General features: G+C 37.3%; 1 protein-coding gene across 1 annotated transcript; it reads left to right on the top strand.

Moving 5' to 3' along the window:
• Positions 1-21,361: 21,361 nt before the first annotated feature.
• Positions 21,362-51,179, top strand: LOC132099193 (guanylate-binding protein 4-like). Its single transcript, XM_059505645.1, has 9 exons — positions 21,362-21,536; positions 21,611-21,738; positions 22,051-22,160; positions 26,626-26,816; positions 27,980-28,222; positions 28,321-28,601; positions 47,470-47,682; positions 47,781-47,877; positions 50,617-51,179. Exons 1-9 carry the CDS (start codon positions 21,362-21,364, stop codon positions 51,057-51,059), a joined length of 1,881 nt encoding a protein of 626 aa, XP_059361628.1. The 3' UTR covers positions 51,060-51,179.
• Positions 51,180-72,089: the final 20,910 nt, after the last annotated feature.

Genomic DNA, 72,089 nt, shown 5'->3' with positions numbered 1-72,089 from the left:
TCTAAATGAACTTGTATCTTATAGTATCCGAAGACTTTGATTGCATGTTAGCATAAAACTAACAATATAATTAATTTTTTTTATATGAACAATTCCTGTATAAAATGGGAAAGCAACCTTTATATCAAACATTTTGAAATTGTCCACAGCTGAGCATCGCGGGAGGCAGTTTCTGCGCCAGAGCCCACAAAGTGAATGTGATGCACAAAGTACTTTTCAGATGCAATGAAAAAAAAAAACCTGTTTAAAAACACACAAAACTTATAAATAGTTAACAACATAGCCTAGATTAGGCTCAGACTCTGTTCTTACATATATTATGTAAATTTGTTAACCCACAGTATCTAATTTTAACCGATTAATCGCCTATTTTCGTTTGCTGTATGTTTTTTTAAGAACACATTAAAATAAATACAGGTTGTGAAAGGGAAAAAAACATAAGTCATGTTTAAGTTGCATTTTATTACATTCAGAAATAATAACGGCTGGTCTAATAATGTTATAATGTACCAACAGTATATTTTTAGTTGCCTTCACTTTACAACTAATCTTTTAAATTTAACAAATTTACAAAAACAACAAAAATTTAAATATAATTCTAATGGATAAATACAATTGCAGTATATGATAATATAGGCTTAGCTATAAATAAACAAAAAATTTATTAATAATAATTTAAAGAGAAACATGGTAAGCTTGGGCTCTCTCATTCGGGCCAAATCCAAACGTTTCCATATTCGTGATGTTGCCCATTTGAAGCTTAACTATTATTCATGAGGTAAAATAGGCTTTGTAGTTCACGCATGTTTCAGTATCGACAGAAAAAATTTTAATGTGCAAAAATATACCAAAGTGGACCGCTGCTTGCGTCAGATGGTACGGTGAACGGTTGCTGTTTCCAATAAATTTTTGCTAGAGGCACCAGCGCGATCAAACATCTGAAACAGGTAATAGTCTATTTTTGGTCACACAGTAAAGTCATAATTCGAAAATGGAAAGTGTTAGCAGTTTGAAAAATCAAGAATACAGTTGTGTTTCATAAGTGAACGAATCTGTGGCTTTGAACGATTAAAGGAGTCAGTGATTAAAAACCCATTCATAACCACAGGATGTTGCTTCTCCACAGCTCTACTACAGCTCTCCACCTGTGGTTAGAAGCATGGCTTCTTGATAGCAAGCGATATGGGCTTGAATAAATATGCTCTTGGGGACAATAACCATGCTAGCATGCAGTGCAATCTATATATTCCATTCTATCTAAATATAAATGCATTAAAATCTATGTACAGTAGGTTGACAACCTACATGAGTATTATCGCCGCCGCAGGACCGCGGCGTGAACTGAAAGTCAGGCGCGTGCTAAAATCAATCGCGAAACTACCGCCAGGTCAAGTCAAGTCACCTTTATTTATATAGCCCTTTAAACAAAATACATTGCGTCAAAGCAACTGAACAACATTCATTAGGAAAACAGTGTCAATAATGCAAAATGATAGTTAAAGGCAGTTCATCAGTGAATTCAGTGATGTCATCTCTGTTCAGTTTAAATAGAGTCTGTGCATTCATTTTGAACCAAGTCAACGATATCGCTGTAGATGAAGTGACCCCAACTAAGCAAGCCAGAGGCAAAAGTGGCACCGAACCGAAACTCCATCGGTGAAAGAAAGGAGAAAAAAACCTTGGGAGAAACCAGGCTCAGTTGGGGGGCCAGTTCTCCTCTGACCAGACGAAACCAGTAGTTCAATTCCAGGCTGCAGCAAAGTCAGATCTGTAGTCTGCAGAAGAATCATCTGTTTCCTGTGGTCTTGTCCTGGTGCTCCTCTGAGACAAGGTCTTTACAGGGGATCTGTATCTGGGGCTTTAGTTGTCCTGGTCTCCGCTGTCTTTCAGGGCTGTAGAAGTCCTTTCTAGGTGCCAATCCACCATCTGGTCTGGATAAATACTGGATCTGGGTGACTGCAGTGACCCTCTGATCTGGATACAGACTGGATCTGGTGGCTGTGGTGACCTCGGAATAAGAGAAAAACAGACTAATATTAACGTAGATGCCATTATTCTAATGATGTAGCAAGTACATTGGGTGTTATGAGAAGTGTTCCTGGTTGTTTCACCATGCCGCAAAGAAATATAGAGCTGAGTATCATCAGCATAACAGTGAAAGCTAACACCATGTTTCCTGATGATATATCCCAAGGGTAAAATATAAAGTGTGAAGAGTAGCGGCCCTAGTACTGAGCCTTGAGGTACTCCATACTGCACTTGTGATCGATATGATACCTCTTCATTCACTTCTACGAATTGACGGCGCTCATATAAGTACGATTTAAACCATGCTAATGCACTTCCATTAATGCCAACAAAGTGTTCAAGTCTATGCAAAAGAATGTTGTGGTCAATTGTGTCAATCGCAGCACTAAGATCCAATAGAACTAATAGAGAGATACAACACGATCAGATGATAAGAGCAGGTCATTTGTAATTCTAAGGAGAGCAGTCTCAGTACTATGATACGGTCTAAATCCTGACTGGAAATCCTCACATATACCATTTTTCTCTAAGAAGGAATATAATTGTGAGGGTACTACCTTTCCTAGTATCTTGGACAGAAAAGGGAGATTCGAGATCGGTCTATAATTAACTAGTTCTTTGGGGTCAAGTTGTGGTTCTTTGATGAGAGGATTAATAACAGCCAGTTTGAAGGTTCTGGGGACATACCCTAATGAAAATGAGGAATTAATAATAGTCAGAAGAGGATCTATGACTTCTGGAAGCACCTCTTTTAGGAGCTTAGATGGTATAGGGTCTAACATACATGTTGTTGGTTTAAATGATTTAACAAGTTTATACAATTCTTCCTCTCCTATAGTAGAGAATAAGTGGAACTGTTCTTCAGGGGGTCTATAGTGCTCTGTCTGATGCGATACTGTAGCTGACGGCTGAATGGTTACAATTTTATCTCTAATAGTATCACTTTTAGAAGTAAAGTAGTTCATAAAGTCATTACTTCTGTGATGTTGGGAAATGTCAATGCTGGTTGAGGCTTTATTTTTTGTTAATTTAGCCACTGTATTGAATAAATAAAAGAGAAGAAAAGTAATCGGATCTAGCAGCTTTTAATGCTTTACTGTATGATAGGTTACTTTCCTGCCAAGCAATATGAAATACTTCTAGTTTTGTTTTCCTCCAGCTGCGCTCCATTTTTCGGGCTGCTCTCTTTAGGCAGTGCAAGTATGCTCATTATACCATGGTGTCAGACTGGTTTCCTTAACCTTCCTAAAGTGTAAAGGAGCAACTATATTTAAAATGCTAGAAAAGAGAGAGTCCATGGTTCTTGTTACATCATCATGTTGTTCTAAGGTTTTGGATATGCTAAGGAATTCGGATATATCAGGAAGATAACTTACAAAGCAATCTTTTGTGGTAGAAGTGATGGTTCTACCATACTTGTAACAAAGTAGAATTTACAGTATTGGCTATATGAAGTTTGCACAAAACTGAATAATGACCTGAGATATCATCACTTGGCTGCATAATTTCAACACCATCAACATCAATTCCATGTGACAGTATTAAATCTAGAGTATGATTTCGACAATGAGTAGATCCTGAAACGTGTTGTCTAACCCCAATAGAGTTCAGAATGTCTATAAATGCTGATTCCAATGCATCTTTTTTATTATCAACATGGATATTAAAATCACCAACTATTAAAACTTTATCTGCAACCAGAACTAACTCGGATGTAAAATCAGCAAACTCTTTAATAAAGTCTGTATGGTGCCCTGGTGGCCTGTATACAGTAGCCAGTACAAACATAACAGGGGATTTATCATTAACATTTGTTTCTCTGGATAATTTTATATGACGCACCATTACTTCAAACGAGTTATACTTGAAGCCTGCCCTCTGAGAAATCCTGAAAACATTGTTATAAATTAAAGCACCACCTCCCCCTTTGCCTTTTGGATGCGGCTCAAGTTTATAACAGTAGTCTTGGGGGGTGGACTCATTTAAAATAATGTAATCATCAGGTTTTAACGAGGTTTCTGTCAAACAGAGCACATCTAGATTATGATCAGTGATCATATTATTTACAAAAAGTGTTTTCGCAGAAAGGCATCTGATATTCAATAAGCCAAGCTTTATCATTTGTTTATACGTATTGCATCTGTTTTTTGTTTGTTGAACCTCAATAAAATTGTTACTCTTAACTTGGTTTGGACGTTTTTTGTATTTTCTAGTTCGGGGAACAGACACAGTCTCTACAGTGTGATACCTAGGTGAAAGAGTGTGCTGAGAATTAGCTGACCTCTGTGACGTGAGGCAGCTAGCAGACGGTCGGTTTAGCCAGTCTGTCTGCTTCATGACCTGGGCCCCAGTTAGGCAAGTATAAACTCTAAGACTATTTGCCATATTTCTAGAGAGAAGAGTGGCGCCACCCAGGAGGGATGAAGACCATCTCTTTTCAACAGATCAGGTCTGCCCCAAAAGCTTGTCCATTAGTCTATGAAACCTATGTTATTCTGTGGGCACCTCTTAGACATCCAGCCATTGAGTGATGACAATCTGCTATGCATCTTGTCACCCACAAGATGTTTTGACCCACGACTGCCTCACTGTCACCCAGTTGCCCTGCTGCAGGGGCTCTGTTGCCGGAACCGAACAATGTACAGAAATCGTACTCTGTTATGAATGTAACCTCGGTTCCCTGAGATACGGAATGAGTATGGGGAAAAGCTCATTTTTTCCTTGATACTAAAGCCTTTTTTCAATAACGCAGTGCAACTGCACTGCCATTGGTTTAATCTGTAAACCTTTTGAGCCTGTGGCGATGCAGTGCACCAAAGCCCGCTGTTGCACTGCGTTATTGAAAAAAGGTTTCAGTATCGAGGAAAAAGGAGCTTTTCCCCATACGCAGTATGAGTGATATGGCCCCTCAGTGCCAATTAGGCATCGATTAAATGCCACGGTCTACCTGAGCATTGTTTCTGACCATGTCCATCCCTTTATGACCACCATGTACCCATCCTCTGATGGCTACTTCCAGCAGGATAATGCACCATGTCACAAAGCTCGAATCATTTTAAATTGGCTTCTTGAACATGACAATGAGTTCTCATGACACCAGATCTCAACCCAATAGAGCATCTTTGGGATGTGGTGGAACGGGAGCTTCGTGCCCTGGATGTGCAACCCACAAATCTCCATCAACTGCAAGATGCTATCCTATCAATATGGGCCAACATTCCTAAAGAATGCTTTCAGCACCTTGTTGAATCAATGCCACGTAGAATTAAGGCAGTTCTAAAGGCGAAAGGGGGTCAAACATAGTACTAGTATGGTGTTCCTAATAATACTTTAGGTGAATATATATATATATATATATATATGTGTGTGTGTGTGTGTGTGTGTGTGTGTCTGTGTATTTATTTAAAGAAGGACGTTTTATTAATCCATCTATTCTTTAGAGTTTCAAATATTTAGCTAAATTGTGCAGGTTTAATTTATTCGTTTATTGTTTCAGGCTAACGAGGCATAAATAATGGGAACGAAATTATACAGTGCCTCACGTTTTACTAAACATTCAACAATTTCTAACGAATAACAAAAATGCATGTTGTTTTATTAAAGGAATTTTAAAATATCAATTAAAATATAGGCCTAATATATGAAAATATTGACATTTTGCATATTAATCCATGTAGCCTAGCTCACTAAAGTAGGCTACCACTTTTAATGCTCCGATGCAAAGGAAACCACGATTTCTTTAATATATATAACACTAATAATTCATAATAATATAACACATAATTCATATAATATAAATAATACTGCACACCTTTTAAATGTCAAATCTAAAATATGGTTTAATACCATATAGCTTAGAGAAAATATAAGCACAGACTCAGGCACAGGCTTGACATTTATCCTGCTTGAATTCGTTCTAAGAAATGCACATAACTTCATAAATACCAAACTTCCATCTGTGAATATTAAATATATAAAATATTTTAACCACAGTGTTATCTTTCATTTTCCCTGACTGAAGCCATCAAATGTAACACATCAGCGAGGCAAAACTGACGTCTATTTGCGAAAATGTGCTTTGATGCGCTTGCCTTATAACAAGCGCAACTCAGCGGTCAAAAGCTGCAAATACACTTTACAAACGCCATGGCGGCGGTACGTGCGGCTGTAGAAGGGGTGTTTTGGATGGCCACCTACTGTGGCTAAGGGAACCCCGGAGTATGACACAAGAGGGAATCAAACATAAAATAAAACAAAATAACGGGGAACAAAATTTTTTTAATTAGTCATCAGGTGCCATGTTCAATACAGCACCATCTTATGAGATATCTAATCGGTTAAATAGCAGAAGTTATTCCTCCACCACATGCGTGTGACGTCAATAACAATGGCCCTATGTTGTTGAACTAATGTGGTTCCAATGGCGGAGATGTGACCGTGTTCAGGTAACTAGCTAATTCGTTTCAACGGCAATGCATTGTACTATGTTGGTTAATAAGCGAGTTACGTCGTTGTATGGAAACGCACCCCAGAACAGAACCGTGACAGACAACTTGTTTTTTCTCTTAACGCAATTCTGACTGGTATGTGTTTAGTAGATTTCTTTTTTTTTTAATCAATGCACCAAATGTAAAAAAAAAAAAACTTACAAATTATTCCACGTGCTTTTACATTTCCAAAGGTTTAAACTTGTATTCATATATTTACATCAATCACTGATAGTCATGCATACTACCTAAACAAATAATTCAAATATTATTATTTTTATTCATTATTGTATCTCATTATTATTATTATTATTAGACATCGAAAGAAAGAAAATACCACTACTACCACCACTACTATGAGTAATAATAAGTAAATAAGTAAGAAATAAATAAGTTAAAAGCAAGGGAGGTATGAGAAATGTAAGTTGATGTATATTCCCTTGTTTTTAAAATATCTCATCCATTTAATGTACTTTGGAAAATCAAAGCAGTCATTTAAACCAGGGTATTTTTGTCAGGGGCATTCATCTGTCACTTCTGAGTAGGAAACTTGTGGAGTAGTTAAACTGCATCCTTCTTAGACCAATCCATGTGAGGCTTCTAGTTTAGACGACTCCTCAGCACTGAATGCTAAGCCCCGTTCACACTGTGATTTCGGAATATACACGGGTAATGTGACATGGCAATTGTTCCTGGGTTGCTAGATTTTGCCCCTTTCACACTGCCAGTGATTTTCCGGAATTTGTGCGTGCGTTCACACAACCCGTAATGGTCCTGTATGACACGTGACATCAGGTTGTTACGTTTAATGTACGAGTCGAAAACGCTAGGCACGTTAACTTTCACTTAAACTGATGAATGATCTCAGCTTCAGTGTGAAAGTGAGAAGCTGACTGATCTCTGCTTCATTACAGTTTGCACATATTTTTTCGTCGCGAGTGTTGATCTGCCTTCAAAACACCCGCTAGTAGGGTCACACGATAATGTGCGTCATCACTATGACACAACCTTTACGGCATTAGTTCTGGCTCCTGTTCACATAGAGCTTGTACCAAGACTGAACCCGGCAATGTTATTAGGTCCCCAACCTGGGATCAATACCGGAATCAATCCTGGGACGTGTTTGCGTTCACACAGAAGGCACTTCGGTAATATTCCAGGACCAACGTGCAGTGTGAAAGGGGCTCTAGAAAGAGATGACCTAGTACAGTGGCTCTCAAACTATTCTGTGGTAAGGCAAACTTTTTTAAAATGTGAAATCTCTGATACCCCATTTTCCCCTCAAAATACAATGCATACATCCTCATAAATGTTAATTAACTGCTTTAAAACCTTTAACGTAATTTTTTGCGTCCCTGTAAGTGTTTAATTATTTGACAGGTACAAAAATTAAATAAAGAAGTTAATTATTAAAGTGTGATATAAGGTCAGAATTGCGTAATATAATGTTGAAATTGCCAGCTATAAAGACAGAATGGTGATATATAAAAATTGACGTTATAAATCACAATTGCAAATTTATATCCTGCAATTCTGAGAAAAAGTCACAATTATTTAATTACAAATATGTTTTATTTTAATTATTTATATGTAATTATTTTGATCAACTCTTAACGACTGCTGAGTAGTCCTTCTATACCGGAGTATACAGCAGGTGATTACAAAGAGTCAAAACTTACCATAATCCGTCGATCAGAGCTAAAGATATTCCTCATAGAGCTATAACACATAAAACCTGACTGACACACACAAAAAAATTGTCTCATAAAAAGAGTCCAAAATCACCATAATCTGTCATTTAGATCTGAAAATATTCTTTGTCAAGTTATAACACCTAAAACCCCAAAGCACATATATTTCAAATAGTTTTTATGCTTGTCATTTTAAGAAACATGCTCTGATCATGGAAAATATCACATCATTATTTACAGCATATTCTCACGATTGAAATGAGTCCAAATTCAAAATAATATGTTGTATCTTTTTCTGTGTAAGTAATACCTAGACCCATGAACTGAATAAATCCATTTTAGAGCTTAACCGTGCGTTCACACCGCCGGCGTCGAGAGCGTCAAAAATCGCTCTTGCCGCTCTGCTCACGACGCTGCAGAAAGATTTGTGAGCGATCAGACGCTCTGACGTAGATCGAATGCTTATTTTGTATTTAAAGTGGCCGCAAAGCAAACAAGCTTGTTGATCTCGTGCATAGACCCCGAAGCTGCCGCCAGCCAATAATTTCCTAAGCCAAATTGAGCCGCCATCTGATAAAGTTTGGCTGAGCCGGCTAGAATTATTTGCATCATATAATAATTCTATCACATAGAGACATACACACACACAAAATATATAAACAATACACGAGATCTATTTCTCCATGTTTATGTCTATTTTATCTTTTTTATATTGTTTTTAAAAATTTGTAAAAAAAATTTTTTTAAAGGTTTGAATTTCAACTTTTGAATGCATCCAACCATTTTGATCAACTCTCTTAATGACTGCCGAGTAGTCCCTCTAAACTGGAATGTACTGGGCACCCCCTAATGAAGAAAAAATTATTTTGCACAACCACTGCCTTCAACACAAAATGGGTATTGATGAAAGCTTTGTGTCTGAACTTTAAAATGCACGTGCCCACTTTGATTTACTCCTAATTAGTGCGGAGTTATTTGCTGATAAATCAAATGTTTTCATGATTTAAAAAATGTTTTTCATGCCATATACTTTAAAGTCATAAATATCAAACAGCTCAGATAGTGATGTCATATGACATCTGAAAGGTCTTAAAGAGTTAAATAAATCAAGCATGGTTTGACTAAACATGAGCAAGGCATTACTTTTGTATGTCACTCAGAAAACATAAGGTGATTTCTATAAATATCTGTAAATACAGAAAGTTTTCTATCAAACGATACCAAACTTTTGACTCTTTTGATGACGTCTTTGAGTTCCAGGGTTTCTGCTGGATTTTTGAGCTCAAATTTAAGACTTTTAAAAGACCCTTTTTAAGACCTCCACAAGTAAAATTAATACCATATAAGCGGGGGAGAGCAATGTCTAAAGTAACATATTAAACTGTAAAATGACTGTAAAAACCATGATTCACCATTCAGATACTAGTTTTCAAAAAACTAAAAGTTATAAAATGAAACACTTTACATTTGGATGGGTCAAAAGCATTAATTTTTATATTAATTTAAACAATTATCAATAAATGATTATATTAATTAAATTACACCCTTTTTTTACGGTTTAGATTTTTAATCTAATCCACCGGTCCACCAGTTCACATTTACAGCTGGGCGATTCGACAGTTTAGGCCTAACTGCAAGGACAATAGCCTGCAAAATTAATCTTCATGGAGAAAGCCACTGTCCTCAGGTTAACATCCTGAGAAAACCTGGGGTACAGCTGTGTGAAAGGCAGGATAAATCTGGCAATGGTAAACTAGTAAACTTTGATAAAAGTTGAGTTGATGTAATATTTAACATGGACAGAAAAAAAGTGTAAATTCAAGCAGAAAGTGTACTTAATCTAATTCAGTTGAATAAAATTCTGGTTGAATCCCAGTTCGTTTTGCTTTGTTCCTAATTTGGTATATTATGAGTCATGCAATGTGTATGGTTCACAAAACTGGTAATAGAACTTTCATGCAGGCAGGGTGGCCATCTAATATTATCTGTTCTATAAAGTTAAAGGGGCATTTTTGATTCTGGTATGTTCATAAACTGAAGGCCAGCAAAATTACTAACAAATACCACAGGTATAATAGTCAAATTTATTTGCCAAATGTAGAAACCAAAAGGAACTCCTACAAGTGTGCAAAGTTATAACATGTATAATGTGGACGGAAAAAATTAAACAATCCTGCAAGATTGCCTCTGTAGCACACAATAATACCATTTCATGAAAACTTAATAAAAAGTAAAAGTTCATAACATTAAAATAACTTGTCATCATTTACTATTAAATTTAAATCATACATCGTGAATGAAATAACATTTGTAACGTGGACAGATAAAATGAGTAATTCTGCTGAACAGAGCACCACTAACTTTTTATGCAAAGTAACCCTGAATATTTGTTAACTAAAGGACAATTACTACAGAATTAAATGGAAGGCAGTTGAGTGTCACACGTGCTGGTGTGTAAAGCAAAGCGATTTCAAAATGGTTATTTAATAAATCAAGCAAGGGCACAACCAAACACAAATCCAAATTATCAAACATCAACAGCGGAAAAGAAATAATGGAGAACACAGACTTAAATACTGGGAACGTAATCAGGGAGAAATAGAAACAGGTGTGGGGCTAATTAATTAACTAAACAAGAAAAGGAACATGACCAAACAATGAAACCCAGTAAGAAAAGGAGAACAGAAATCCATAACTGTGACAGTTCGCCCCCTCTTTGAATGCTGCATCCCCGCACCGACAGAAATAGTCCAGAAGAGGGAGGGTGAAGGTTCAGGGGCTGACAAGGGGCAGGCAATGGAGAGGGAGCGACAGATCCCGGTGGAGCTGGAGGGATGACGGGCCACAGTAAAGACGAGGGAGCTAAATGCCAAGGCGGAGCCGATGGGTCGAAGGACCAAGGGGGAGTCCACGGCTCCGGAGGCTGGAGGCAAAGACAGGGGATCCTCACGCCAAGGCAGAGCTGGAGACTGGAAGTCCCGATACGGATAAGAGCGCCCAGATGGCGCTGATTGAGGATGAGCTGACAGGCACCAACGGAGATAGGGTTGAGGAACTGGCTGAGGAACTGAACTGGACCGGTCACTGGTCAGCGTGCCTTACACGGCTTGCTCAGGCCAGTGTAATAAAAAAAACACAGAGCTGGTAAAGCCATACCTGAAAAAAAAACAAAACAAAAAAAAAACACTAAACTTGCTCACTTTTCGGTCCGCTATTTTGTCACACGTGTTGGTGTGTAAAGCAAAGAGCACAACGAAAGAGATATCAAAATAGTTATTTTAATAATCCACAAGAGAGCAAGGGCACAAACAAACACAAATCCAAATGATCAAACATCAATAGCAGACAAAGGAATAATGGAGAACACAGATTTTTTTTATATTGGGAACGTAATCAGGGAGAAACAGAAACAGGTGTGGGGCCAATTAATTAACTAAACAAGAAAAGAAACATGACCAAAAAAGGAAACTCCGTAAGAACAGGAGAACAGAAGTCCATAACTGTTACATTGAAGCAGATAAATGTCAGTTAAGCAGCGGTCAGGGTGAACTTGATATCTGCCTGGTGACAATCATGACTGTGACCCTGCGGTCCTGGTATGGCAAGCCAAATTAACTTTTATTCATTCGCAGGATATGTATTCTTGATATCAACAATTACATTTCCACTAGTAACAATTAGAATTTTTGATATCAACAATTACATTTCCACTAGTAACAATGTTAATTTTTGATATCAGGAATTAGATTTCTACTAGTAACAATTGCTATTTTTGATATCAACAATTAAATTTTCACTAGTAACAATGTTAATTCTTGATATCAGGAATTGTATTTTCACTAGTTAAATGTCACCATAGGCTTCCATTCAAATTTAATTTTTGATATCAAGAATTGCTTTCTTACTAGTTGAAATTCCGATTTCACATATCAGAAATACAATTCTTACTAGTAAAGACCTTTATTTTTGATATCAGTAATCACATGGTTACTAGTACCGACGTCAATTCTTGATATCAACAATTTAATTCTTGATATCAACAATTTAATTCTTGATATCAACAATTTAATTGTCACTAGTGACAATGTTCATTTCTGATATCATTAATATAATTGTTACTAGTAAGAAAGCCATTTTAGATATCAGAAATTACCCTCCCAATTGTTGATATCAGAAATACATTTTCAGATATCAGAAATGAACAGTGTCACTAGTAACAATTACATTTTTGATATCAAGAATTAACATTTCAACTAGTAACAACTAAATTGTTGATATCAAGAATTCACATTTTTACTAATAAAAATGTCATTGTTGATATCAAAAATTTAATTTTTACTAGTAAGAAATACAAAGCTGATATGTGAATTTAGAATTGTAACTAGTAACAAATGCATTTTGATATCTGTAATAGTTTTGGCGCCGTTTTAACATTTAAACATGTGAATTGTTGATATCAACAATTGAATTCTTGATATCAACAATTACATTTCCACTAGTAACAACAGGTATTCTTGATATCAACAATGACGTCATCACTCGCAGAAGTAAGATTATCATATCAAAAAAGAAATTACAACTAGTAATACACTTAATTCTTGATATCAGTAACTTAATTCTTACATGTTAAAATTGCATTTTCACTAGTAAAAACTGTAATTTAAGATATCATTAATTCCTTTTTGGATATGTGCATATCAATGAACCCCTTTTTGGATATGTGCATAATTTAATGTCAAGTCCAACCCTTTATGAATGTTTATGGAGGATAGATGACAAGGTAAAGAGTCCAACAGAGAATGGGCACATTCGATTGCCCTCTCGTGAAAATAAAATGCTCCTGTAGGCTATTTTTAATAATTATTTTTATTTTTATTTTGGCACAGCCTATTTAACTCTGCCTACCAACGTCTGGTAGCGTTAAACAATAATATAAAAAGACATTGGCGTTATGTTGTGTTCTGTGGCGCAGATGGTAGAGCACAAAGCAATCGTTTTTGGAGGCGACAGACCCGGGTTCGATTCCGCCTTCTGCCGAGCTTTTTCTTCACCCTTTCACGTCCCCTATCACCTCGAAAGGCATATATTTTCAATAAAACTCTACGAAATTATCGAAAAGTGGAAAATAACGTGGATATTGTGTAATGCTAGGGGTAGTTGTAGGGGCGGTGTCCATTTAATCATTTGTAAAAAAAAATCATTTTTTTTTATTAAATATGAAAAGAAAGAAAAGTGCTAGTATTAGTTGGTTAAGTGCTGGCGAAAAAGATGAGTCTTAAGATGCTTCTTGAAAATGAGTAAAGGCTCAGCTGTACGAATTGAGATTGGGAGGTCATTCCACCAGCTGGGCACAGTCCAGGAAAAGGTCCGTGAGAGTGATTTTGAACTTCTTTGGGATGGCACCACAAGGCGTCGTTCACTTGCAGAGCGCAAAATTCTGGAGGGCACATAAGATTTAACTAGTGAATTTAGGTATGTTGGTGACGTGCCAGTGGTCTTCTTGTAGGCAAGCATCAGTATCTTGAATTTGATGTGAGCAGCTACTGGTAGCCAGTGTAACCTGATGAGGACAGGAGTAACGTGAGCTTTTTTTGACTCATTGAAGACAACCCTCGCTGCTGCATTCTGGATCAGCAGAGGCTTGATAGTACATGCAGGAAGGCCCGCCAGGAGAGCATTACAATAGTCCAGTCTGGAGAGAACAAGAGCTTGGACAAGAAGTTGGGTGGCTTGCTCTGACAGGAAGGGTCTAATCTTCCTAATGTTATATAAGGCAAATCTGCAGGACCGGCTCATTGTAGCAATGTGGTCTGTGAAGCTTAACTGATGATCCATCACAACTCCTAGGTTTCTGGCTGAATTGAAAATAAATGCAATAAATGTGTATGTAGTGTAGCGACAGTAGTTTAATATTATTGGTGTGCATAGAAATATGTTAAATGCTTGTAGATAATTTACCCCAATAAAACAAACTTGATTAAATATACAGTATCTCACAGAAGTGAGTACACCCCTCACATTTTTGTAAACGTTTTATTATACCTTTTCATGTGACAACAGTGAAGAAATGACACTTTGCTACAATTTAAAGTAGTGAGTGTACAGCTTGTATAACAGTCTAAATTTACTGTCCCCTCAAAATAACTCAACACATACCCATTAATGTCTAAAGCGCTGGCCACAAAAGTGAGTACACCCCAAGTGAAAATTTTCAAATTGGGCCCATTAGCCATTTTCTCTCCCCGGTGTCATGTGACTCATTAGTGTTACAAGGTCTCAGGTGTGAATGGGGAGCAGGTGTGTTAATCTGGTGTTATAGCTCTCACTCTCTCATACTGGTCACTGGAAGTTCAACACGGCACCTCATGGCAAAGAACTCTCTGAGGATCTGAAAAAAAGAATTGTTGGTCTACATAAAGATGACGTAGGCTATAAGAACATGCAGCATGGTGGTTTAACAGGATAGGTTTCACTCAGAACAGGCCTCGCCATGGTCAACCAAAGAAGTTGAGTTCACGTGCTCAGCATCAAATCCAGATGTTGTGTTTGGGAAATAGACGTATGAGTGCTGCCAGCATTGCTGCAGAGGTTGAAGGGGTGGGGGGTCAGCCTGTCAGTGCTCAGACTGCATCAGATTGGTCTGCAGGGCTGTCGTCCCAGAAGGAAGCCTCTTCTGAAGATGATGCACAAGAAAGCCTGCAAACAGTTTGCTGAAGACAAGCAGACTAAGGACATAGATTACTGGAACCATGTCCTGTGGTCTGATGAGACCAAGATAAACGTATTCCCTTCAGATGGTGTCAAGCGTGTGGTGGCAACCAGGTGAGGAGTACAAAGACAATGTGTCTTGCCTTCAATCAAGCATGGTGGTGGAAGTGTCATGGTCTGGGGCTGCATGACTGCTGCCGGCACTGAGGAGATACAGTTCACTGAGGGAACCATGAATGCCAACATGTACTGTGAAATACTGAAGCAGAGCATGATCCCCTCCCTTCGGAGACTGGGCCGCAGGAAAGTCTTCCAACATGATAACGAGCCCAAACACACCTTCAAGACGACCACTGCGTTGCTAAAGAAGCTGAGGTGAAAGGTGATGGATTGGTCAAGCATGGGCATCCTCAAACGGAAGGTGGAAGAGCACAAGGTCTCTAAGATCTGGAAGAGGACTCCAGTGGCAACATGTGAAATCCAAGCCCAAGAGGGTTAACATTGAAATGGCTGAGACAGACATGAGAAAGAGGTTCAATAGACTTTATCAACAACATGTTATATAAAAATAATGCATATTAGGACTTGACTCATTCAGGTAGCCAGCGATATTACAAAAAAAAAAAAAGTCCAGTAAAATGTTGTATGATGCATTATTCCCTTTTGTTTTTCGTTTTGGTTGTTTTTTATTTTTTATTTGATGTATTAGAAGAAAGTGTAAAAAACCCAAAAATAAACACCTGAAAAAACGAAATGAAGTTACTTTTAAAACTAAATGAATGCCTTGTTCATTTTTCCTTTGAATTATCCGAAGGACTTGGTGGCCAATAAAAAGAAACAGCATCAATTGACTTTTTTACAATTAACAAAAATAAATAAATAATAATAATCCAGCCATAATATAATTTTCAAGTTTCAACGACAAAAGAAATAAATAAAGGAGGAGCCGTTTCTGCACATGGACGTTCTTCTGCCATCTTTGGCCAATGCTGAGGCTAGAACGAGGGGTGTCGGAAAATCTCATTAATATTCATGATCTCTTTTATTTTTGATATCAGTAATCACGTGGTTACTAGTACAGACGTCGATTCTTGATATCAACAATTTAATTTTCACTAGTAACAACTGCTATTTTTGATATCAACAATTCAATTTCCACTAGTAACAATGTTAATTCTTGATATCAACAATTTAATTTTCACTAGTAACAATGTTAATTCTTGATATCAACAATTCAATTTTCACTAGTAACAATGTTAATTCTTGATATCAACAATTCAATTTTCACTAGTAACAATGTTAATTCTTGATATCAACAATTCAATTTTCACTAGTAACAATGTTAATTCTTGATATCAACAATTCAATTTTCACTAGTAACAATGTTAATTCTTGATATCAGGAATTGTATTTTCACTAGTTAAATGTCACCATAGGCTTCCATTCAAATTTAATTGTTGATATCAAGAATTGCTTTCTTACTAGTTGAAATTCCGATTTCACATATCAGAAATACAATTCTTACTAGTAAAGACCTTTATTTTTGATATCAGTAATCACATGGTTACTAGTACCGACGTCAATTCTTGATATCAACAATTTAATTGATGATATCAACAATTACATTTTCACTAGTAACGACACGTATTCTTGATATCAAAAACGACGTCATCAGAAATGCAGAAATGTGTTTATCTTATCAAAAATGAAATTACAACTAGTAATACACATAATTCTTGATATCTTTAACTTAATTGTTACATGTTAAAATTACATTTACACTAGTAAAAATTGTTATTTTAGTTATCATGAATTCCTTTTTGGATATGTGCATAGCAATGAACTCCTTTTTGGATATGTGCATAATTTAATGACGAGTGCAACCCTTTATGAATGTTTATGGCGGATAAACGACAAGATACAGCGCAAAAAAGAGAACGGGCACATTCGATTGCCCTCTCATGAAAATAAAACGCTCCTGTAGGCTATTTTTAATAATTATTTTGTTTTTATTTTGAAAGGGACTACTTCGCCTACAAACGTATGGTAGTGTTTGTAAAGGATGCAAAAAGACGTGGTTGTACTATCGATTTCTGTGGCGCAGATGGTAATGCGCCAACAGTCTTGCGTTTTGTCGAGACGGACCCGAGTTCGATTCCGCCTTTTGCCGAGCTCTTTCTTTATCCTTTTCACGTCCCGTATCACATCGGAAAGTTATGTATTTTCAATAAAACTCAACGAAATGATCGAAAAGTGAAAAATAACGTGGATATTGTGTAAGGTTAGGTCTAGTTGTAGGAGCTCCGGAAAGTTAAGGTTTGGATGGCATTTAATTTCAAATTAAATAGCATCAGTGTGCATTGCATACATTAGAAATATATCGATTAAAATTAGCAACCAGACTTATGACGTTATATTACTTAACACTTATTTAAGACACTTTTTCGAGTATATATCGAAAGCAATTTAGAGAGAAATGGCTATGTGGAATATGTGGAATATGTGTACTAGGAATTTGTTATGACATTCTAGTTCACCCAATAGCGGGCGATGTTGTGCTAAATAGAGTGTGGTGCTGAAGTGAATGTTTCTAATCTTTTTCCGCTTTTATTTATACAGTTGTTTTTGTATTTATTATTGTTTTCAGCTGTTTGTCATGTATGAATTATTCAGAACGATTCTTTTAATAAAACATGTTTTTTTCTCTCACCGTCATTGTGAATTGTACCGTGTTTAATCGGGTCTGTGCATTACTGTCGCTTCAAGCTGTCATTGGAACACCTGTACAGATTGTTGATAAAATATAAATAAATAGTTCTCTTTATGAAAGGTGATAAAGCACAGATTGAACTGACAGTTGGACTGGCTGGCTCTGAATACGCTCCTCACGTTCTGTCTAAATTTTGTTATACCTTTCATATGACAATACTGAAGAAATGGCTCTTTGCTACAATGTAAAGTAGGCCTAGTGAGTATGCAGCTTGTATAACAGTGTAACATTTACATTTATTTACCATTCCTCTTGTCCACCGATGCTTCAAGAACTGGACAACATGTTATTTAAAAATAATTCCTATAAGGACACGACTCATTCATGTAGCCAACGATATTCAAAAAAAAAAAAAAAAAAAAAAATCAGTTTGTATGACGCATTATTATCTGTTATATTTTTTTCCTTTAGTTGTATTTTTTATTTGATGTATTAGAAGAAAGTGTAATAAAACCAAAAATAAACACCTGAAAAAGCGACATGAAGTTATTTTTTAAACTAAATAAATGCATTGTTCACTTTCCTTTAATTATGTGAATGACCTGTTGGCCAATAAAAAGAAACAGCATAATTTTATTTATTTATTTTTTTACAATTAACAAAATGTTTTTAAATGAATCCAGCCATAATATAATTTTCAAGTTTCACTGACAAAACAAATGAATAAAGGAGGAGCCGTTTCTGCTCATGGATGTTCTTCTGCCATCTTTGGCCAATGCTGAAAAAGGAGGAGTGTCAAAAATCTCATTAATATGCATGATCTCATTACCATAGCTATTCTTACATGTAAAAATGGCATTTCTACATATCTGTAAAAGTATTTTTACTAGTTAAAATGTTATTTAAGATATCAGTAATTCTATTTTCACTAGTTGCAAGGACAATTTCAGATATCAACTGCCTTCATCATATCAATAATTACTTTGCTACTAGTAAAAATGTGAATTCTTGATATCACCAATTTAGTTGTTACTAGTTGAAATGTTAATTCTTGATATCAGTAAATGTATTTCAACATGTTGCAATTGTTATTTTTGATATCTGAAAAATAATTTCTGATATCAATATAATTTCTGATATCTAAAATGGCTTTGTTACTAGTAACAATCACATTCATGATATCAGAAATGAACATTGTCACTAGTGACAATTAAATTGTTGATATCAAGAATTAAATTGTTGATATCAAGAATTGACGTCGGTACTGGTAACCATGTGATTACTGATTTCAATAATAAAGGTCTTTACTAGTAAGAATTGTATTTCTGATATGTGAAATCTAGTAAGATAGAGATTTCAACTAGTAAGAAAGCAATTCTTGATATCAACAATTACATTTGAATGGAAGCCTATGGTGACATTTAACTAGTGAAAATACAATTCCTGATATCAAGAATTAACATTGTTACTAGTGAAAATTGAATTGTTGATATCAAGAATTAACATTGTTACTAGTGAAAATTGAATTGTTGATATCAAGAATTAACATTGTTACTAGTGAAAATTGAATTGTTGATATCAAGAATTAACATTGTTACTAGTGAAAATTGAATTGTTGATATCAAGAATTAACATTGTTACTAGTGAAAATTGAATTGTTGATATCAAGAATGAACATTTTGACTAGTGAAAATTGAATTGTTGATATCAAGAATACATATCCTGCGAATTAATAAAAGTTAATTTGGCTTGCCTATTGGCATTCCCAGGTTAAAAATAATTGATATCAAGAATTAACATTGTTACTAGTGGAAATGTAATTGTTGATATCAAGAATTAACATTTTAACTAGTGAAAATTGAATTGTTGATATCAAGAATACATATCCTGCGAATTAATAAAAGTTAATTTGGCTTGCCTATTGGCATTCCCAGGTTAAAAATAATTGATATCAAGAATTAACATTGTTACTAGTGGAAATGTAATTGTTGATATCAAGAATTAACATTGTTACTAGTGAAAATTGAATTGTTGATATCAAAAATTATAATTGTTACTAGTGGAAATGTAATTGTTGATATCAAGAATTAACATTTTAACTAGTGAAAATTGAATTGTTGATATCAAGAATACATATCCTGCGAATGAATAAAAGTCAATTCGGCTTGCCATACCTGGAATTCTAAAACTGCTGTTTCATTTCTTTAATACAATTCTTAAAGTTAAGAATCTGAAATATGAATGATGATTGTTACCCAGGTAGCAAACAGACGTTGGGCCAACGTCAATATGGGTTGGTTTACGTTGGCCCAACCTATCTGGCCAACGTTGGTATGGTTAGCTGCAATGGCCCCCATTTCCCTCAAATATATGCATGCAGCATTTCATGTTTTACCATTCTTCCCAGTAAACATGGGGAAAAGAGTGTCTGGCTCCTTTTCATGACATTGTTTCCAAGCAATACAATGCATCAAATCTGTGAAAACAGAGCAATGTATTTATTAAAGATTTCAAAGAAATGACAGGAGATCGTATTACAAGAGATGGTTACATAAAATAAAAACAGTAAAAACCGATAACGTTACCTCTACATCTCAGTGAGTGACTGCACACGCACTTTTACGTCAGAAGAGCTGATGCGCCTGAGCTCATTCTTCCCAGAGAACAGTGAGCGTGTGATTTAGAATTACCGTTATTTTCTGTTATCTTCTAACCGTTAGCCTTCTTCTAGACTTCACTTCAGCTGTTAACCCAGCCAGTCCAAGGAATTCTGCTCGACTCAATATATTGTTTTAATATATAATTAATCTGTTATCTAGTAAGGCATTGTTATGGCTTCACGTTAGCAAGCTGATGTAAATGTAGCCTTATAATTTAGCCAGCCGTCAGCCTGCTAGATTCTAACATTGTAGCTTTCGTAATCTAGATTAAACCAAATCGAAATCAGCTGTAGTAACTGTTATTAAACAACATTCAGACAGAACACTTAAACATCAGGCAAAGCGGAGGGCTTTCAATATTCTTAGTGAGGTTTACATCAATGCTGACGCAGCTGACGTAAATGTAACAAATTAGCTCAAAGTGAGATGTACATAATTAATCATAACAGGTTATTATTAACTGAATTCGTCTTCAGGAATTACTTGTAGCATTATAGCATTAATAGTACAATAAAATGATTTGTTCATCCTCAGGGCGGACAGTGTTAATCGTTTATTGAATCGTTTATTAAAATCCAAAAAAGGATTTTGGTCAAATGCTCTGACAGAAACTGACTCAAGTGACTCAATACCACTGCCGTGATGAACACAAAAAAAATCATATTTGCTGATATATAAATAAAATGTTTTCATAATTTAAAAAAAAAATTTTTTTTCATGCCATAAACGTTAATATGTCAAAAATATTATACAGCTCAGATAGTGATGTCATATGACATTAAGGTTTTAAAGAGTAAAATAAAACAAGCAGGGTTTGACTAAACATGAGCAAGGCATTACTTTTGTATGTCACTCGGAAAACATAAGGTGATTTCTATAATTATTGTAAATACAGAAAGTTTTCTATCAAACGATACCAAACTTTTTGACTCTTTTTGTTGAAGTGTTGGAGTTACAGGCTTTCTGAGGATTTTTTAGCTCAAATTTAAGACTTTTTAAGACCTGCACAAGTAAAATTAATATCATATAAGCGGGGCAGAGCAATGTCTAAAGTAACATATTAAAATGGCAGTGAGGATGGATACACCAGTGTGCTTCATTGACACGGACTCAGCTGGGAAGCTGTGTGTGCAGCAGTCGGCTCTTGAGATCCTGGAGCAGATCCAGCAGCCGGTGGTGGTGGTGGCCGTGGTGGGGCTCTACCGCACCGGGAAGTCCTACCTGATGAACCGCCTCGCTGGGAAACAAACAGGTTAGCTCTCACCACAAACATCATGCAGTTCAAGTGAATGACATTACAGGCACTAAAGTCACTGTCGTCATCAGGGTTTGCTTTGGGCAGCACAATTGAGTCCAAGACGAAGGGCATCTGGATGTGGTGTGTGTCCCATCCCACTAAAGCAGAAACCACTCTAGTGCTGCTGGACACAGAGGGACTCGGAGACGTGGATAAGGTGACCTAACAAGAAAACACAACTAGCATCATGGGTTCAAGAATACTTTCACTCTCAGAACAGAGATAACATATTCATATAAAAACTGCAGTGTAATGAGTTTTTCCTCTGTGCAGTGTTTCAAAGTTGAAAGACTAAGATAAGGTGCTTCTATATCAGAACACCTGAAACTGGAATCAAGGATTTTAAGTTTTAATGAAGAATGAACTCCTGATTAAAAGTCCCACTTAGGTCACTTATTGGCCAAATAGGAAACTTTTGCAAAAAACAATTGCAAAAAAATCTGTCCATGATTGTATTTCTCTTTCACAGGGAGAACCAAAGCATGACACCAACATCTTCAGTCTGGCTGTGTTACTCAGTAGCACTTTGGTCTACAACAGTCGAGGGACGATTGACAACAAGGCTGTAATGGATCTACAGTATCCTTCTGAACATTTATCAGTCCCTCCAGGATTTCGCTAAACTTTTTTTCTGATTTTTGTGGCCTTAAATAACTGATTTTGCTGTGGTTTTTCTCAGAATTTGTGGTGGTATTGTGGTATTTCTTATTGTTTTGCAGTGAAAATATACCACAGACAACATTCTTCTAACACTGTTATGACTTTTCTGACTTGGAGAACCACTGTAGGTCCCCAGACTAATGTTTGACGACACCAGCACTAGTGCCATTAAGATCTACAGAAGGTGGCTCCAGCACCTGGCAGTAAAGCACTCACCCTAATCACACATGTACATCTCAGAGACATCTACAGATGTATTTTTAAGAGTGCTTGTTCATCTGCAGTACGTCTCTAAGTTTCCTGTCAGATGTCAAATAGACATTTATTAGAATGCATGTAAAACTGCTTCTGAGACGTTTATCAGTACACAACAGATAATTCAATTCAATGGTGATTTTGTGTTTATTGAACAATGTTTTTCCTGGTTTTCACATCAGTGGCGTTTATTCTGATATAATTCTTAACAGAATTATGCATCGAATTTGAATGATTCTCACAAGATTTCACAGAGATGTTGATTATGTGGCAAATTCGACTGCTTTCTTCACACTGTATCTCCCAGCGCTGTGTATAAAGGTGTCGTGTGATCAAGATCAGCCCGCGGCTCCAGCTCGAGCAGATAAAGGCCCTGCGCTATGTAGCCCAAACGAGTAGTGCGGATTTCGTTCTGCTTTCGGTTTGTTTATCCAATGCAGCTCTTGTACATCAGTCATGCTGTTCATACCATTTTTGGAACTGAGAAACAACCTTTCTTTGACTGGAAGTGCTTTGCGATGACATCACGGGATGCGTCTAAGCCCAAATTCTGCTGAAAAATTTGAGGCAATTATGAAAATTTGCTATTATAACAACCAGATGGATGTACATTATCCCTTAATTATTGAGGGTTTACATTAAGAGATCAGTGTTTATATTCCCTGTGTATCTTGATGCAGTGAAGAACACTCAATACAGTATATGCAATAGACTGTATACTGTAGATACATTATTTGGCTTTCATTCCCTAAAAAAAAACTATATTCCTTGTTGTGTTCACTACAAATATAGACTGATTGTGACTTGAAGATGAGCATCTCCTGCTCCACTCACTTTTGTTTCTGTAGAGTCGGCAGGGATGCTTACCTTCACGCTCCATGATTAAATTGTCAGATTTTGTTCATTACACAGTGCTCAACATTATAAACCCCAATAAAAGCAATTGCAAACTTGGATTTAATATAGTACTTGATAGAACTGTCTATTACATCTACATACACTTTTAAAAACATTTTAAAAGCACATTTTGTTATTCATTTAATATTATTAATGAGCAAATTTTTGATCTCAGAACTGCTGTGTTGCTATCCTAAATTGGAATTATAAAAACAGAAATGCAGGTTCACTCACACTGTTGCATAATATTTAAAGTGGTAACTTAATTACATTATTTTTTCTGTCATGGTTTAAGCCACCAAATGATCATCAATGTTCCCTCTATTTTTTTTTCTTGCTGAGCAAAAACTTTCTCTACTGGGGGGACATCTGACATCTTGCCACCGGAGCAAAATCATTATTTATACCAAAGTGTATAAATAAATAAAAAAGCACAAAAAAGTGTGTAACTTTTAACTTAAATTTGCTATTTATATTTGATTTAACCCTTGATGCAACTAAATGATGCATGTTTTAGGTTATCTGATTATTATTATTTTTTTACAGTGCTGTTACTTGCCAAGAAATTATATTTAAAAATTATATATATATATAAAAAAAACCACACAGAATAGTTAAATTATTTATAATAACAGAATAGAATAGAATATAACTAATATGAAAAAAATGAAGCAGTTATTGCTCATGAATTCCCTTTTTGAGGTCAATTATTTATTAGGTGTTTAATCTAATCTAATATAACGTAAAAACTAATATTTTTATTATATATTTTGGGTGAGGGGGATGTTCTAAATTCTTTATTTTTTTATTTATTTTTACTGCTACATTAGTGTCAAGTCTAATGTAGCATGTACTATGGCTCGTGTACCTTAAGAAGTAATCTAACCTTGTACAGTTATGGCATTGGTGGTTTAGTACAAGAATATGAAAACAAAGAGATTAAATATATATATATATATATATATATTCACTAAATATTTTCAACAAAAAAAAGTGAACGTGAATTCTTTTAGTTAACTAAAACATGCACATGTGGTAGAGTTAGCACACTACTACACCTGTGTGTAACTGTAAATGTTTTGTTGCCAATCAGTGCCTATCATCTGCTTTTCCAGCACTTAATCAAGCCATTCTTCTTTAAAACATGTTTTATTTCACGTCAATGTGTTTGCATTGCCTCTAATAGTGGCGGATGAAACCACTCAACATTAAAGTATTCAATTTCTACAGCGACTCATTCAGCACACATCATTCTCTTTCTTTGAAACCTATAAACCGTATTCACCGGTTCTAACTCTATATAGCAACACCAACTCCATAGCTGTTTGCCCGAACATTGCAATTATTTCACATTTACAACCCGAATTCCAGAAAAGTTGGGACGTTTTTTACATTTTAATAAAATGAAAACTAAAAGACTTTCAAATCACATGAGCCAATATTTTATTCACAATAGAACATCGATAACATAGCAAATGTTTAAACTGAAAAAGTTTACAATTTTATGCACAAATGAGCTCATTTCAATTTTGATTTCTGCTACAGGTCTCAAAATAGTTGGGACGGGGCATGTTTACCATGGTGTAGCATCTCCTTTTCTTTTCAAAACAGTTTGAAGACGTCTGGGCATTGAGGCTATGAGTTGCTGGAGTTTTGCTGTTGGAATTTGGTCCCATTCTTGCCTTATATAGATTTCCAGCTGCTGAAGAGTTCGTGGTCGTCTTTGACGTATTTTTTGTTTAATGATGCGCCAAATGTTCTCTATAGGTGAAAGATCTGGACTGCAGGCAGGCCAGGTTAACACCCGGAGTCTTCTACGACGAAGCCATGCTGTTGTTATAGCTGCAGTATGTGGTTTTGCATTGTCCTGCTGAAATAAACAAGGCCTTCCCTGAAATAGACGTTGTTTGGAGGGAAGCATATGTTGCTCTAAAACCTTTATATACCTTTCAGCATTCACAGAGCCTTCCAAAACATGCAAGCTGCCCATACCGTATGCACTTATGCACCCCCATACCATCAGAGATGCTGGCTTTTGAACTGAACGCTGATAACATGCTGGAAGGTCTCCCTCCTCTTTAGCCCGGAGGACACGGCGTCCGTGATTTCCAACAAGAATGTCAAATTTGGACTCGTCTGACCATAAAACACTATTCCACTTTGAAATAGTCCATTTTAAATGAGCCTTGGCCCACAGGACACGACGGCGCTTCTGGACCATGTTCACATATGGCTTCCTTTTTGCATGATAGAGCTTTAGTTGGCATCTGCTGATGGCACGGCGGATTGTGTTTACCGACAGTGGTTTCTGAAAGTATTCCTGGGCCCATTTAGTAATGTCATTGACACAATCATGCCGATGAGTGATGCAGTGTCGTCTGAGAGCCCGAAGACCACGGGCATCCAATAAAGGTCTCCGGCCTTGTCCCTTACGCACAGAGATTTCTCCAGTTTCTCTGAATCTTTTGATGATGTTATGCACTGTAGATGATGAGATTTGCAAAGCCTTTGCAATTTGACGTTGAGGAACATTGTTTTTAAAGTTTTCCACAATTTTTTACGCAGTCTTTCACAGATTGGAGAGCCTCTGCCCATCTTTACTTCTGAGAGACTCTGCTTCTCTAAGACAAAGCTTTTATAGCTAATCATGTTACAGACCTGATATCAATTAACTTAATTAATCACTAGATGTTCTCCCAGCTGAAACTTTTCAAAACTGCTTGCTTTTTTAGCCATTTGTTGCCCCCGTGCCAACTTTTTTGAGACCTGTAGCAGGCATTACATTTTAAATGAGCTAATTAAGTGGATAAAAGTGTAAAATTTCTCAGTTTAAACATTTGCTACGTTATCTATGTTCTATTGTGAATAAAATATTGGCTCATGTGATTTGAAATTCCTTTAGTTTTCATTTTATTAAAATTTAAAAAACGTCCCAACTTTTCCGGAATTCGGGTTGTACTACAATTCAACCTTTCCCCAACTCATTTTTGCATCTGTCCTGTGAGTGGCATATAATTTATTTTCAGCGTGCTTGCAACATAAGAGGTGCAAGGCCACACACACGCAGCTTAGAAGGAACATTTCTGATCATAAGTCTGAAAAATGATACTGAAAAAACATTTAGCACTGGTGTTGTGAATATGATTATTACTGTACCTCATGGAATAATACATGTTTTGTTATGCATCATGAGTTGTTGCCGATTTGTGTTGATACCTGAACAAACTGTCAGATATGTCACTGAACTATCAGAGTGCATTAAGGTCAAATCATCAGATGAGGATGCCGAGGATTCAAGCGAGTTTGTGAAGTTCTTCCCTAGTTTCATCTGGGCTGTGAGGGACTTCACACTGGAGCTAAAGATCAATGGCAAAGATGTAACCAAGGATGAGTATCTTGAGTTTGCTCTGAAGCTGAAACCTGGTAATTTAAAAATACTGCAAAATGTAATTTTTAAGAATCCTCTCTATCACAACTACTTCATGGCTTTTCAACAGATCTCTAGTAGGGCTGGATGATTATGGCCTAAAATCAAAACCTCGATTAATTGAACATTTTACCTCGATAACGATTAATGAATGATTATTTTGTTTCTGTTTTGTTTTTTTGCCCCATAGTTCACTGACAAGGTTTGTACTGTAAATATGATTGACTATTAAAGGTGGGATGTTTTTTCCTATTAAAGGAGCGATATCATAGCTCACTATCAGCAGTTGTTTTATCTATGTTCGTAACATTTCTTACAGATTATTGCTTGGTGTAAGGGATAAATAAAGATCAGCTAAAGATAAATTAGCACAGTACCAGTACGAGTGATTGCGTGTGTGAATTAGTCATACCGTCTCTGTATTATTGTGAAGTTGGGGGTTGTAAATAGCCTAGTTCCTACAAAAGTAGAAAAATATGCTATAATAAGTTTTAAGATTCTAAGATACTTTAGTGATAAATCACAGGACAGCGCTGACAACTAGTTTCTGCGTTCTTCTGTGCACACTATCTTCATAGCTACTGTTTATATGAGTGTTTGTGCCAAAATGTAGATGCGTGAACATGGGAGCTCGATATAATACACATCCGATCCTCTAATCACTTGAATGTCCAAACCACAAAACCAATACAACTGACAAAGTTTAGTGAAGACGCAAGGCTCACCGCTCGCGCGCCATCACTATGTGTTGAATCGGCGTTCACCTCTGTGTTTTGCTTTTATTCCACTGACTGGACGGGGCAGAGTCATGTGACTACACACGCGCTAGTATGCTTTTAAGGGGGAAGTTTTAACAGGATTAAAAAAATTAAATAACCGACATGGGAAAATTACGTCGGTTAGAGTTTCTGAATTTCAGTTTCGATTACTTCTCGATTAATCGTCCAGCCCTAATCTCTTGTATTATTATTTTAAACGTCATAATTAATTGAGTTAATATTCATGGTTTTAGTGTGTTGAATTGTTTGGTATTCAAGTTTACTATTTCCTATATCTCAGCCTTTTATGTCCAGTCACAATTCAGCCAGCTACACTCCTGGAACAGACATGCTCTTTTCTAAAACTGAGAACAGCTAGAGAATGTGCTCATCTTTTCTAGGCACTTCAAGAAGTGTGGTGGAGTACAACTTTCCCAGGGAATGCATCCAAAAATTCTTCCCTTCCAGGAAGTGCTTCACTTTCCCCTTTCCAACCACCCAAGAAAATATGTGTAGCCTGGGGAGCTTGGATTCTGCTGAAATTTCCTCTGAGTTCTTGAAGGTCACAGATAATTTCTGCCAGTTTGTCTTTCATGACAGCTGTGTGAAGAGGCTGAAAGATGGATACACAGTCACTGGAAGAGGTGACTGGAAAAAAATTTGAAGAGTTTGCATGTGCATACAGAAAACCATCTATCAATACCTTTATATCTCTATTTTTGATCTCTGTCTTTCTCTGAAGTTCTGGGTCATCTGGCTAAAACATATGTGGACACCATCTCAAGTGGGGCTGCGCCATGTCTGGAGAATGCTGTAATAGCAATGGCAATGATTGAGAATGAGGCTGCAGTGAACGAGGGTCTTCAGGTTTACCAAAGTGGAATGGAGAAGCTAAAGGGATCCTTCCCTCTGGAACTGAAGGATGTGTCCTCAGAACACCAACATCTTAGCAGCATGGCAACACAAGCCTTCATGAAGCGTTCCTTCAGGGACACTGATGGGAAGTTCCTGAAATCTCTAGAGGTAGGCAGTGTCAATTCATTTAGGATGATGGAGACCCCTGACCCAGTGTAAGGGAAACAGGTCAATATAGCTCAAAGGGAATCATTTAAGATTTTGGAGGGAATTTGGACAGAATCCCTGTTTTACAGCTGATCACTGAGACGGCCAGTGATTCATTGAACAAGACATATAACATCAACTCTGCAATGGATATTAATATCCAAAGTACAGTGAAAACTTAATTAGTACAGTAACAAAGTGAAAGTGACGTGACATTCAGCCAAGTATGGTGACCCATACTCAGAATTCGTGCTCTGCATTTAACCCATCTGAAGTGCACACACACAGAGCAGTGAACACACACACTGTGTTGACAGTTTAAGACTAACTTGTAAGCACATAACACAAGATACTTATCTTTTCAATATGAATAAGGCTTTAATAGATAAATAGATATATTAATCTAACACATGAGCACATGCACTCACACATTCACACAAGTTGCAGGAAGAGAGAAAGTGAGGAAAGAATGGTTTTAAGAGAATGAAAATGTGAAATCCCAAGTTTACAGGAATATGTGAAATTGCATAGACATGAACAGCCATCATTTACTTAATTAACCCTCAGATTGAGTTCCTCAGTGAGGTTAAAATTATATTAGCTGCACCAGTTTAGATCAGAGTCTGGAGGTACGTTACTTGTGTTGCCTGTGTAAAGGGGTTCCCTTTGTTGTCTTCGAAAAGTGGGTTTCCCTAGGTTGAAGTTTTAGATGGGCACTCGATTTCAGACTCAGAGACAGGCGTTTGTCAAGACTTAACACAAAACTCTCAACGGCAAAGAAAATAAACTAAAGTGAAAGAATAAAAGTAAAGTTTGACTAGTTTAGGTGGTGTTCTCACTGTGGCTAAGTAGCAGCAGGCGTGCTGAAACACGCTGGAACAGCACTCAAAGAACGCAAAATGTAATGACAAAAAGCATGGCTAAAAGCTACAACTACAAGTAAAGCTAAGAGCCAAAGCTAAGAGCAAAATCTGGTGGTGTCTTTTGTATTTAAACTGGCCTTTTGGCCACATCTCAAATGTTGTCTTGACCAATTATATATTGTCTTTCCTCGGGGTGTTGCGATGTTTCTTTTTGACCGTTCATAAATCATATGTTATCTTATCAATCATGTTGTCCGAATTTTATAGGGTATAATTTTGGACATGATTCCTATAACAAGAATATGATACATTTGACAACATAATTGATTGTCGAAATGTTTCAAGCAAGAAGATTCAAGCACACACATACTTAACATGAATATGAATCCTTAAGCTATTCAATAGTTATTTAAAAGACATACACAATAAGTGATTAGAAACATAATAGTCAAATGTGTGGGTACATATATGATATGGGGTTAAGCAATGGACTGATATTCATTTAGAATCAGAAGAAATCAGAATCAGAAAGAGCTTTATTGCCAAGTATGCTTGCGCATACAAGGAATTTGTTTTAGTGACAAGCTTCTAGTACACAGAGACAAAAACACACAGACAGAAAAAAAAAATTAGGCCAATAAATAAGTGTATAAACAATTGTTCTGGTATTTGCGGCTCTGAAGCGCCGGCCAGATGGCAAAAGTTCAAAGATGGGATGACTTGGATGTGAGGGATCCAGGGTGATTTTCTGAGCCCTTTTTCTCACTCTGGATGTGTACAGTTCTTGGAGGGTGGGCAGGGGAGCACCAATAATCCTTTCACCAGTCCAAACCGTTCTCTGTAGCCTTCTGTTGTCTTAATTTTTTGCTGAACCAAACCAGACAGTTATTGAAGTACACAGTACAGACTCAGTGACGGCTGAGTAGAACTGTTTCAGCAGCTCCTGTGGCAGGTTAAACTTCCTCAGCTGGCGAAGGAAGTACAACCTTTGCTGGGCCTTTTTCACAATGGAGCCAATGTGATTGTCCCACTTCAGGTCCTGAGAGATGGTGGTTCCCAGGAATCTGAATGACTCCACTGCAGCCACAGTGCTGTTTATGATGGTGAGTGGGGGGAGAGCAGGGGGGCTTCTCCTGAAGTCCACAATCATCTCCACTGTTTTGAGCGTGTTCAGCTCCAGGTTGTTAAGACTGCACCAGACAGCCAGCTGCTCAACCTCCTGTCTGTAAGCAGACTCGTCACCGTCCTGAATGAGGCCGATGACTGTAGTGTTGTCTGCAAACTTCAGGAGCTTGACAGAGGGGTCTTTAGAGGTGCAGTCATTGGTGTACAGGGAGAAGAGCAGAGGGGAGAGAACACATCCCTGAGGGGCACCAGTGTTGGTGGAGCAGCTGTTTGACATGAATTTCCCCAGTCTCACTAACTGTTGCCTATCTGTCAGAAAGATGGTGATCCACTGACAGATAGAGCTAGGAACAGAGAGCTGGGTCAGTTTGGTCTGGAGGGCTGTTGGGATGATGGTGTTGAAAGCCGAGCTAAAGTCCACAAACAGGATCCTCACATAAGTCCCTGTTTTGTCCAGATGTTGCAGGATGAAGTGCAATCCCATGTTGATTGCATCATCCACGGACCTGTTTGCTCGGTAAGCAAACTGCAGGGGGTCCAGTAAGGGTCCAGTGATGTCCTTCAGATAAGCCAGAACCAGTTTTTCAAACGACTTCATGACGACAGACGTTAGAGCCACAGGTCTGTAGTCGTTAAGTCCTGTTATCTTGGGTTTCTTTGTAATGGGGATTATGGTGGAGCGTTTGAAGCAGGAAGGCACTTCATACAACTCCAGAGATCTGTTGAAGATCTGTGAAAAGATGGGGGCCAGCTGGTCAGCACAGGTTTTCAGACAGGCTGTTGTAATGCCATCTGGGCCTGGTGCTTTTCTTCTTTTGTTTTTCTTGAAGACCTGGCGCACATCATCTTCACAGATTTGAAGAGCAGGAGGTATGGAGAGGGGGATTGCAGGAGGTGTTAATGGTTGTGTAGAGAGATGGTCAGAACCAGTGTTGGGGGTTTCAAATCTACAATAAAACTCATTCAGGTCGTTAGCAAGTCGTTGATTAGCCTCAGTGCAGGGGGATGGTGTCTTGTAGTTTGTGATGGCTCTCAGTCCTCTCCACACTGAAGTTGAGTCGTTGGAAGTAAACTGGTCTTCCAACTTTTTAGAGCAGGTATTTTTAGCTGCTCTAATCTCTTTGTTCAGTGTGTTCCTGGCCTGATTGTACAAGACTCTGTCCCCATTTCTGTAGGCATCCTCTTTGGCCTGACGAAGGTGTCTGAGTTTTGCTGTAAACCATGGCTTATCATTGTTGAATGTTAACCCTCTAAGCGCCAAAGTCGCAAAATTGCGACAAAGCGTCATACTTAATAAAATAGACTGTAGTTCCTTATATGGTGTAATATCTAATTTGTATTCCCTTCCACTAGATGGCAGACATGTAGTACTTTGATTCTAGACCAACATTATGCCATGTTTCTGTTCAAAGTGTTCAAGGAAATAGAGCAAGTGAGCTCTCGTGTTATTGATACGGAAGCAGTTTACTTCATGGCGTACGTGTAAATGGTGAGATTTATCAGAGAAAATCACCAGATGGCTAATACAAAGTTGTACCGCGAGGATGTGTTGCAAATGTTGTTCACCGATTCTGACTCTGAAGGGGAATATTTGCCTTTTGGAAATCACGATCGACCGTCTAATGATTGCGCTTCTCGTGGTACATTTTTGCAGCGCAATGGTGCCGCCGTGCAAGGGCGAGAGTGTTAATGAAGCACAAACAAGCGATCATTTTGACCATTTGCTCAATGGGGATGGGGGTGGCAGAGGTGAACATGGTCATAGTGTCCATAGGAGAGCTGTTGCTGATCGCGCACACTCTAATGCACAGCCGACAGACAGTACAGGTACAGTCTGTGTGGAGAAGGTGCGCTCTGCGCTGTGTCATGCAATAAATGAGAGGAACCATACTCTCAAGAACTACAAACTGTCACATAGAGACCTGATTGGGCAGATAGCTGGTCAACTGATCAAAAAATAGGCACATGTATTTTACTATGGCACAGTAATAATGTATTACTTTTTTCAGTTTTTTTTCTGATCAAAAAAAAAAACAACAATAATCAAATACAAAAAAAACTTGCAAATAAGTTGCAATAAGTAAACCAAACATCCATTCAATATCTATTATTTCCTGAATATTACTGAAGAACTGATCAAAAAGTAGGCTACTGTTCACATGTGTTTTACTACTATATAGTGTAGTAATATAGTAATAATTTAGTACTTTCTGCTGTTTTATTGTTGGCTTCCTCTTTTCTGATAATTTGGAATGAGGATATAAAAGACACACACACACAAAAACATGCAAAAATTTTCAAACATCAAATCAATATCTAATATTTCCTGAATATTATGAAATTCGAAATGGCACCCCTGGTGACGTCACAACATGCAAATTAGATGAGTATATTTACACCCCACATAAACTTTCGATCATGCCAAACATTTTTCTAATTGACAGTAGATCTCTATCTTTAAGCCCTTTTAAGCCACAAGCTTTTGAAATCTTGATGTCAAAATAAATTTTTTTTTTACAAAAGCTCTGTCGCCTTAAGGGTTAAATAAGTCCTGGAAGGACTGCATATATCCTCACAAAAACGAATATAGGGTGTCACCGTCTCTGTGAGTTTGTCCAAATCGGTGTAAGCAGCTTCAAAACACTCCAATCATTGAGTTCAAAACAAGATTGTAAATCCTTCTCTGTTTCGCTGGTCCATCTCTTCACAGTCTTTACTACAGGTTTAGCAGATTTAAGTTTCTGCTTGTAGGTCGGTATAAGATGAACCAGACAGTGATCAGAACGTCCCAAAGCTGCTCGTGGAACAGAGTGATATGCATCCTTTATTGTGGTGTAACAGTGATTCAATATATTACTGTCTCTTGTGGGACATGTGATATGCTGTCTGTATTTTGGCAGTTCACGGGAGAGATTGGCTTTATTAAAGTCCCCAAGAATGATTAAAACAGAGTCCAGGTGTTGTTGTTCTGTCTCTGTGATCTGATCAGCGAGTTTTTGTAAAGCCAGGCTTATGTGTGCTTGCGGGGGAATGTAACATTCACCAGAATGAACAAGTGAAACTCCCGCGGCGAATAGATGGCTTGCAGTTGACGTAAAAGCATTCATTGATGTAAAAGCATGTCCCGCCTCCGTGCGATTTCCCCATTTATTCTGCGTCGCGATCCACTCTGAACAGTTGAAAACCCGGCAGATGGAGCGCCCTGTCTGGTATGGCGTCATTCAGCCAGGTTTCCGTGAAACACAGAGCAGCAGAGTGTGTGAAATCCTTATTTGTCCGAGAAAGCAGAAGCAGTTCGTCCGTTTTGTTAGCTAGAGAGTGGAGATTTGCCAGATGGATGCTAGGCAACGGCGTTCAACAGAGTCTGACGAGCGCTATAAGTCTTTAGAGTTCATTTTGGTGCATCTACATCTGTAAAAGACAGTTTCTGTGCCATTCTCTGACATAAGAGATCACATCTTGTGATCATGATTACTAATATGGATTTACATGTGATGGTCCTGCTGTGCATCTCTTTGACCATGAATCTTGATTACTTGCCACAAATTTGATAATCTCCTTTCCGAAATTGGAATTGTCCATAAATGTTTTTTTGTTCTAATGTTGAAAGCTGTTTAAGCTGCTAGTTAGTGGACTTGCTTCTGACTTGTGCTGCTAGGAATTGATTTACAACATCCTGTTGTCTTGAGATTCTCTGTGGAATTCAGCGCCTCATGTTTCAACCATGCTCCCGATCGAACCTTTAATTTGTCTGGTTCAGGTCTGATACACTACACCAGTAACACTGGGAAACCAGCTGAAAAAATTGGTGCACAACAATTTAGAATCAAAAAAATCAAGCAAGAATCAACCAAATGTTTAATATGATCAAAACTCAATAAATTATTTTTTTTAACTATGTTGCACTATTGATAACTATTAGTCCTCTGATTAAATATTTTTAGTGTCTGTTTGTACAGTGATCCAGTTAATTTTAAAATTGTTGTGCTTGCTTGTGACCAACTATTAAAATATGAGAAAAGATCTTACAGGGCATGAAAAGTTTTGCTGCCACTATTGTTAAGTATGGTTATGAATAGTTATATATGCAGGGTTCGTACGGGTGCTTGAAATCCTTGAAAATGCTTGAATTTTGATGTTGTGTTTTCAAGGTTTAAAAAGTTGCTTAAATTTTGGATAAAATGCTTGAAAATGCTTGAAATTGTATTTTTTCCACAACAAATACCTATGTGACTGACTAGTTCGTATATTAAATGGAAAAATGTTAGAGAGCCTAAAATGAAACATGCGGTGCTCGCTTGTGCATGTGTGACTACATGCGATCTGCCGGCCTATTTCCACGTGTGACTCCGCCGTCCGCCCCCATGAAAGCACTACTGCAACATGCCAGGAGGTGGTCGTTTCAATGAACGTTGGCTGGAAGATGAAAAATTCAAATTATGGATTAAACGGGGATGAACCCCATGAGTTGCCTTGTGTAAAGTCTGCAAAAAAGACGTGCAGCTTTTCACAATGGGCAAGTCTGCTCTCTCGAGTCACATGAAAGGTAAGTCACAAACTTTCAATTAAGTCAACTGAAGTAGCCTACTGTACACGTTAGCGCTAATTTGTTTACATTAGTAACTGCTAACTTAGCTAGGAATTCGCATATTGTGACTGAGAGTACTTGGTGTGATGATTTAATGTTAGTTTTGCATGTCTGTTATGGCACGTTCATTTGCGGAATATGCAGTGAACATAGCCAAAGTTACAGTGAGTAACTGTAACGTTAACTACCCGTAAATTAAAACCTGCAACCATTAGTCCAGTGCATAACAACAATCGTTGATTGCTGAACATAAATCGTGTCAGATAGTGTCATACAAGTAGCCTACTAAAAGTAGGCCTACGTTCCACTTTTTAAAAAATCACAATCGCGTGAACGGCTGCATGAGTCATTAGTTAACAGACGTAAAAGATCAGCCAGCTGTTTTTTTTCGTTGTTTTTGTTTTCCGTTTATATATATATATATATATATATATATATATATATACAGAATCTGAATTAAAATGTGTTTGATTTAAGCCTATTTCAAAATTTGTGTCATAAAATTATATTGCGCATACAGCTCAGCTAACGCTATCGTCATAAAGGTGTTTAAACAACAATACACTTCCACTTGCATGTATTTGACAATCGGAATATCAGATATTTCATTCCATAGCTAACACATTTGTGAATATGGGCCTAATCTACGCTATCCAGCGTTGTTGTTGTTTTTTTAATTGCATCTGAAAATGACTTTGTGCAGCTCATTCACATGTGCGCTCTGGCGCAGATACGCCTCTCGCGATGCTCAGCTGTGAACGATTTAAAAATGGGTGTGTTCGACTTGAAGCACAACCTCAGACGGTGGTATGATTTGCTCTTTTGTTGTTCTGTTTTCTTTCAGGATCAAAAATTCAACAAATGAAAGCGTTTATCTGTATTTCCGACTGATGAGAACTATGCATATACATTCATAAATCAGTCAATTTTGTATTTTATTATGAGATATTTTATTCTAATATGATCAGTGACTCAAGCACTGATGGACCAAAGAGCACGTATTTCGACATTTGCAGTAAAAACGTGAAATATAAATTCTCAGGAAATGCATTTAATACCAATATATTGAAACATCTGTTTATATACTCCATTAATAAAGGAGTCAAGACATTGGAAAAATATCAGTCCACATGCGTTTCATATTTAATATGAGGGAAATAGACATGCATGCATGCGTGACACAAAAAATATGTAACTTTTAGGTAGCAAAATATTTTTTTGTAATTATGTCAATTACACTAAGGTTATTACACTTTCTGCTATATATTTGCTTCTTCTTTATTAAATACGCGCAATTGATTGATAAAACATTGATTAAAATTAAGATAAAATGTATAAAAAACTAATATCTTTTAAAAAGAGTTTTCCATAAATAACGAAAAGTGCATTAAAAAAGTGTGTCTAATGTGATTGGCTTAACTGATTTGATTTTGGGTGCGGGTTGGGTGTCGGTTCTATTTAAGCGGGTCGGGTCGGGTGAGGATTTTAATTAGTGCTGCTGTCGGAAAATGGGTCGGATGCGGTTTTAAGCACTGCAGGTACGGGCGGGGGCGGATTTACAAAATCGGACCCGTGCAGCTCTCTGGCCGGAGGAGTAGCCCCTCTACCATCCACATCCACTCCTCCTGTCCAGTCTTCTTATCCACATCAGGCAACCAGCAAGACCAGAAGCACCATGAAATCATTTGTCAGCTCTAATCCAACACTTCAAGCAGAAATATGCTGGGCATCAAAAGTTGTTACGAGCCACTATTCCTACAAATCATGCGAGAATGCAGCAGATGTTTTCAGAACCATGTTTCCTGACAGTGACATTGCAAAGCAGTTTACTTGTGCGGAGAGAAAAGCAGCATACCTGACCACATTTGGGATTGCTCCTCATTTCTCTTCACTAAATAAGGCCAAAGCCAAGAAAGAGTCTGAATATGTACTTCTGTTTGATGAAAGTCTAAATAGGGAAATTAATAAAAAGCCAGCTTGACATGCACATACGATTTTGGGATGGTAACCAAGTAAACTCAAGGTACCTGACATAATTTTTTTATGGGCCATCACACTGTAGAACAAATGCATGAGAAGGTTGACAATGTGTGTTCAGATGTCGATGGATGGCCCAAATGTGAATTTGAAGCTCTTCTCACTGGCCCAGCAGAACATTGACAAACAAACAGGCAAGAAAATGTTAAATGTTGGAAATTGTGGATTGCATATACTACACAACTAGTACACACACAGCTGGGAAATGCTCTGTCAAGCCTTAAATGGCTATTCAAGGATGTTCCAGCTCGCAGGGAGGACTACACAGAAATCACTGGTTACACATCCTTGACTTCTGTAGTCATCGGTGGCTGGAAAATGTGGAGGTGGCTGAGCGTGCCCCTTCAGATTTGGCCCTCTTTGAAAATGTACATCAGTGCTGCTAAAATGAAAACTGTAACAGAACCACTTACAAAGTCTTTCAAGACGGCTGAGATGGTTGTGCAAGATGCCCTCTCCCCAGCAAAGCTGAACTTCTTTCTAATGGTAGCTAAGGAAATCCCACAATTTTTAAAGTTATACCGGACAAACCCATGCTGTCGTTTATGTGCGGTGATCTCACAAATATGCTGAGGAGTCTAATGGAGAAGTTTGTCAAGCCCAGTGTCATGAAGGATGCAACTACCCCTGTAAAGCTTCTTCAAGTTGACCAAACTGAGAATCGGATTTGTCACAGAGCGAGCCCTAGAGCACATGAAACAAAACTCCTCTGAGAAACTGAGCCTGAATGTTTGCATTTTTTATATTTTCAATAAATTAATTGAAAGTGAAGTGAACCTGTCAAGTGATTTTTTTGGGGGGGGGGGGGGGGGTAATTGTTTTTACATTGATTCAGGCAGGTTAGATAGTAAGCAAAATCTACTTAGACACTGATACATTTTGAAAAATAAAACTAAATATTAATTTTGACTGTATTAGTATGTAATTTACGGTGGTGTAAGGTGCTGGAAAAAGCTGGAAAATGGACCTTGAAAGTGCTTGAAAGGTGCTTGAATTTGATCTTGGAAAAGGTGTACGAAACCTGTTTATGCCTAAAGTTAAACTGAATAATATTGGCTACCTTTTTGGCATGATTTTTTTATTGACAGTTGGGAGTCTAAAAATTATTCCTAAATATTTAAAACCAGAGACAACCTTGACTGCCACCAATAGGACCGGTGTATGAAGCACGTGTGAAACCACTCTGATCCAATGGCCTAGTTGCATATCTCCGCCATCTTGGATTTCCGGTCTTGTGAGTGTGTGCGTAGATATTTCCGGTTGTGCTAAACGTCAGTGCAGAGAACCGGAGAAGTCCAAATATTACCTTCTACATGTTTACAGGATTTATAATATCACTTCAAATGCAAATAAGATATACACTGCTATTATTACTATACTATAAATGTTAACTGAGCCAGTGCATCTGAAACTTGTGTATGTTTGGGTCTGGTGAATTAATTAAATACACTAATGTTCACTACTGTTCACGAGATGAAAGTTGAACTCATGGTGTGTACACACAGATACATAATGTATTTTTATCTTCCCAAATATGTAAATGTACAAATTACTTATTTCTCGAAAATGTTTGCATTATTATTATTCATTTTTTTAATGAAATATTTACCTCATGAGATGTGGGCTGCGATTTATCTTCAGAAGGATCCATTTCTCAATTGTACACATACATCAGTCTGTTACATCGTTATTTTCACAACATATTTTATTATTTTACACAGTAAAAAATACATGACTAATTTTAATAACTGTTTAATCTGATAATTAATGCAAAAGAATAACAATATACATGGCTGCTCATAGACAGATAATGATTTATGCTGCAGATCTTTCACAAAACAAATAAACATAGATAAAAATAAACATGAATGCAAACAGCGATCTTTTATTTAATGCAAACCTACCATAATTATATTAGGTTTAATTGTACAGTTAGTTATAAATTATGTTATCAAATAAAGTAAATAAAACATGCTTTATCAGAAATCTCTGTGCGTCTTGTTTGACAGTCAGAAACATTGAACTTACATAACAGTCAGAACAAAACCAGCTCTTCGAAAATGAAAAGTATTGCATATTTGAGTGGTTTGTGTTTGAAAGAAGAAATCCCCGTGGACCTGACCTGACGCTGATCCGCATAATCAACAGAAGAATAAAGCAATCTCCGCGTTGTATCTTGATGAATTTCCACACAGAGGTACGCAAAAATGTAGGGAGGATGTTTCCCCATGTTTTTGATATACCACTATCGGCTGTTACATTTGAAAATCATTAATTATATACATCTAGCCAAGTTTCGTATGTAAGTTTCCCTTACAGTCAATGCGACCGTCCCAAGACCGGAAGTAAGTATGCACACACTCGCGTCACTGAAGCTCACCGGCGCCATCTTGTGAACCTAGCCCATTGGCTCACATAGCTCGTGACGTCACAGTCGGGTGCCCGGAAGCATAAAAGGGTGTCTGCAGATGATAATATGATTATGAAGCGTCAGCACTGGGTCTTTTTTAGGCCTGAGCTTTGAGAGATAATGAGCGGAGCTATATTCAGCTAGGCTGTGCTTCTCTAATATGCACATAATTGTGTGAGAGTGAAAAGAGTCTTGCTTGGTGTGGATATATCAGATGCTCTGTGGAGAGATACTTGCGAGCTTCTCTCCCAGGGTGTTTTAGTGACCTAGATTGGTTTGGGGGCATCCCCTGAAACGACTGTTGTGCGCCTCAGTGATTTTTCTGCTGCCAATGCTTGAGAGCATTGGAGGACATGATGCTCATTATGTTATATCTTTAGTTAGTTTGGCCATCAGGGCTCCCTTGACATCTGTTGTGGCAATAGTTTATGAGTTCAGGAAAGCGTAAGTGCAGTCAGCAGCTTTTGGGAAGTTCATGTCTAGCCAGTTTTGTCGTGGCATTAGTTTATGAGTTCAGGAAAGCGTGAGTGCGGTCAGCAGCTTTCGGGAAGTTCATGCCTAGCCAGGTTAAGTCCTCTTCACCTCTGAGGAGTCTGGCACATCATGATCTGAGGATCACAGACAGGGCTAGTGGCCAGTACTCTCCTGCTCCTCCCCCTTCCAGGAGTCGAGTGCAGAAGATACCAGAATACCTCGCTCCCCCTCCAGAGCATTTCTCAGCATGGGTAGTAAAGTAGGGTGGCCTCACTTGAATTCAGGGTATTGTCCAAGCAAATGGTCCATCTGAATGGCTTCTATGACTAGGTTGGGTTCCTCCCCAGTAGGTGCTGAGTCCTGAAGTAGATAACTTATGTCTGTGGTCTGGGCAATCTTCATCCTTGCCTAAGGAAACCGCTATTTGTGGATTGTTGTGTTCCAGCTCAGTGACTACTCCCCTTGTTAGGGTATTTAAGTAGTGGTCTCCTTGAGCCCCTTGCCTAGACTGTGTGGTCTCCCTTGTTAAGTAGATAGCCCACTCTCTGTGGTCTTGGCAGCTTTCAGTTGGGACCTTTGGAGGATAGCTATCCAAGCTACCCCCTTTCTGAGGTTTCTAAGTACAACCCGAATTCCGGAAAAGTTGGGACTTTTTTTAAATTTTAATAAAATGAAAACTAAAAGACTTTCAAATCACATGAGCCAATATTTTATTCACAATAGAACATAGATAACATAGCAAATGTTTAAACTGAGAAAGTTTACAATTTTATGCACAAAATGAGCTCATTTCAATTTTGATTTCTGCTACAGGTCTCAAAATAGTTGGACGGGGCATGTTTACCATGGTGTAGCATCTCCTTTTCTTTTCAAAACAGTTTGAAGATGTCTGGGCATTGAGGCTATGAGTTGCTGGAGTTTTGCTGTTGGAATTTGGTCCCATTCTTGCCTTATATAGATTTTCAGCTGCTGAAGAGTTCGTGGTCGTCTTTGACGTATTTTTCGTTTAATGATGCGCCAAATGTTCTCTATAGGTGAAAGATCTGGACTGCAGGCAGGCCAGGTTAGCACCCGGACTCTTCTACGACGAAGCCATGCTGTTGTTATAGCTGCAGTATGTGGTTTTGCATTGTCCTGCTGAAATAAACAAGGCCTTCCCTGAAATAGACGTTGTTTGGAGGGAAGCATATGTTGCTCTACAACCTTTATATACCTTTCAGCATTCACAGAGCCTTCCAAAACATGCAAGCTGCCCATACCGTATGCACTTATGCACCCCCATACCATCAGAGATGCTGGCTTTTGAACTGAACGCTGATAACATGCTGGAAGGTCTCCCTCCTCTTTAGCCCGGAGGACACGGCGTCCGTGATTTCCAACAAGAATGTCAAATTTGGACTCGTCTGACCATAAAACACTATTCCACTTTGAAATAGTCAATTTTAAATGAGCCTTGGCCCACAGGACACGATGGCGCTTCTGGACCATGTTCACATATGGCTTCCTTTTTGCATGATAGAGCTTTAGTTGGCATCTGCTGATGGCACGGCGGATTGTGTTTACCGACAGTGGTTTCTGAAAGTATTCCTGGGCCCATTTAGTAATGTCATTGACACAATCATGCCGATGAGTGATGCAGTGTCGTCTGAGAGCCCGAAGACCACGGGCATCCAATAAAGGTCTCCGGCCTTGTCCCTTACGCACAGAGATTTCTCCAGTTTCTCTGAATCTTTTGATGATGTTATGCACTGTAGATGATGAGATTTGCAAAGCCTTTGCAATTTGACGTTGAGGAACATTGTTTTTAAAGTTTTCCAAAAAATTTTTACGCAGTCTTTCACAGATTGGAGAGCCTCTGCCCATCTTTACTTCTGAGAGACTCTGCTTCTCTAAGACAAAGCTTTTATAGCTAATCATGTTACAGACCTGATATCAATTAACTTAATTAATCACTAGATGTTCTCCCAGCTGAATCTTTTCAAAACTGCTTGCTTTTTTAGCCATTTGTTGCCCCCGTGCCAACTTTTTTGAGACCTGTAGCAGGCATTAAATTTTAAATGAGCTAATTAAGTGGATAAAAGTGTAAAATTTCTCAGTTTAAACATTTGAAATTCCTTTAGTTTTCATTTTATTAAAATTTAAAAAACGTCCCAACTTTTTCGGAATTCGGGTTGTAGGTAGCCTCTATCTATGGTCCTTGTAATTATCATGCTAAGGCATTTCTCACGTAACATAGCTTTCTGAGGGTAGCTGTGTTCTTATACTTGATATGGATGTCCCTCTTTCATTTGAAACCGGGTTTCCTATTTCTGCCGAGCTATGTGAACGGCCCAGGGCGTCAGTGGCTTGATTTTCTGAGGAAAGGTTAGGTGCATGTCTGTCACTTCTTTGATGCTTTCTCATCAGGTGGACAGGAATGTGCCATGGCATAGCATAGCTGGCATTTCATTACCCATAGTGTCCACTAGAGGACGCTGTTCGAATTCCCTAGAAAGGGAATATCTCGGGTTATGCATGTAATCATGTTTCCCCAAAGGGGGAAAGAGACGTTGTTTCCCCTCGCCATGCCTTCGGCCTGCCTGTTTTACATCTCCTTCAGACAGTTGGTGACGTGTTCTTGGAGATGTTTCACACGTGCTTTAGACACCGGTCCTGCTGGCGGCAGTCCACATGTGGGACCCTGTGTCCTCACAGGGAACCATGGTTACATTCATTAACCGAGATGATTTTCTCCCTTAACAAATATATCAGGATGAGGAGTCACTGTTGTTGTTTTTTTTTAAGAAAAAACTAAGAGTTTTACTTCCAGATATGAGTTACTTAACCAATCAGAAATTAGTTAAATATTATAATATAATATAAATTCTTGTTTGTTATTAGCATGCACATATGAAACTGTCATCAGCATACATTTGTATATTAGAGTCTGTGTAAAGCAATATAAAATGTGTTTTGACTTTGTCACACCACAAAAAATAAATAAATACAAAAATTAACCACCTTGCCAAATTTGAATGATAAAAAATGGCAAGTAAATAAAATAAGCTAACAAAATCTTTAAAAAAACTAACATTCTCAGCTCTCAAATGCTGGGGGGCGTGTCCACTGCTCAAGCCGTGTGCTCTCGTCTGAATGCCTTCTTTCATGTTGGAGCATGGTGTTCGGATCCCGGCACTCAGGTCTTGTTCAGATTCAGTTTTGGTTTGGTATTGGGGTTCGGACACTCGCACTCCATGCTCGAGTTCGCTTGGGCCGTACGCTCTTCTGTCCTCGTGTCTTGTGGTTTTGCATGCAGCTTGTGTTTTACATTGGCTGGTACTTTCATGTTGTCATGTCTTTTGTTGGACACGCAGCTTATGAGTATTCTCATTAGCTGCATGTTCGTGTCTTGTTTTGTTCAATCACATGGCTTGTAATTGTTTTGCTGCCGTTGTGCTTGTGTTTTGTTTTGTGTGAGAACATTGCTTTTGTCTTTGTTTCCTGTGTGGCATGTGCTGTCATGTCAATTGTCTAACCCCACCCATCTTGTTACCTGATTATTGGTTAATTTGCCCCACCTGTGTTTCCCTCGTTCCTTATTTATTTTCCTTGTGTTTGCAGTCCTGTGTCAGTTTGTTGTTGTATGTTCCCTGGATGTGTCCTGTCCTATTCTTTTTGTTTTATTTACTGAATACAAATAGGCCTATAATCTATACGGGTTGAACCCAGTATATTAAAAAATACACAAATTGTATTAATGGTTGTATTCAGAAAGCTGTAAATACTGCAGTATTTGAAATATATTAAATAATCTCAATGCCTGTTCATCCACCTTGTCCAAAAGATTCTTAATTTCTTCTCCAAATGCATCTGTTCTCTTTCTGTAGAGTTTCAGGAGAGGTGTTTTGTATTTTTCAAGGGACATGTTTAACTTCCCCAGAAGGTCAACATTACAGATACAAAAAAAAATAAAACTCCATGCAGATCTATTTAAAATAAAAAATGTTTCTAATAGTAATAATAATCAAAAAAATAATAATATTGACTCTAAAATAAGAAACCACAACACAGGTAATAACAGTTGCTATTAAGGTTGCTTTCTCTGCTGGCAACTCTTTAATGTCATTCAGGTTACAATGTTTATTGTTAAAGTCCGGGTCTTCAAATTGTAGTGAGGATCCAGATTTCAGCTGTAATGTTTCTTTAGGGAAAGATTTCAAATGGTCCACAGACTCAGGCCTTTCAGGCAACGCCACCCTCCTGTTTGGTAGGGAAAACGTAAACCCACAGTAGGAAGCGGAACCTAGAATCAAAAGCAGTCAAAATCATTAATTCACTGGGACACATTTATTTTCCATTCTTAATAGCAATGGTGGGAACCTAAATGAATATATTAGTGTGTGGAATACACTGTCTGATCAAGAATACAGACACAACTCTCAACTCTTATCTCCTAAAAAGATAAAAACACTTGGAGTCACAAGCACTTTCACACCTACTTTTGTATCCTGTCAATGGATGAAAGTCCTTTAGCATGTCAGAATCATGAACAAGAATGTCACTAAAATGGCTTTCCTTTATATCAAAGGACCTCAAATGTTCAAGATACCAGGCTGTTAGAAAGGAATGACACATCTTTGAAGGTCACTACACAGTTCAGTATTGTAAAAAATTCAGTTGTGTAACTCCATGCAGCTGAATATTGGAGGAGAGAGACACTTGGCTTGTGTTTGGATACCAAATCAAATCTCTTTATTGTCATACATCATTTACACAAGTGTAACGATTGTGAAATTCTTAGGTACAAGACTCTGTGCCATGGCAGGACAAGCAACAATATATAAAAAAAATTAACAATATACATACATAACAATATTCCCATTTTAAACAATATACACATTTTTCAAAATAGACAATTGTACACAATGTACATATTTCCATAATATACACATAGAACACAGTATACTCAGAAGACCTATAAATGTGTGTATAGCTTTTATATATGACTTACAGTGATTTATACTGTAGTGTTGTACTGTGTAGTTCAGTGCAGTAGTTTGTTAGTGCAGAAGAGAAGATGGAGCTGCATGTGTTCTATGCAGTGCAGTGCTGTCAGAGTAAGTGTGCTGGTGTGTAGAAGTAATCCAGTGTGAGGGGGAGGTGGAGTTCAGTCTGATGGCTTGCAAAAAGAAGTCTTGCGTTCTGCTTGGTTCGGGTCCTGATGCTGCGGTACCATATGCATAATGGTAGCAGCGGAAAAAGTTCATGGTTTAGATGGCAGGAATCTCTGTTGATCTTACGTGCTTTCCTCACACATCTCTGGGTGTAGATGTCCTGGAGGGAGGAAAGCTCACCGCTGACGATGTGCTGGGCCATCTGACCTATTCTCTGCAGGGCTTTCCAGTTAAAAGGAGTGCAGTTCCTGTAACAGGAGGTGATGCAGCCAGTCAGGATGCTCTGCACAGTGTAACTGTAGAACTTAGCCTGAGGAAGAAGAGACGCTGATGGGCTACTACTGACCGTGTGTGAGTAGTCCAGGTGAGGTCCTCGGTGATGTGAACACCGCTGACCCACTCCACTGGAGTCCCGTCGATGGTGATGGGGGAGTGCTCACTGGTCTGTCTCCTGAATTTCAATTCAAGTTTATTTGTATAGCACTTTTTACGATACTAATCATTGAAAAGCAACTTTACATGAAAATTAAGTTTCTACAATATTTAGTAGTAGCTTATAAGTGGTGACTGTCAGTTTGTGTGCATATGGCAGAAATGTACGGAAAAATTAATACAAGATGTAATCAACCAGACGATGAACACTATTAACAGCAATTTTTATATGATGCAATCACACATTGTGTCATCATCTCTTCTCAGGTGTTCTGGATCCAGACTGGAGCTTGTGTAAATCCCGTGGCAAAACAGAGAAACAAGATAGAGACATCATTAGCATAGCTGCTGATCCAACCAAGTAAAATTAATTAGTTTAACCCAAGCTAAAGAATAAAAATGCACATTTGATTAGATGTAACTGCATTTCAAAATGATGAGATGCATTATTTGAATGCTTGGCGAAAGAGATGCGTTTTTAATCTAGATTTAAACAGAGAGAGTGTGTCTGAACCCCGAACATTATCAGGAAGGCTATTCCAGAGTTTGGGAGCCAAATGTGAAAAAGCTCTACCTCCTTTAGTGGACTTTGCTATCCTAGGAACTACCAAAAGTCCAGCGTTTTGTGACCTATGGTTTCTGAATATGGTTTTCAAAAGACAAGTTGCTCTCTAATATAATAGATGAAGTAACAGTACATCCGTCTAATTGCAAACTGTAATCTACGAGATTCTGTGTATTGTTTTTTGGTCCAATAATTAATATCTCTGTCTTATCCGAATTTAATAGGAGAAAATTATTGGTCATCCAATCTTTTACATTTTTAACACACTCTGTTAGCTTAGATAATTTAGAAGTGTCATCTGGTCTCGTTGAGATATACAGCTATATAGATATATAGAGTATCATAAGCATAACAGTGGAAACTAATCCTGAATTTTCTAATGATATTACCAAGGGGCAACATGTATATTGAAAATAGCAGAGGACCTATATTTCTCATGTATGTGAGACACCCCAATTTTAAGTGATTTCATTATCAGGAAAAAATTCAAGTGATCGAGAGGGCGCCTCCCTGTCATGTATGTGCATTAATAAACCTCCAGACTATTATCAGTTGATGATGGCCTGTAGACAAATTATATTAAATGGCATTTCTGATGACAGTGATACTCTCAAACCAATGCATTCCAGTTATGTTCGATGTGACCATTCAATAAGGCATTTCATTGACTCTTTGATATAGACCAACAGACCACCCCCTCTACCTTTATTTCTATCCCTCCTAAACACATTGGGCCTCATGTACGAAATGAACGTATGACAGAAAACTGGGTGTATGGACATTTCAGTACAAAACTAGGAATTTATCAATATGGACATGAGCGGTTGCTACGATCAAATCTCACGTCTGGTCTTAGGTCGTGTACGCAAGTTTTTGAGTTACCTTTTTGAAAAGATATTTAAATGCCCACCTAATATTCCCTTTGGTTTGTAGCATGAATCCCATATAATTTTTGCATGACTAAGAGTTAGAAATTTGATCGCTGGATTTATGCCATTTTGTGTTTATGTACAACAATTCTGTCTGTCAGGTCTCCTCAAATTAGCAGTCTCATCATGCTAATCTTGACTCAAAGCTAAGAGCACACTAGTTGTCGGATCGTATGATGTAGACAGCACATCATCAGTATTCAGCAGCTTGTGTAACTCTCTACCACTAACATGCTATGTTTTGTGTTTTTAGGAAAAGATTATTAAACTCTTTGATGAATACCTGTGCCAAAACAAACAAGCTTCAAAGAAACGTTGTGAAGAAATCCTGTCATCCCTCTCTGCACCAATGATGGAAAAACTTGAGCAGGGCTTCTATGTTAAACCTGGTGGCTATGATCTCTTCTGCAAAGATCTGGAGGACATTGGGAAGAAATATAACAGCCAGGCCAATAAAGAAGTCAAGGTTATCCCCATATTAGACAACATCACAAGACATGACCACTTTTATCATCATTGTCATAATTATCTATTTTTTTTCTGTACGTGTGTTTTTGCTAATAGGCTGAAGAGGTCCTAGAGGAGTTCTTGAAGACTGTGGATTCTAAAGCCATTCTGAAGGCCGACAAGAAACTGACTGAGAAGGAGAAAAAGATTAAGAGTGAGAATTTTAAATTCTGTTTTTAAATTCTGACTAGGTTCCTTGTGAAAAATGGTGCTTAAGGGTTAGATAATTGTTAGTGTTTCTGCACAATAAAGGACTCAGAGACATGTAGCAGCCAAAAAAGTTTAAAACACAGCTATAAGTAGAACCAAATGGTAAAAGTAGTTTCGAAGGTCCAAGAATAGTTTTACTTTAAGAGCACATACAATCTTATTCAGATAACATCTGCAGTCCAGGGTTTAGGTTCTGGAAGGGCTACCTATGCCATTATCATTAAGAATAAAAATCAGTGTGATCGAGAACAATATTAGGAACTCTCCAGTCTCTGTTGTATTGGTTCTAAATAAGTTCTAATTTATAAGGCTGGAACAAAATTTTCAGATGTTGCATTAACCCTCTAAGTGCCAAAGTCGCAAAATTGCGACAAGACGTCATACTTAAAGGTGCAGTCCCCCGCTCACCCCTCCCTTTAGAGAAGTTATGGTAGCCGACACAGCTAAAGATGTCATCTGTAAAGTCAGCAGTAGGGGTGTCACGATATTCGATTTTTCATATCATGGTTATTGTGGCCATAAGAATTGACAATATCTATATAACATTATATCTATAGAAACCTGGGGGGGGGGGGGGGATATTAGTCACATTATTTTTTACTTTGTACATTTTTTACCCTACAAACATAAGGATATTGATAAACGCAGGGCACACGACTCTGGCTTTATCCGTCTTCTTTGAAGCTCCAATGAAATAACAAGAGAGAAAATACTGTCAAGTTCAACAGTATGAATAAATATTAATTGTAACACTCTACACTAAGATGTCATTTGTTACCATTAATGTATTAACTAACATGAATAAACAATGAACAATATATTTATTACACAATTTATTAATCTTTGTTAATGTTAACAAAATAAAATTCATTGTTCATGTTAGTTCACAGTGCATTAATGTTTACAAACACAACTTGTGATTTTAATAATGCATAAGTAAATGCTAATATTACCATGAACTAAGATTAATAAATGCTGTGAAAATATTGTTCATAATTATTTGTTATTTATATATGTTAACTAATGTAATTAATGTTAATGAACCTTATTGAAGAATGACCACAGATGAGGCATTAAGTGCATGGCACTGTGACCAACTTAACATTTTACAGAGTTTAATGTAGCAATGTGGTCGCTCAGTTTTACAAGATCCGTTTCCATCGTGTAACTGTTAATAGAGTTGAAGAAAGAAATAAAGTGTACAGGCCGTATTGATTGCAAATACAAAATCAAGATGAGTAAAGAAAATGCGGTAAATATATGAACACAGAAAACCGCTGTTATTATAACATTTCCCATTCTATGACTAGTAAAATAATGGCAACTTACTCTGATGAACACGGAGCGCTGCACCGTCTTTTGTGACAGTGTCAGTGTTGAGGCACAATACTGCCACCTGGGAGCTCAACCAGGTACTGACACTGGAGTATTTACATGTGCTGTTATCACAAGAGAACTGTTCATTTTAAATATTGTGGTTATCCCTAATACTGGTATATCATCACACACTAAACACAATATCGATAATTGTTGCCTTGAATATTACAGTTATCGTCAATACCGGTATATTGTGACACCCCTACCAGTCAGCAGAGAGCAATGAGATTTCTTTACAAAGGTAAATTAAGGAATTATATTTACTTAATTATTCAATAAACCGATGTTATTGCAAATGTTAATGTACTTGTTATTCATTGTGTCCATGTTTTATTCGTAAGAACAACAAAGTGACGAAACATTGTGTAGAGCAGTTTGACCGTTTAGGGCTACTGTACAAACATGGTGGCAACTTCCATTTAAGGGGACCAGCGGTGTATGTAGATAGAAATTGATCTAATGTAATAAAACATAACTGTTCATTAAGTAAGGTCTTTATACACCTCTGAAAACAAAGTTATTTATATTATATTGCATTTCTGTAAATAGATAGTTGTAAATATTACACATCCCACCTTTAATAAAATACTTTAGTTCCTAATATGGTGTAATATCTAATTTGTATTCCCTACCACTAGATGGCAAACATGTTGTACTTAGATTCTAGACCAACATTACGTCATTTTCCTATTCAAAGTGTTCAAGGAAATAGCAGAGCAAATGAGCTCTCGTATCATTTATGCGGAAGCAGTTCAGTTCATAGTGTGCGTGTAAATGAGGTGAGATTTATGAGAGAAACATCTTTGCTGTGCAATGGTGCCGCCGTACAAGGCGTGAGTGTTCACGCAGCACAAACAAGTGATTATCTCAACCCTTTGCCCAATGGGGATGGGGGTAGCAGGGCAATATCTATTATTTCCTGAATATTACTGGTGAACTGATCAAAAAGTAGGCCACTGTTAACATACGTTTTACTACTATATAGTATAGTAATACAGTAATAATTAAGTACTTACTCCTGTTTTATTGTTGGTTTTTTCTTTTCTGATCATTTGGAATTAGGATAAAAAGACAAAAATCTAAAATAAGTTCAAACATCAAACTAACAAACTAAACTAAAAACAAACAACAATGACCAAACAGTAAATGGAAAATATAAACTAATGTTTGGATGTCACAATGTCCTTTTTCCATTTAGATTTTTGAGCTTCTTTTCCAGTGTGACCAGTTTTACAGTAAAATATAACCCTTAAATATATCATGGTTTGAGTCTCTTCTCGTCTCTGAAGCATCTGTTTTCTTTCAGAGGAAAAAGAGAAAGCAGCCCTCCTGGAGCAGGAAATAAAAGCTAAAGAAGAGAAGCAACGACAACTAGAAGAGAAATTTGAAGCAGAGAGACGGAGTAATGAAGAGAGGATGAGACAGATGAAGGAGAAGATGGATGAGGAGATGAAGCTTCAGAGAGAGGAGGCTGAACGTGCCATGAATAGTAAACTGAGAGAGCAGGCTGATCTGCAGGAGAAGGGCTTTAAGGAGAAGGCAGACAGGTTGAGCCAAGAGATTGAAGAGTTCAAGAGACGGACCACTGAAGCAGAAAGTAACAAAGCTAGAGAGTTTGCAGAGATTATAGAAAACTACAACCAGAGACATGAGAAGGTTATGGATGTGATGATGCAGCAGCTCAGAGAACAGATGAAGGCCAAACTAAAGCCGGAAGCAGGCTCCTCAAGCAGCTGTCGCATCATGTGAAATGCCTTGACTCAGTGATCTTACTGAACAGGAAATAATAATTTCACTTCTAAAGCTTGGCTAAAAAAGTTATAAAGTTTTTATCTCCAGTGCTGTAAGTGTTGTTCTGCAGACGGTGATGATGGCGTTGATAAATGCGAGGTTTCTTAAAATAAACAATTTGTTTGCTAATGACTTTTTCATCACAAATTTGCTTGATTTCTTTTTACTTGTGACTGAAATATGGCTGAAAGTGTATGAACTATCATCTGTTGCCCTCATGAAAAAATACTTTAGTAAATTAACTATAGAAAATGTAGTAAAATTTCTCTAATAAATACTATGTTTTTGAACCATACTATAGTAAATGTACTACAGTAAATTACATAAAAAAATTATAGTATTTTTGAGTACATTAATTAGTACATGCGGTAAAATTCCTGTAGTATATACTATAGACTTTTTTTAAACTTACTATAGTAAATTGCAGTGATATATGGGAATTTGTTGTGGTAATTTTCTATAGTAATATAAACAAATTACTACAGTCATTACTATAGTAAAAGCACTATACCTTTACAACACAAGTAAGGCAAAAAATGTACCAATAATGCATACAAAAATCCCTAAAATAAATGACACCAAACATCATATTAATAAAGCATTCATTTTTATTGCTCATTTTCCTTCAAAATATTTGCTGTGTTGTTTGACTTTTGCCGAATCAATGACTCGACATTGCTGTCATTGCTGAAACTGGAATCTCTCTCCCTGGCAGCTCCTAAAATGGACACAGACACTAATCAGTGTATAACGGTAGAACATACTTGTATGTCTCTGATGTACAGTTAATGATTCATACTTGTCATCTCCAAGTCTTTCTTAGCTGGAGTGCCTTTAGACGACTGAACTCCAGTCACTGAATGGCTTGCCATGTACCGTATTTTTCGGACTAAAAGTCGCACCTGAATATAAGTCGCATAAGTCCAAAAATACATCATGACGAGGAAAAAATACGGTGGCCGAGACAGCTCAACACGCTGCAACTTAAGAAAACACATGCAAATTAAAAAAAAACATCAGCAAATGAAGAAAACATCTTCATCAGTTTGACAACACAAGTGTTGCAAATCCATCACAACACATGCATATAGCAAAACGCGCCGCAAATCATCACAACACATGCATATAATGAAACGCGCCGCAAATCATCACAACACATGTATATAACGAAACGCGCCGCAAATCATCACAACACATGCATATAGCAAAACGCGCCGCAAATCATCACAACACATGCATATAATGAAACGCGCCGCAAATCATCACAACACATGTATATAACGAAACGCGCCGCAAATCATCACAACACATGTATATAACGAAACGCGCCGCAAATCATCACAACACATGCATATAATGAAACGCGCGGCAAATCATCACAACACATGTATATAACGAAACGCGCTGCAAATCATCACAACAAGTGCATATAACGAAACGCGCTGCAAATCATCACAACACATGCATATAATGAAACGCGCGGCAAATCATCACAACACATGCATATAACGAAACGCGCTGCAAATCATCACAACACATGCATATAATGAAACGCGCGGCAAATCATCACAACACATGTATATAACGAAACGCGCTGCAAATCATCACAACAAGTGCATATAACGAAACGCGCTGCAAATGATCACAACACATGCATATAATGAAACGCGCGGCAAATCATCACAACACATGCATATAACGAAACGCGCTGCAAATCATCACAACAAGTGCATATAACGAAACGCGCTGCAAATCATCACAACACATGCATATAATGAAACGCGCGGCAAATCATCACAACACATGCATATAACGAAACGCGCTGCAAATCATCACAACACATGCATATAATGAAACGCGCGGCAAATCATCACAACACATGTATATAACGAAACGCGCTGCAAATCATCACAACAAGTGCATATAACGAAACGCGCTGCAAATGATCACAACACATGCATATAATGAAACGCGCGGCAAATCATCACAACACATGCATATAACGAAACGCGCTGCAAATCATCACAACACATGCATATAATGAAACGCGCGGCAAATCATCACAACACATGCATATAATGAAACGCGCGGCAAATCATCACAACACATGCATATAACGAAACGCGCTGCAAATCATCACAACACATGCATATAACGAAACGCGCTGCAAATCATCACAACACATGCATATAATGAAACGCGCGGCAAATCATCACAACACATGCATATAACGAAACGCGCTGCAAATCATCACAACACATGTATATAACGAAACGCGCCGCAAATCATCACAACACATGCATATAACGAAACGCGCTGCAAATCATCACAACACATGCATATAACGAAACGCGCTGCAAATCATCACAACACATGTATATAACGAAACGCGCTGCAAATCATCACAACACATGCATTATCATCGCACACTTCCTAAGTGACAGAGGGGGGACAAATAAAATGCACATTTATAAACACATTTATGTACATTTTTAAATTGCATGGCAGTACTATTTTTTGGGTTAAAAGTTAACATATTTTCCGGACTATAAGTGGCACTTTTTTTCATAGTTTGGCTGGTCCTGCGGCTTAAAGTCAGGTGCGACTTATTTATTAAAACTAATTTAACATGAACCGAGAGAAAACATTACCGTCTCCAGCCGCCAGAGGGCGCTCTATGCTGCCAGAGATGCTGCTCAGTGCTCCTGTAGTCTACACTGAGCAGCGTAGAGCGCCCTCTCGCGGCTGTAGACGGTAATGTTTTCTCTCGGTTCTTGGTTCTAAATAAATACGACTTATAGACCAGTGCGACTTATATATGTTTTTTTCCTCGTCATCATGTATTTTTGTACTGATGTGACTTATGCTTAGGTGCGACTTATAGTCCGAAAAATATGGTAATTTCTTGATATGAACTTACCTTAGTGCACTGTCCTAATCTTCTTCAGTTTAAAAAATTTTTTTATAATAATAATCTAACCTTTTCATGTTTTCCTCATCAGAATGGCATCCTCTCCGTATAGCCGCCCCAGTCCCATCAGGGTAAAGTGTGTGCTGAACCATTAAAAATATAAAACCCCTCAATTTTATGCAAATAAATGGGGAAATTAGGCCAGGCACTCAAGTAATAACTTACCTTAGTGCACTGTCTACTGGTGCTCAGGTGTATGTCATGCAGTCCTCTTCAGACAGGGCTGCCTTTGAAGAGGGCATGACATATTACATAAAAAAAACACACCGTGTCCTCAAGATATGGGCAGGAACGTCTGTTCATGGGTCCAAACACAACAAACTACAAAACCGCTCCCCTCACATTGACCTTTGATGCGGAGAAGATGGCCAAAGACGCCCTGATTCCTCCATCTGTCTCAGTGACTGGGGAGGAGCAGGACCTCTTTTCAAGAGGAGTCCACTTAACTCTGGAAGAACTGTGGAACATGTGAGTGATTTAAACTGGATTATCAAACACTGTCCTAAACATTACTAATATTTAACAATTATATTTTAATTTACCATTACTTTATAGATGCAGGTTCTGAGGATGACGACTGTGAGGGACACAGAAGTCCCCATCTTGGACGTGGGGATAAGAAGCAGCTCCAGACTCCTTGAGGTGTCCTTATGGCGGGACCAGGCCTTGTCCAAATTTAAAATGAATGATACAGTTATCATTTGTCACCTTCGAGCAAGTGCCAAGGCCACAAAGTTTAACTCGACAATCCAGACAACTGTGGAGGTATGTAACATACACATTAGAGCAGGGCAACTGAAGCATAATCAAACGTCTGTCTGTAAGTGTAAAGAAATACGTTAGACTTTGGCAGGATTTTTCAGTTGTGTTTGATTGTTTGTTTTGTTGCATTTAAACATCCTGTTACTCCTAAATTATCGTGTGGTAACTATTTCATGAAATCAGTAACACACACAAGACTGCATTGTGCCTAGCAGCAACCTTCAGCCATGACAATATTCACAATATAGCACTGCCCTTCATAGACTGTGTGTAAACATAACTATCCTAATAAAAAAATAAAGCTAAATCATTAGAGATAAATTATCACTAAATCAGTTTTTTTTTGTACCTTTTCTGCTCTTTGCAAGGTTTAGTATCAAGGACCAGTGGTGGAGCACATGGTGGTGATTGGCTTGTCCGAAGCCAATGGTGAGGTCTCGTTGCTCTCTGAGGACTTCAACGAGGACACGGCAGCTCCTGGGCTTCTTGAAGGGAGTGTTGAAGATCTGCTGTGCCAGCTTCCACTTCATTTGGAAGTAATACACGACCGTAGGAAAATTAAAAAAATTATTATGATGATTAAATGTACGTTTTTTAGTTGTGTAAAATAGTTATTTTACCTGTAATTATATATATATATATACACACATTTAAAATTGTTCCTAAATAGATTGTTTATGTATTGATATCGATAGTATTGATTTGTTTATCTAACATTATTTACAATTTATCCTATTGTTATTCAATTTAAAGTGATTTATTCTGTTTGTGTTCAAGTGAATTTTAATACATTGAGACATTTCTTCTGTTCCTCATGATTTTATATTGTAATTTGGTCATTTGTTTTATTTTTTTGCAATTTAATAGTAATAAAGTATAGATATATTGTTATAAAACCGTTGAAAGTGTGATTGTGTGCAGTGGGCTAATTTTTGTCTATGAACAGTATCTGTGTGTTTGTGATTACCAGGAGTCACAGAAAACAAGCGTTAAGTCTGATGTGTTTATCTCCTCTCTACTATAAACACTGATGTTTAGTGCTGCTCTGATCTTAATGCTACCAATGTGTTACACATAAATAATAAGATCATTAATCAGTTTCTGTTTAAACATTCAATTACTAGTCGTTAACTAAAAGTAACAGTTTCTCTCTTTCCATCTTTTTTTTAATAAACAAATATTTAATTGTAATATCTTAATTCAACAAAAACACTGTAATTGTTTATAAGTGTCTTAACATGCATAACATTAATGTATAATACATTATAACAGCTTATCTAAATTTACATAATACCTATATAGAGAATGTGTATACATATATCAGGCACGTGCACACATAGACATGAAAGGGGGCTTGAGCACCTGCCCTTTTTATTCCTGGAGAGAAAGTGCCCTTTTTTCTGGGATGCTTTTTTTTTTTTTTTGAAAAATAATATATATTTCTGTTTGCACACAGCTTCCCTGTCAAACAAATATATTTATTGAAATATAGTATCTAAATATCAGGTCAGGAGTTCTGAAGTGCTCCCTCTCCCGATTGTATTGCTTCCGCTAAAGAAAATAGTCTGCTCCGTCTCTACGGTTAGAATCCTGTGAGTCCATAGCAACGCTCTGTTTTTCATGGCAACGGTCTGTTATACTCCGCACAATTCTACATTGGAATTCAACCAAGCCATGTAATAAAATAAGTTATTAAAATAAGCATATATCACCACCAGGTGATATGCTTTAGTTATTTTGTTTATCTTATTTACCTGCATTTCCCTGTCAATTAGATGCAAATGTGCACATTTTAACTAGTTGACGCCTAATTTGCATACAGAACGTCCCCAGTTATTGACTTACATCAAGAGTCTTTCCCCCTGAAATGTAGAAATCTAAATTGGTGAATTTAGAAGAAATCTACAGATGCAAACAGATGGAGGATACACTCTAAAAATGTAGTAAATCTGAGTTACTGCATCTGGTACATTAATAAATAAAACTGAGTAGAAATAAGTTAACATTAAACTTTAAAAATAACAATATTTATAAATTAACTATTTAAGTAATTTAACTTTTTTTATTTCCTCGAAACCTTTATAAAATAGTATTCCATACCATCACAAATACATACATGACATTGGCTTTTATTGAATTTTTACTCAATTTTTTTTGTAAGTTTAATTTTAAAGTGTTATGTATTCTGATAACACCAAAATAATTAAAACAATGTAGTGCCTTGTGCAAAAATAAACAAATTATTAGTAAAACACGCCCCTCTGTTTGATTATTTAGGTTATTTAAATATTATTTAGGTCAGTTATTTAGGTTATTCTAAATATGAAGAGTTGAGATGAAAAATCCTCTAAGTGCAATCTGAAATTTCCTTCAATAATGATCATTTTTATCAAGCTTGTATGTTTATGTTCACTTATTTCACATTACTGGCAATGAAAATGACCTATTAATTGTCATTTAAGTTAAATTACTGAACTTAAATACGAGCTTGAAAAAAAAAAGCTCATAAGAAAATTTCAGATGGCACTTAGAGGCTTTTGCATCTGAACTCTTCATATATACTTGAAACTAGTAGCATAGAAAATGTGTTCAAAACATGCACATTGTGGAATGGTTTCCTTTGCTGCTCTATAAACCTAGAGAATACTAAGGAGACCATGGTTTCTGTCAACTGATTATTTTGTAGACATCTTTTGAAAATGAAACAATTGCGTGAGTTTGAGGAAGATAAAATTAATTAACTTTTTAAAATATTTTTTAAAAGGAAGTCAGAGTTGGGTTAATATATATATGTAGTAGTCATAGTTGCCTTGTTAATTTTGGTACAACCCTAGTACAAATGAATGGTAATCACCTAATTAGATACAGGTGTGCTATAGGTGCGTGAGTGTGTATAAGGAAGCTATTGCGTTGTTGGCGTGCGTTGACTGCTGCAAACTGTTCTTGACTGCTCGAAAGCTGTTCTTTCGAGTTATTCCCTTATGGGGATCTTCGAGCTGTGCCACGCAGTATTTGGGTATGTTACCATGAAGAAATAAATATTTTTGTGTTGGGCGAGCTGTTGTTTTAGTATGCATCCTGGGCTGTTTATCTATCGTGGTCTGAAGTTGGAAGGGCTGATTTGTTAATAATCAGGTGGGAAAATGATTTGATTTAATGGGTGGATATCCGCGAAAGGATTTGTTATATCGTGTTCCCCTCTGTTGTAGCTAAAGAGGCCAAGAGCCGGTAATATGTCCGTGTGATGACAGCTGATTGGTATGGGGTTCCATTTGTGCCAAAAATGAGTCGACTGCTTTGTGCTTTGTACTACACATTTGTCCTTGTCAACAGTCATTGTCTAGTTGTTCGAAAAATTGGTATATGTTGATGTGTGTGTTCTCTGTTTATGTCGATTTGATCTGTCTTCCGTACTTGAACTGTAGTCCTAGCCATACTGTCGTCCTGTTCTGTCATCTTAACTGTCGTCCTGTTCTGTCGTCTTGTTCTGTCATCTTAACTGTCGTCCTGTTCGGTCATCTTAACTGTCGTCCTGTTCGGTCATCTTAACTGTCGTCCTGTTCGGTCATCTTAACTGTCGTCCTGTTCTGTCATCTTAACTGTCGTCCTGTTCGGTCATCTTAACTGTCGTCCTGTTCGGTCATCTTAACTGTCGTCCTGTTCGGTCATCTTAACTGTCGTCCTGTTCGGTCATCTTAACTGTCGTCCTGTTCGGTCATCTTAACTGTCGTCCTGTTCGGTCATCTTAACTGTCGTTCGGTCATCTTAACTGTCGTCCTGTTCTGTCATCTTAACTGTCGTCTTGTTCTGTCATCTTAACTGTCGTCCTGTTCTGTCATCTTAACTGTCGTCCTGTTCTGTCATCTTAACTGTCGTCTTGTTCTGTCATCTTAACTGTCGTCCTGTTCTGTCATCTTAACTGTCGTCCTGTTCTGTCATCTTAACTGTCGTCCTGTTCTGTCATCTTAACTGTCGTCCTGTTCTGTCATCTTAACTGTCGTCCTGTTCTGTCATCTTAACTGTCGTCTTGTTCTGTCATCTTAACTGTCGTCCTGTTCGGTCATCTTAACTGTCGTCCTGTTCGGTCATCTTAACTGTCGTCTTGTTCGGTCATCTTAACTGTCGTCCTGTTCGGTCATCTTAACTGTCGTCTCGTTCGGTCATCTTAACTGTCGTCCTGTTCGGTCATCTTAACTGTCGTCTCGTTCGGTCATCTTAACTGTCGTCTCGTTCGGTCATCTTAACTGTCGTCTCGTTCGGTCATCTTAACTGTCGTCTCGTTCGGTCATCTTAACTGTCGTCTCGTTCGGTCATCTTAACTGTCGTCTTGTTCAGTCATCTTAACTGTCGTCTTGTTCAGTCATCTTAACTGTCGTCTTGTTCAGTCATCCTAATGTGTCGTCTTCCATGTCTACAGTACCAGTCAAAAGTTTGGAAACACTACTATTTTTAATGCTTTTGAAAGAAGTCTCTTATGCTCATCAAGCCTGCAGTTTAAAAAAAAAAAAAAAAAAAAAAAAGAAAAAAAACAGTAATATTATGAAATATTATTACAATTTAAAATAATGGTTCTCTTTTTTAATATACTTTAAAATGTAATTTATTTTTGTGATGCAAAGCTGAATTTTCATCAGCAAGTACTCCAGTCTTTGGTGTCTTATGATCCTTCAGAAATCATTCTAATATGCTGATTTATGATCAATGTTGGAAACAGTTGTGCTGCTTAATATTTTTTTTATAACCTGAGATACTTTTTTCAGGATTATTTGATGAATAAAAAGTTAAAAAGAACTGTATTTATTTAGAATAGAAATCTTTTGTAACAATATACACTATCGTTCAAAAGTTTGGGAACAATTTTTTTTTTTAAGAAATTAGTACTTTAATTCAACAAGAATGCGTTAAATTGATAAAAGGTGATGGTAACGATTTATATTGTTAGAAATGTTTTTATTTTGAATAAATGCTGTTTTTATGAATCAATGCTGTTAAAGTTTTACTCAATGAATCCTGAAAAAAGTATTCCAAAAAAATATATTAAGCAGCACAACTGTTTCCATCATTGATAATAACTGAGTACCAAATTATTATATTAGAATGATTTCTGAAGGATCATAAGACACCAAAGACTGGAGTACTTGCTGATGAAAATTCAGCTTTGCATCACAAAAATAAATTACATTTTAAAGTATATTAAAAAAAAGAACCATCATTTTAAATTGTAATAATATTTCATATTACTGTTTTTTTTTTTTTTTTTAACTGCAGGCTTGATGAGCATAAGAGACTTCTTGCAAAAGCCTTAAAGGTGCATTAAGCAACTTTCATGTTAAAAATACCCGTTTTCTAACACATACATGCTTAAACAATTAGGGCTGAATTAACCCCTTCTCTGATCACTGAGATTGCCTCTATAATCCTGTAAAGTAAAATAAATAAGAGGGATTCGGGCCGGAATTTTAGACTGGGCGTGACGTCATGCGCGTTCATGGCACGCTCACATAGCTATGTCTGGCAGGTTTGTGTATTCGCCGGCATTCTCCGTAGAAGATGGATTGTAAGAGACCTGCTTATAGTTCATTTCAAACACCAACGCAAACTCCACGTAAGATAAAAAAAAATAAAACTTTTGTCCGTGAGCGTGCACACCTCTGGTTGCAGTTTCGCTTTCCGCCAGAGGGGGCATAGTTCTGCAAAAACTCAGAGACTTGCTTAATGCACCTTTAAAAATAGTAGTGTTTCCAAACTTTTGACTGGTACTGTATGTGTCTGTTCACTGTCTATGTCTGTCTGTCGTTATGTGTCGTCTTCCATGTCTATGTGTCTGTTCATTGTCTATGTGATTGCCCACGACTCAACTTTTGTCTTTGTCCACTCAAATTATTCCCGTAATCTGTCCTTGTCGTTGCTGTGTCAATGCTGCATGATGTGTCATGACTGTGTTGTTTCACTCTGTCGTTGCTATGTGTCCTTACTATGCGTCGTTTCCCTCTCTTTTGTATATTTTTTGTAAAATGGTAAGTTCTGTTTTATTTTTATACTGTACACTTTACAGTATTTTTTTTATTTCTTACTGTCCTCTGTTTTTATTCTTTGTTAAGTGAGTGCTGTAGCCTAGCCTACTTTATAGCAAAGATTAATCAGTCAAATTCCTTGTTTGTTTACTCAAACCTGGCCAATAAAGCTGATTCTGATGTTGTTTCTAAGTACTTATGTTTTAGGGAAAAAGAGTGACAACCCTCTGTCACCTGACTATGTTCCTTCAATCGTCAATCCTGTTCCATCCCCAGAGAAGATAAAAAGAATAATGAGGTTAGATGTAACTAATCAACAGAAGAGCAAACTTCAAAGAATAGAGAAAGCAGCAAAGCCATCAGCTGCAGCAGTAATGGAATGTCCTCAATATCCGCTAGCAGGTTGTGCTTACAAAACAGCAGAAATGTCAATTTCCAGGTTATGCTATAAACCACTTTATTAGGTAGTCTATTATACAGAGGTAAAGAACAACAACAACAACAATGCGCCATTTCCTAAATACACTCCTGAAAACATTGGGTCCTTTCACTGTTGTGGTCATACAGTAGGCTAGCAAGCTGTAGCCATAAGCTGGAGGAGGATATGTTTTCAAAGGCAAAACAAGCTCCTTATTACAATTTTATAAAATAGAAAATTACTATATAGAATCTCTTCAGTTACAACTGTAAACTATGTAGTACTATCTTTCAAGTGTTAATATGTATTGGGTGCTAAATTATTTAATATCTTTACTATAGTCAAATCAAAGTTTACATCTATAATATTATATAAAAAACCGGTGCAAAACATAACTATAGAGATGGCAAATCAATAAGTTTTCGATCACGTTGCTTGTATACATCATACAACTAAAGAAAGTACTCTTGTTTATTGGAACTTAAACCAATTCTTGTGGGCGGCACTAAACGCCATACAGAACAAAGGTTCCTCTACAAAATATTATCCTCAGGAAAGAACTTGTTTTGGTGGAACGTACGTATCAAAGTAGTTTTAGCTGGGCAACAGAACACTCAGGTTAACCATAGTCCTCAGAAATCGACCAGAGTTTAAAATTACAACACAAAACGGAAGGTATCCGGACATCCCAAGAAAAAAAGAAATCTGGCAGTGCAAACCCAGAAATGGTACGTTGTGGATATAGATATTGACTAGATTACTCCAAATGTCGGGGACTGCAGTATCCCAGACTCCATGAACTTGACAAAGTTGTCATAAGAGGTGTGTAGAGGCAGCCTTAACACAACTTGACACGTGTTAGCCTCTGGGAATACTCTCCTACTCTGATTTTCACCATGCAGGAATTCAAGCTGTGGCGGGTAGGGAAACCCAAGAAGTGGTATGTTGTCTACCCCTGAGGCAAATATTAATATTTGTTGTAGGGTCACAGGTCTAGTTCCCTCTAAAAGAGAAGCAAAACAGAAAAAAAAAAAAAAAAATTAATATGCTTTTAACGACGCAAATGTTATGCATGTAATATTGACTTTAAAACTATACCACACTTAGCATTAGCATTTATTTGACCACTTTTGAGGATCGCATAATACAAAACAAAACATACCATCCACCTCCAGGAGCCAGTCTTTCCAGAACATGAATGCCTGGTTCTCATGTCTGCGCCTGTTGCTCCCTGGCTCAGAAAAAGTTACAGTGAAGAGGTTCTCAAGGTCCTCCACATCAAGAACTTTGGGGCCTCCAACAAAAAGAGGTTTCATTACCTCAGGATGCTTGGCTATTGCCTCAGCAATTCCAAGCTCTTGAAGTCCCGCTACCAACCTGTAAAAGCACAAGAATTATACTCAACAAATACAGTGTTTCTATTCAAAAGTTAACAGCCAAACAACATTCCCACCACCTGCACACATTCCACCTTATCTTGGACACATGGTTGATGGGCATACTGATCTTGGGCCATATGTCGTCATTTGCTAGATTTTTTACAGATGTTGTCACTCCATATAATAGAGCTTTGACGATTCAGATTTTAGACTTGCGTTTATTTATATTTTCACTTCCAGATTTATACAGTGACCTTAAAAGCTAACATTTTAAATTATCTTAAAGCCCCACTGGACTTATTTTTGGCTGTTAGTTTCATGTCAATTATTTTATAAAAGCACTCTATAATAATGTGTAGTTTTGAATGTTGTGTTAAGTTTGGTGCTCATACATTTCAGTAGGGAGCATCAGTGCTACAAGTGAAAAACGTTCACGTGTAGCCCTAGTGAGTTGCCCTTGTTCAAAATATTTGTCACAACTAAATGTTACAGGATTATGCAGTACTTTAAGAAGGGTACTATTACAAGGACAAGTGCAGCTATCAAGCAAGGAACCATGTCAGTAAAGGCATTCGTTAGTTTAATTCCAGGTACATAGACTAGCACTAAAATTACACTGTACTATTTTATTGTAACTCTTTAAAATGCAGTGTTTATTTATTTTTGAATGCAAGTCTGTTTTGCCAAATCTTACATGAGATGTTCTTAATTGGCTTGCACAAAAAAAAAGATACTGGTTTGGAAGGGGAAACTTTGGTCATTTGTTACTTACTGTTCCACAGCCTTTTGGGTTCGGCCCTCGATGTAGATCTTTGCCGCTTCCTCCACAAGGGCTTGTCTTTGGTCTAGACTGTGAAGGAAGCCAGGGCACCCAAGCAGAGAAAGAATGCCTGATGCCTCTATGAGTGCCTCACGAGCATCCATTAGTGTTTCTGCATCATTTATCTATTTTTAAAAATAAAGAAAAAAAATTAAGCAATGTTTTGTTACACCAAATCCTTAAGGGCACAATAAATGCAATGTGACACCTTATTGTTAATATAAAATTGACATCTAGCATATGCTACATTCTAACATAAGCATACATTTTGGAGTTTGCTAAAATCTAGGATTATGAACTTGACATACACAAATTTCTCAAATCAATTGCTCATAAAATATTCAGTTTGTTTTTAATTAACCAGATGAATGTCTGCAATCATTCCAACATGGTATACGACGTGTGCTTCAATTTACCCTTTGCAACTTCTCCCGAATTTCCAAGTCATCCACCTCCTCAATCTTGATTGGTGGAGTTGGACAATGGGCGACCAAGCAATAGAGGCGCTCTGAAAAAAAGGATGGCCTGATGCCTCCGTGGACAATGGCAACAGCGAGCATTTGTCCAATATACTTGTACTCTCCAGAATCCAAAGCTGAAACAGAAATTTGTGTTACAACAGTAACAAGTCAAACAAATTCTAGGACTTAAATTCACAGGTGCCAATCGTAATAGGAAAATGTGTATTTGAGCCGTCACTTCACAAATAATTTTTTTTTTTTTTTTTTTTTTTTTTTTTAAAACGCGCTGGCCAGTATGACTATCAGAAGATATTTGGTTTACATTATTCCAGTAGTATTGACCATAGGCTATAAGAAATAAAGGCATGTTCCTAACTCACATTCCCTTGTGTTTCAAAATAAAAGCCCTACAGTATGTTCTCTCAATGAATTGCACTGAATGTTTTATAAATGCAATTTATACTAATGAAAGCAAGCAGTTATTAGTGGCATTTCACAAAAGTTAAGCTATGCTGACAGAGAGGACAAGCAGCAGCAGTGAAGCAGACAGACCTACAAACACCCAAGCTCTCAGAGCTGCAGCAATTCAACAGGCTTAGATTATTATCTAAGTGTTTGACATTATAAAAAAGGATCCCTACAGAGAGGATTTTCTGTAAAATCGGCTTTTTTTTAAAACAAGAAACATCTCATAGATCGGTATGGCTAAACCCACCAGAATCCATATTAATAAACAGTCATTTTAGCATGTAAAGATCCATCTTATTTTCACGTCAATCGGTAGAGTATCTGTTAATTTACACCAAAACCAGAGTGATGATTGTCAGGAAAGCAGAAAGGGTGTGGTGTTAATTGGTACTTACTCAATGGTGAGAGCCTCATCCAGTGTATCATTACTGGGTAGCAAAGTCATGGATCTGCCAAGGAAAGTAGCATCATTAGCTTGCAATCAGAGAGCAACTACCACGAGTTAAAGAAATGTTCATTTTAAACATTAGCACTATAGGTTATAGTACCAAAAGTAGTGTTGACTTTGCTAGCAAATGGTGTCATTAAAAATCAAAAAGCAAATTATATGCTGAAAATTGCCTACTAGGATTTGTGACTTAAAGGAGAACTCCGGTCAATTTTAACATTGAGTTAATTTTTTTGTAAATTTGGAGTGCTGTCAGTACAGAGAACAACGACAAAAATCGGTGTTGCCTACACCGTGTTATCCTCTTTTTAAAATTTGCACCCTGTTGACTTCAATGGGGAAGATTTAAACCTGCTTTTACCCTCTTAACATCCTTGATGTGTCATTACAAGTGCCCAGCTAATGTGAGTGATTCCTTCAGAGTGAACGCGGGTAGATGTGAAAAATATGAATAAAAATTAAGTTAATTCGGCCAGCGCTCATACCTGTATTTACATCCTGTTTTCGGTTGAAGTCCATAGTAATCGATTGTCGAGTTCACGCGCATAGGTTTAGTTACCTATGATCACGCGCGTGAACTCGACAATCGATTAATATGGACTTCAACCGAAAACAGGATGTAAATACAGGTATGAGCGCTGGCTGAATTAACTTCATTTTTATTCATATCTTTCACATCTACTGCAGTCAGATTCACCCGTGTTCACTCTGGTTATGTCACATTTTATGGAGTTGACATCTTTTGGTTAAAACAAATATAGTTTTGTTTTAACATATTACTTACTCGCTTGGATCAACATGACAACTTTCTGTTGTTGGGTGTGATGGGGACACGTCATTTAGCTGGTGTTGATCTTCCACCATGTTCTGTAATAAAACCAATGATCAGATTTACAAATACATATTCTGTGTAATTCATTCTGTGTATTATCTAATAAACATGCAGAAAGTGTGTACACCAATTTTTTCGATGTCACTGTACCAAAATTTCAGTTGTCACTACAAATACCAGTCAATTTTCAGTTCTACATACTATTTGCTACCTATTAACTATTAAACTGACTATTAAACTGTTAGAAAATATGAAATACAAAATACATTTAATGAGTTAATTAATGATGATAATTATAAGTATGTTACATCAAAAATGACTGACTAAACATTACTGATAAGCTGTATAAAAAAAAAAAAAAAAAAAAGCAATAACATGAACAAAAAATAGTGGCTACACTGCACAATGAATTTCTTAATTACATTGTATTTATGATGCAATGATTCACAAGTCTGTAGAACAAAAACTCCTGCTTTTTAACATCTCTGTATTTGCCTACAATGCTGCAAAAAAACATGTTGTAAAAAGAAATCTTAGAGCTCCAGGCATAGACTTATTCAATTTAAGGTAGTGCATCGTATTAATTGGTCTAGGGTGCAACTCGGCAAGATATTTCCTGTTTTTTTTGTTTTGTTTTGTTTTCTCAGAAATTCTTACCACAGTAATAGACCCCAACCCATTGACCGCTTTATTTGGGGTTCTTCCGGAAAATGTTAAACTTACAGCTTTAGAGATGGATAATATTGTTGCACACTGTTGGCTAGATGACTTATACTAATCAATAGGAAGCTGCCATCTCCTCCAACCCTACCGTCAGTGGGGTTTTGACCTACTTTTTTCCCTCAAACTTGAAAAGATTAAATTTGGAGTCAGAATGAAAAACCTGATCTTTTCTTGAAATCTTGAAGGCCATTTTTATATTATTTTAAGGAGACTTTTTCCCCCTAGTTTATTTAGTTGTTTATGTATATGCATATGTTACTGTGAGGGAATATATGTTCATTTGTATGTGAGCATAAATTATGTAACAATCTGATGCTTATACTGTGCTTGATCTCTTACGTAATAATAAAATAAAAAAACAGAAAAGTGCACACAAACATAAAACGCAACAGCGTGTTTGAAAGTAGCCGCTTATCAGCAAGTACTTTTTGACCTTGTTAACAGTGCATGCCAAACAGCATTTTGTTTCAACACACTGTTAGACTTACATCATGCACATCCTCTTCATCACTTGAGATGACAACTTCAGGTCTGTTTAAAAACAATTAAAAACAACACTCTTAGCCGTTAAGGCATAAAGCAAGCACTGAATTTGCCAGTCATAAAACAAATAACCAGAAATATACATACAGTGGATCTTCAGTCTGAAGTGGAGTACAACAAGCTGAATCACCTCCAGCCTCTTGTGAGACATCTGCTGCTGACTGTCCTGAGGACACTTCCTGCTTGTGTGTACAAAATTTTAATTTGTTATTTCTTTGAAAATGTTTGTAGAAGTAAAAATGTCATGCACACAAACCTGAAAGGATAGTTCGATTGCAATTCGGACATCTTCGTCATCACTGGAACTGATATACAAATAGATCAATTTTAACCCACAACAAACACATTCACCAAAAAGTAAGGACATTCTTACATGTCGTTTACTAGCACAGAGTAGCATACCTATTCTCTGGTTGGGTGAGTGAATCATTTAATTCTTCAGAAATTTCACCAGTTGTTGTGCTGTTTGCATGGAATAAGAAAAATACAGTACTTTTATGTTCAAAGATAGTTGAACATATTCCCCATCGTAAGTACACTTTGATGGCCTAAGACACGAAACGAGCGGTTTGTGTGAGAAAACGAACCGTATTTATATAGTTTTTGCCTCTTGAACAAAGCCGCGTCCAACTGATCTGACGGCGCGGGCGGGTATAGATATATACACTGATGTCGCCTTGGCTAATGAACTGCAATAGCGAAGGCGACATCTAGTGCTAGTGTTTCTATACCCGCACGCGGGCGGATATAGATATAGAAACACTAGATGTCGCCTTCGCTATGCTTGTTAACAGCAGCTCATTCCCTCTCTCCATTGTATCTGCAAATATATACAAGACTGATGCCTTTTCGGTGGGTGCTTAAACATGCAAACTTTATATCTATTTAAAAAAAATCTCCCTTTCATTTCATGTTTCGCTCACTGTGAAACCCATCAAATTAAGAGTCCCTCCTCAATAAGACAGATAAGAAGCTTAATCACTATAAAGTCTGTTACAATAATAATAATTTTATACATTAATGCGAAAACGAGCCAATTATCCAGATAAAGTCTTTGGTCATACACTGAACCATTGGGTGAAGCAGTAATAGTCGTTTTATTATGAATAAAACACAGCTGTTCAGAATCAGAATCACTTTATTGTCACTTCACTAACAGTACATGTGCCGTAGTGAGTGAAATTATTAAGAGTGTTGTCCAGAAGACATTATACAGTTACAATTTTGCAATTTACAATTTTTACAATGTATAGATACAATATAGAGTATATGCTTAACATACGTACTTAAAGGGATACTTCTGGACCTACTCATAAGTGTCTTTTTTTTTTGTAGATGGAGAATTGTGATCCATGGGGGGATAGATGGGTACAGTAGGAAAATCATGTACCTGCATGCAAGTGACAACAATAGAGCCTTGACTGTTCTTTCTTCATTTGTTGGTGCTGTGCAACTCTTTGGGGTACCTGAAAGAGTGCGTAGTGATAAAGGTGGAGAGAATGTTGAGGTGGCACGCTTTATGCTTGAGCATCCAGATAGAGGATCAGGTATTTCTTGAATAGTGTAATTTTAGCAGTTTTAACACTTGTTTTTTTCTCTAAATACATACTGTATGTAGAATCATGATAAAACACAGCAATATTTCATAATTGCTTCTTTTTTTTCTTCTCTTGTTTAGAAAGATTCATCACTGGACGCAGCGTGCATAATCAACGTATTGAGAGACTTTGGAGAGATGTTTGGTGCGCAGTGACAGTCAACTATCACTCTGCACTCCAACATCTCTCCAGCACCGGTGCTCTCAATCCTGATAATGAACTTGATATAATTTGCCTTCATTATGTGATGCTTCCACGAATAAATATGCATCTCCAGCTCTTCAAGCAAGCATGGGATCGGCATCCAATATCCACAGAGCATGGGAGGTCACCACAGCAATTATGGATTGAAGGGCAGTTACGGAACAGCAACCAAATTTGTGATCCACTGTCTGAGCAGGTATGTTAATGAAGCTATTTTAAAATGTAAAAAAAACAACAACAATAGTCCTGTAATATAACACACAACCTCTAGCAGAATGTTACTGTAAAATTACCATGGGCTGCCTCCGACTGATTTTTTTTTCTAGTCGACTAGTAGTTGTTCATTTAAGCCATTCGTGGACAAATCTCCCCTTTATATTAATTGAATTACGTAAATAGGCTATAGCCTACAGTATAATAAGCATTAGCATTATGACCGCACGCATAAAGCTTGCCACAAAGAACCGGTTAAAGTAATGATTATGAATGTGTCTAAATTAGCAAGGAGACATTAAATTGTTTAGTAATAAACTGGTGTTTTCTGTGTCGCTGCACAGATGAAGTTGACGATTCGGACTCGCCATGAGAGAAATGCACATTTCATATGGATTACATAATCAGAGAGTAGCCTATTTATTTTGGTTTTGAATATTTTCATTTAAAAGTTGACATTTCAAGCTTTCTGTAATATATAGCCTATATTTCTCAAATCTGTGAGGCACAAGCTGAGTTTCGGCGTCCTCCAGTTCACATGCAATGCAAGTGATCATCCCTGCACCTTATTACATTGTCTGCTATATATTTGCTTCTTATTCATTAAATGCAGGCAATTGATTGATAAAACATTGATCAAAATTAAGATACAATTTATACAAAACAAACATCTTTATAATCTATATAAAACAAAACTTAATGAAGAAGTCGTCAAAATCATGTTTTACCAAAAACAGCGCTGTTGCTAGGAGGGTGCCAGCGCCTCTGCCTTTCAGCGCCTCTGCCTCGCTAGTGGATGATAGCCCTGAAGACGCCTAGCAATGATATACCTTTAGTGGTAGTATACCTTTAGTTAAAGGGATAGTTCACCCAAAAATGAAAATTCTGTCATCATTTACTCACCCTCAAGTTGTTCCAAACCTGTATGAGTTTCTTTGTTCTGCTGAACACAAAGGAAGATATTTGGAAGAATGTTTATAATCAACAGATCTCGGTCCCCATTAACTTCCATAGTAGGAAAAACGAGATCTGTTTGGTTACAAACATTCTTCCAAATATCTTCCTTTGTGTTCAGCAGAACAAAGAAACTCATACAGGTTTGGAACAACTTGAGGGTGAGTAAATGATGACAGAATTTTCATTTTTGGGTGAACTATCCCTTTAAGTTATACCTTAAGAGTCTTTGTAGCGCGCTAAGAGACAATGGGTGCTTCTCAATATCCCTCCTCGTCTCCTCTCTCCTCCGTCCTCTATCCTATGACCCGGAAACCGATCGAGCTCAGCCATCTTGAAGGACATCTCAATTCTCTAATTGCACCGCGAGGAGTCGAGGATCGAGGAGTGAGGAGGCTTCCAGAGGAGTCATGAGCGAGGATACACAGGTGCATCCTATGCGGAAGTATTTTATCGACTTAACGTGACGCACGTATAAATTCTCCTCCCCCTTCACATCGGTCACAATAATTTTGATTTCTACTTTACTTTTGCAGTTTATATAAACCACACACCTCACATATTTCAACAGGGTATCTTTCTTTATTATTATTTATTATGAATTTCTTAAATAAACAAATTTCAACAACATGAGGGCAGATCCTCTGAGCGCTGCTGATGACGCAACGAAGTGACGCTCGAGTGATCAAGGATTCCAATGTGTAAAAAAAGCTTTCATTCGATCCCTCCGTCCTCGCGTCTTTTCCTTGCAGCCTTCCCTCGCATCCTACAGGGGGCGGAGCTGAGACGCGAGGAAAGGAAGCGAGGAGAGGAAACGAGGATGCACAAATAAGAATTGAGAAGCACCCACAGTTATCGCGTATGATGCGTAATGGAGATTCCAAAGCGCTCTTCTTTGGTCAGAACCATGGAGAGCGATCGCGGATAGGTCTGTCCTATGCACCGAAACTTTTAACAGTGCAACAAAATATTTAAAGAGCATCAAGCTATTAAAATGTATATTATGTATACGCACAGATAATATAACATAGGCTATATTAGTCAATATTTTTTAATAGGTTAAGCAGTGATTGGATCATGTTTTTTATTTTTTATTTAACGTTTTTAATTTAAGGCCCACACACAATTGGTCTGGCTTATCCAAAACTGGAATCCTGGCACCGTGCCTGGTTGGTCGTGCCAGTTTTGTGGCTATCAAATGTGTTAATAGCATCGCATAAAGTACACATGACAAAGCCAGCACTTTGGTCATCATCTTTCATTATTTCGGCAAATATCTCCCACACTCCCACAGCTTACACTCCCCAGTCTTGACCTTTTCTCTTGCCGCCTCCATACCTGCAGACTGAGCTCGTGCGTCATCGTACTTCTTGCCAGTTATTCAGCCAATAAAGTGTCGGCCGATGTATTTCATAGAAAATTGTGTCTAGTACTATATAAATTACAATGGTTTAATTGGCATCTTTATTTCAAACGACCCGACCGACCGCGACCCGAATATCATTAAAAATATTTTTGAATGACTCGTAACCGTGACTCGTGAACACAAAGGATCAACCCGCGCATCACTGGTGTGTGTGTGTGTGTGTGTGTGTGTGTGTGTGTGTGCATGTGTACACACACACCATAAGTTATCTCATATGTAAGTGGCTTTGGATAAAAGCGTCTGCTAAATGATTAAATGATAAATATAATGTATATGTACGTTTGGAAACGGTATGATTCTTGTAGGGCCAGATTAAATTAACAAAGGCAAATTAGAATGGGAGTACTACAATCCCATAAAAGGGCCAATGGGAGTGTAAAGTTCTGTGGGTGATTTACTGAAAATGCCCACATTAGAGAACACAGACAGATCATTTCCATAATGACCAACACTACTAAGAGCAGCACAAATTAGCATCTGGTTTAAAGGGATGATATATATACACTACTGGTCAAAAGTTTTAGATCGGTACGATTTTTTTAAATAAGTCCTTTCTGCTCACCAAGGCTGCATTTATTTTATAAAAAAAAAAAAAAGTATCATTGTGAAATATTATGAAAATATAAAATGACTGTTTTCTACTTCAATATATTTTAAAATGTAATTTATTCCTCAGATGAAAGCTGAATTTTCAACATCATTACTCCAGTCTTCAGTGTCACATGATCCTTCAGTAATTTTATTTTAATTTAAT

The sequence above is a fragment of the Carassius carassius genome, chromosome 22, assembly GCF_963082965.1.
Source record: "Carassius carassius chromosome 22, fCarCar2.1, whole genome shotgun sequence".
In the NCBI taxonomy this organism is placed as follows: domain Eukaryota; kingdom Metazoa; phylum Chordata; class Actinopteri; order Cypriniformes; family Cyprinidae; genus Carassius; species Carassius carassius.
The sequence above is the reverse complement of the archived record's forward strand: the minus strand, read 5'-3'. Positions and strand labels throughout refer to the sequence as shown.

Excerpts from the sequence above, each read along its gene's own strand:
- LOC132099193 (XM_059505645.1), top strand. The coding sequence starts at position 21,362 with ATGGATACACCAGTGTGCTTCATTGACACGGACTCAGCTGGGAAGCTG. Across the intron at positions 21,537-21,610 it reads CCTCGCTGGGAAACAAACAG|GGTTTGCTTTGGGCAGCACA; the intron begins GTTAGCTCTCAC and ends TGTCGTCATCAG. Across the intron at positions 21,739-22,050 it reads GACTCGGAGACGTGGATAAG|GGAGAACCAAAGCATGACAC; the intron begins GTGACCTAACAA and ends TCTCTTTCACAG.